The 72,089-nt window shown below is 37.0% G+C and overlaps 3 protein-coding genes across 5 annotated transcripts; 1 reads left to right on the top strand and 2 right to left on the bottom strand.

Moving 5' to 3' along the window:
• Positions 1-29,847: 29,847 nt before the first annotated feature.
• LOC113278981 lies at positions 29,848-34,336 on the top strand. The gene is made up of 4 exons (XM_026527697.1): positions 29,848-29,977; positions 30,536-30,764; positions 30,965-31,509; positions 31,680-34,336. Exons 1-4 carry the CDS (start codon positions 29,848-29,850, stop codon positions 32,312-32,314), a joined length of 1,539 nt encoding a protein of 512 aa, XP_026383482.1. The 3' UTR covers positions 32,315-34,336.
• A 3,669-nt stretch (positions 34,337-38,005) lies between these two features.
• LOC113277384 lies at positions 38,006-39,282 on the bottom strand. The gene is made up of 2 exons (XM_026526499.1): positions 39,110-39,282; positions 38,006-38,679 (listed from the first exon to the last, which is right to left on the bottom strand). Exons 1-2 carry the CDS (start codon positions 39,218-39,220, stop codon positions 38,167-38,169), a joined length of 624 nt encoding a protein of 207 aa, XP_026382284.1. The 5' UTR covers positions 39,221-39,282; the 3' UTR covers positions 38,006-38,166.
• A 278-nt stretch (positions 39,283-39,560) lies between these two features.
• LOC113281456 (calmodulin-binding transcription activator 4-like) lies at positions 39,561-45,192 on the bottom strand. Of its 3 annotated transcripts, none has more exons than XM_026530191.1 (12): positions 44,944-45,192; positions 44,591-44,725; positions 44,359-44,474; positions 44,092-44,180; positions 43,881-43,935; positions 42,771-43,154; positions 42,312-42,510; positions 42,115-42,227; positions 41,252-41,994; positions 40,491-41,064; positions 40,056-40,346; positions 39,561-39,859 (listed from the first exon to the last, which is right to left on the bottom strand). In XM_026530191.1, the coding sequence occupies exons 1-12, from the start codon at positions 44,954-44,956 to the stop codon at positions 39,764-39,766; spliced, it is 2,808 nt and encodes a 935-aa protein (XP_026385976.1). In that variant the 5' UTR covers positions 44,957-45,192; the 3' UTR covers positions 39,561-39,763. The 3 variants fall into 3 exon arrangements, with proteins under 3 accessions (XP_026385976.1, XP_026385977.1, XP_026385975.1); XM_026530192.1 differs by having other exon boundaries at positions 42,417-42,510; XM_026530190.1 differs by having other exon boundaries at positions 42,115-42,510.
• Positions 45,193-72,089: the final 26,897 nt, after the last annotated feature.

The following is a 72,089-nucleotide window of genomic DNA, read 5'->3' as shown; positions in this document are numbered from 1 at the left end:
GTTTCCTGATTTGCAGAACCCATCACTTTTCCTGTTTTGCTACTGAATCCTAAACCATGATAGTTTCAAAGGATCTCTGACCAAACAACATTTCTGAAACTTTGTCAGAGCTTCCAGACAGCCTTTTCAGGTCATCTCTGAGAGAATTAATCTCTTTTTCCTTTAGAGACATGGTTTTGACGAACTTAGTATTAAGATGCTCTATCTCAATATTTTTCGTCTGGAGTGATGATTCAACATAACTCAAGGAGGTTTTGAGACGAAGGTTCTCTTGAAGAATCTCTTTATTCAGGAGATCAATCAACTCAGTGTCAAATTCAAGTTCTGAATCAGAATTTGAAGTTGAAAGAGAATCTGAAGTACGGGCAGTAAACCCATTGCACCAGTTAGTCTCATCTGAGTTATATTGAGAAGTATTGTCTTATGTTGAATAATCTTCAGCAGCCATAGAAGATGGAGAACATGCAAATCTATTCTTCCTTTTTATTAAATTCTTGACCTCATTGACTATTAGTGAATGATCACATTCATCATCCCAGGATAGGTGAGAGGAAGACAACTCAGTTTTGTTCACAGCGTTGAGTGCGAACGTTCTCCCTGACTCTTGATCAAGAATTCTTAACTTTCTAATAAGTGTCGTACTGGAAAGTGTATCAGGGTTATTTCCCTCAACGATGACATGCTTCTTAGACTCGTATCTAGATGGCAGCGATCTGAGAATTTTCATCACAATGTCCTTTTCAGGAATTGTCTTACCCAATGCAAAAGATGCATTAATAATTTCAGACATTTTGTGATTAAATTCATCAATTATATCCTCATCTTCCATACGAAGGTTCTCCCAATCGGATTTAAGGTTTTGAATCCTGGCTTCCCTTTCACTGGAGTTTCCCTCGAATACGGATTCTAAGATATCCCAAGCATCTTTAGACCGAGTGCAATTAAACACATGGTGTTGAAGATTTGGGGTAATGGCATGTATGATAGCATTCAAACCGTTGGAATTTTGCTTTGCAGCATTTATCTCGGCAGAAGTGTATTCACCAAAAGGTTTGGGGACGCTCTCATCTCCAACTGCCACAACGGGAGCATCATAGCCGTTGACAACATATACCCATGATTGAAAATCACGTGCTTGAAGAAAGGCTCGCATAGAAATTTTCCACCACGAGTAATTAGAGCCAACGAAGACTGGTGGTACGTTAATAGAGATAACACCTCTGTCCATAGAGTCAGATTGCTACAAACACAGACTTATAAGGTCTTAAACGTGTTTGCCAGCTCTGATACCAATTGAAAAAGCGGGGGTCTAACAACACCACCCAATATTTCGCTTAGCAATCTGTATGGGCTAACTCCGAAACACTTTCTAGATAATCAACTAGACAGTCAGACTCAATCTAGGTAAAAGTATCTCAAGGAGTTAATATCTCTCTCTTGTTTTGATTTACTCAAGCTAATAGAAATCAGCGAGTCCTAATCAAACACAAGGAATAACTTGGACGGTACCAAAGACCAATGTCCAAGGATCAATCAATGATAATAAACAACCAAAGGTTGGATTAATATAATTGATGATCTAAACGCACAACCTGTATTATTTCAATTAAAAAGATAAACAATATAATGCGGAAACTGACATAACACAGACACCAGAAATTTTGTTAACGAGGAAACCGCAGATGCAGAAAAACCCCAGGACCTAGTCCAGATTGAATACACACTGTATTAAGCCACTACAGACACTAGCCTACTCCAAGCTAACTTCGACTGGACTATAGTTGAATCCCAATCAGTCTCCCACTGATCCAAGGTACAGTTGTACTCCTACGCCTCTGATCCCAACAGGATACTGCGCACTTGAGTCCCTTAGCTGATCTCACCCACAACTAAGAGTTGCTACGACCCAAAATCGCAGGCTTTAACAATAAACAATTCTGTCTCACACAGAAAAGTCTATCAAAGGATCAATCCGTCTCCCACAGAAAAAGCCTAAAGTTTTTGTTCCGTCTTTTGATAATAATCAAGCAGAACATGAACCAATTGATAATCCGGTCTTATATTCTCGAAGAACAGCCTAGATTAATCAATCACCTCACAATAATCTTAATCGTATGGTAGCGAAACAATATGTTGCGGAATCACAAACAATGAGACGAAGGGGTTTGTGATTACTTTTTATATCTTGCCTATCGGAGAAATCAAACAATCTCAAGCCAATCAATATGATTGTACTGTTACGATAGAAGATGCAAGATCAGATCACACAACTACGATAAAAGTAGTATCGGGCTGGCTTCACAATCCCAATGAAGTCTTTAAGTCGTTAACCTGGTTTTAGAAGAAGAAAACAAAATGTTAAAGGAGAATCGACTCTAGCACGCAAACTAGTATCACACGTAAGGTGTGGGGATTAGTTTTGCAGAGTTGCTAGATGTCCCCATATATAGCCTTTCAAATCAGGATTTTGCCTTAGTTACAAAGCAATCAATATCCACCGTTAGATGAAAACCTGATTTAGATTCAAGCTAATATTTCTCAACCGTTAGATCAAAAACTTAGCTTGTTATACACAAATGAACTGCACGCTTCTAGGTTTGTTGACCGTACCCAAACGTGTGCATTCTTGGTTCAACAATAATTTAACTGAAGGGTTAACCATATGAGCATTTCATACCAACCATGTTCTTCTTCACCATAACTAGCTCAAATGACTCAAATGAACTAGCTAAGAGAGTTGTTCAATTGCAAGGAAATCTTATGTAACTACATAAGACACAATTGAAACAAAGATGATTTGATTCACTCGAATCGGTTCATGAACTTTAATAGCCACGGTTTGCAAATGCATTCCTTAGTCTTTTAAGATTAAGTTCAGAAATCATCTTTAGATATATAACCTTCTCAAGTTCGCGGACTAGGTTCGCGGACTTAAGACACCGGATAGAGTTTACAAACTCCAGCAGAAATTCTCGGGATGAGAACTTCGCCGGTTCGCGGACTGGGTTCGCGGACTTAGCTCATGCAAGTAGTTTGTTAACTCCAGCAGAAATTCTTGGGTTTGAGAACTTCGACATTTTGCGGGCTGAGTTCGCGGACTTGGCACTTTCCATCCTTCCGGTTCTCTTGATCAACAAATTTCGAAATCTTCGATTCAAAAAATCCATTGGTTATGTAATCTAAACTCTCATTCCAATCATTGAAACATTCTTAGAGGATGTTATATAGTTGTTACACCATTTCTCGTCAAAGCAATTTTCAAAGTGATTGAAACATATCATGACTTTCGTCACTAGGTAAAGATATACTTGGTCGAAGCGAAAAGCTTACCGTCACATATTTCGAGATATAGATAGGCAAGGTATACTCGGCTCTAAATACCAAATATGTATAATCATAGTCTATATATATAGCATATGACTTTTTTCATAAAGAGTAGGAGATAGAATAGATAGACTTTTGAGTGACAGATAAGTTCAAGTCTCCACATACCTTTTTGTCGAGAAGTTCCACCGGTTCCTTGAGTAGATCTTCGTCTTGTATGATGAATCGCCATGGAGTCCTTGAGCTCAACTACACTTACTATCCTAGTCCGAGACTTAGTTATAGTAGACTAGAAATCAAGACTTATAGTTTTGATCACTAACGTTGACAAACATGCTTGAGATAGCAACGCATGCGAGTTTGACCGAGGAGTGATCTAACAAGAGCATTCTCAGGAATTATGAAAACCGAATATGGAAATTATTATTGAATATATTGAGAATATTTTCGGTTTTGTAAATTCCTTGGTGTCCAAACTTCCTTGTCTATAAATACTTGAAGTTTGCATTTCGGGCAAACTTATCCTTCGTGACAGTAAACTTCCTCTGTTGTACTGTTACTGGTGAAGCCGCCTATTCGGAGAGGAGAGTAACCTAATTAGGCGAAATCTCTTACGACCACTCAATCTAAAGACTTCTTTGGGATTGAGATGCTATACGAATACCACTGGTGGGAAACTAGATAATTGCGGTTTATCTTTTGTTTTCGATTGATTTGATTGACTAACGGTGGTTGAACTTTGATTGCACCTGGATTGTTTACGCTTGAGAATCTTCTCTTCTGATATAAGGTTCACTCAAACTAGTTCGAAGTTTCGACAGGGATCTTTAGACTGCTATTAGTGCTAAATACGATCTTGTGATAATCCATTGTTAACAGACTCCGTTCTGTGTGTGATTAATCATAAGAGATTCAAGTAGTTGTGTGGAGGTTTTTATTGAAGATCTAAGAAAATTTGAAGACAAAGAAGAGATAGAAGATTTCTGACTTGGTTATATAAATCTTTGATGTGCACAATACTTGTTTTGGTAAAAAGAGGATCTCACTATAATCGATTTATCCTTGTGGTAGATTGGATAGAATAGTTGAGTATATCGGCATCAATACGGTTCCTTGGGATTAAAGGTATTGATTGCAAAATCTTATGATTACTTTGGGTAATTGAACATAAGATAGATCTAAGAACCTGAGGAAGGAGTTTATGTTAAGATAAACAGAAGAGCCTTTGTCTAACTCATATCACTTGGTTGAATAGAGTTGATACCAAACATATTTGTTGTTCCTTTACTGTTTGGAATACGAACCAAATGAATTGTTCCAAGTACGTGACTTATTTATAAGTTGGAGGCATGGGAGTACAGACGGAACTAGGTGAACTATAGGTTGAGTTGCTTGGTCTCAACTATACGAAGTTGGTGTAATTTTGTGTAGCGGCTTAATCCTGAGAGTATTCAATTCTGGACAAGGTGCCAGGATTTTTCTACATTTGCGTTTCCTCGTTAACAAAATCTTGTTGTGTCATTTACTTTATTTCCGCATTATAATTGTCTTATTATAATTAAAGTAAATCACACAAACGGTAATTCCTATTTACTTGATAAGCAATCCTATTGTGTTTGGCTAAGTCCGAACCTTTGTATCAAGTAAACATACTTCGTTGTTGTATTGTCTCTATCTCGTATCCATTGACGATCACACGAAGTGTGAACCGATTAGTTGTATTGTCTCGACACAGTCCATAGACAATCACTTTCGGAGAAAGGACTTACAAGTAGGAAACGTTTTAGCTTGAGGTATATTGGGTACCCTCGCCTTTTCACAAAGACTGAATTGTTGGTGGTTAAGATGAATTTGTGAAGATATAATTTCATGTTGATCTATAGATTTTTTTATTTGTTTGGAATTAATTGTGTTAAATTGATCTTTGTTGCTTCAAGTGCATTTTACTCTAGTCTATCACAGTGTGATTAACTAAGAGCTTTAATTAGTCTAGTAGAATTATTTGCTTGGGTTTCACTTTTAGCGCCATAATCTGAAACTATTAAGTACAAACACCGGCGAATGGAGATGTACTACCCGACGAGGCAACAACTACGATTTTGTCTTAGGAAGCAAAATCTCAGGGCCGACCCTGGAAACAGTACATCCCTTTTGTAAACCTAATTCGAATATCAGTTTGAATTAGAAACATGTGATGGTTCCTATTAGATACTGTTGGTATCTGTTGGAGGTATTTATTGAGGATGAAGCGGCATCTTCAATATACACAAATTTTTTACCATAAAAAAGTTTGATTTACAACCAAATCATCAAAAACTCTTTGTTTTGTCTCTTTTCTACAAGCATCTCCAGAATTCTTATTGTGCGTTGTTGTTGAATCGAAGGGTGTAAACCTTGAATTTATTTATATTGGGCTTCATTGTATCTTGAACGTATTATTTCACATACCCATTCAGGAAAGGTTGAAATAATTCTCTAAAAGAATCTTAACTGAGTCTTAATTCAGGAGAACAACATCTGTTAGTGTTTCATCCTCTCTTTAGCCTAAATTTCCAACAGTTTTAGACAATAATTTTTCGACAATGGAGGGTGAAACTTCAAGCATTATTGTGCAATCACTACCAGTTATGAACCAGACTTTGAATCTCTTGGAATATTTTGGTGGTGAAAATTTTACTCGTTGGTGAAAGACAGGAAATTTCTTCCTGATCACTCTAAAATTGGGTCACATTCTTGAAGATCGTTTGTAGGTATTCCTACTTCGAAATCCAATGAACAGTGTAGAATTAAATGTCAAACAAAAGAAGCGTCTAGATGATGACTTCATATGTCGTGGTCATATTTTGAATGCTTTGGAATGCGCTTGATAACAATACAAGATTTCTGAGTCAGGCAACAAGAAACTCTTGATTTACACTTCATGGATTTTAAGATGGTTGATAGTAAGTCAATTGTATCCCAGGTAAATGAAGTTTTACTCATTCCTGATCATCTTTAAAATGCCAGAATTGATCTTGAATCTTCATTAGTTGTTGGGGTCATTACGTCTCGTCTTCCCCGTTATTTGTGTTAGAGCACTGCTCGGTCAAACTCGCATGTGTTTCTATCTCAAGCATGTTTGTCAATGTTAGTGATCAAAACTATAAATCTTGATTTGTAATCTCTTATAGCTAAGTCTCGGACTAGGATAGTAAATGTAGTTGAGCTCAAGGACTTCATGGCGATTCATCATACAAGTAGAAGATCTACTCAAGGAACCGGTGGAACTTCTCGACAAAAAGGTATGTGGAGACTTGAACTTATCTGTCACTCAAAAGTCTATCTATTCTATCTCCTACTCTTTGAGACAAAAGTCGTATGCTATATATATATATAGACTAGATTATACACATTTGGTATTTCGAGCCGAGTATACCTCGTCTATCTATATCTCAAAATATGTGTTGGTAAGCTTTTCGCTTCGACCAAGTTTATCTTTACCTAGTGATGAAAGTCATGAATGTTTCAATCACTTTAGAAATTGATTTGACGATAAATGGTGCAACAACTATATAACGTCCTCTAAGAATGTTTCAATGATTGGAATGAGAGTTTAGATTACATAACCAATGGATTCCTTGAACCGAAGTTCTCGAACTTTGTTGATCAAGAGAACCGGAAGTATGGCAAGTGCCAAGTCCGCGAACTCAGTCCGCGAACTGCCGAAGTTCTCAAACCCGAGAATTTCTGCTGGAGTTGACAAACTACTTGCGTGAGACGAGTCCGCGAACCCAATCCGAGAACCGGCGAAGTTCTCATCCCGAGAATTTCTGCTGGAGTTTGTAAACTCTGTCCGGTGTCTTAAGTCCGCGAACCTAGTCTGTGAACTTGAGAAGGTTATATATCTAAATATGATTTTTGAACTTAATCTTAAAAGACTAAGGAATGCTTTTGCAAATCGTGGCTATTAAAGTTCATGAACCGATTCGAGTGAATCAAATCATCTTTGCTTCAATTGTGTCTTGTGTAGTTACATAAGATTTCCTTGCAATTGAACAACTCTCTTAACTAGTTCATTTGAGTCATTTGAGCTAGTTATGGTGAAGAAGAACATGGTCGGTATGAAATGCTCATATGGTTAACCTTTCGGTTAAACTATTGTTGAACCAAAAATGCACACGTTTGGGTACGGTTAACAAACCTAGAAGCGTGCAGTTCATTTGTGTATAACAAGCTAAGTTTTCGAACTAACGGTTGAGAAATATTAGCTTGAATCTAAATCAGGTTTTCATCTAACGGTGCATATTGATTGCTTTGTAACTAAGGCAAAACCCTGATTTGAAAGGCTATATAAGGGGACATCTAGAAACTCTGCAAAACTAATCCCCACACCTTACGTGTGATACTAGTTTGCGTGCTAGAGTCGCTTCTCCTTTAACCTTTGGTTTTCTTCTTCTAAAACCAAGTTAACGACTTAAAGACTTCATTGGGATTGTGAAGCCAGCCCGATACTAATTTTATCTTAGTTGTGTGATCTGATCTTGCATCTTCTATCGTAATAGTACAATCATATTGATTGGCTTGAGATTGTTTGATTTCTCCGATAGGCAAGATATAAAAAGTAATCACAAACACCTTCGTCTCATTGTCTGTGATTCCGCAACATCTTTTTTCGCTACCATACGATTAAGATTGTTGTGAGATGATTGATTAATCTAGGTTGTTCTTCGAGAATATAAGACCGGATTATCAATTGGTTCATGTTCGCGTTGATTATTATCAAACGACGGAACAAAAACTTTAGGGTTTTATGTGGGAGACAGATTGATCCTTTGATAGACTTGTCTGTGTGAGACAGATTTGTTTATTGTTAAAGGCTGCGATTTTGGGTCGTAGCAACTGTTAGTTGTGGGTGAGATCAGATAAGGGAATCAAGTGCGCAGTATCCTGATGGGATTAGAGACGTAGGAGTACAACTGTACCTTGGATCAGTGAGAGACTGATTGGGGTTCAACTATAGTCCAGGCCGAAGTTAGCTTGGAGTAGGCTAGCTAGTGTCTGTAGCGTCTTAATACAGTGTGTAATCAATATGGACTAGGTCCCGGGGTTTTTCTGCATTTGCGGTTTCCTCGTTAACAAAATTCCTGGTGTCTGCGTTATTTCAGTTTCCGCATTATATTGCTTATCTTTATAATTTAAATAATACATGTTGTGCGTTTAGATCATCAATTATATTAATCCAACCTTTGGTTGTTGATTATCATTGATTGATCCTTGGACATTGTACTTTGGTACCGCCCAAATTATTCCTTGTGTTTGATTAGGACTCGCTGATTTCTATTAGCTTGAGTAAATCAAAACAAGAGAGAGATATTAACTCCTTGAGATACTTTTACCTAGATTGCGTCTGACTGTTTAGTTGATTCTCTAGAAAGTGTTTCGGAGTTAGCCCATACAGATTTCTAAGAGAAATATTGGGTGGTGTTGTTAGACCCCCGCTTTTTCAATTTGAATGATTACAAAAAGAACTTTTAGCACGCTGGAACTAACTATGACTTAGAATGTTTACAAACCCATCTTTCTATTAAAAAAGACTTTCATACACGAGAAATTAAGGTAATCAGAAAACTGGAAATCATTGTAACGTAGATAACGTGGTAGAAAAATTATCTCAATAAGAAAGAAAAGAACAAATGAAATTACTACTTTTGTAGGATACCGACCACTATGCTCATGATTTTCGTCAAAGAAAGAAACAAAATGAAATTGAATTGAATGCGGTCGATGAAAATATCAAACTTTTATGTGTAGTGCAAGTTGTAAATACTTTTGGTGATCATATTACTGGATGGTGGTACGATACTGGTGCAACCATTCATAAATGTAAAGATAAAAATATTTAGAAGACATAAAAACTGGATAATGGAGAAGCGAAGTTATTCCGTTTTACTTCGAGAAAAACTCTTGCTTTTACTAATATTTTGCATGGTCCTGACATTGTGAAAAACCTTGTTTCAGGAACAAGGATGGACTCAAGGTGAGTCATGAGTCTGATAAGTTTGTAATGACCAAAAACGAAATATTTATTGGACAAGGATACTCTTGTAATGGGATGGTTAAGCTTAATTTAATAAATATTGGTTTTGCTTATATTATTGACCTGTTGATATATGGAATGTTAGATTAGGACATGTAAATTATGGTTTCCTTAGAAACATGAAAAAAAAGGGGATTGTTTTCTGATTGCAATTTTGATAATGTTTCTAAATGTGAACTCTGCGTGCAAGCAACAATACATGGAAATTATTTTAAATTTGTAGTGAGAAATTTTGCCTGCTTGAATTAGTACATAATTATGTCGGTAACTTTCAAAGTCTTGGTGAAAACAAATTTTATGTCACTTTCATTGATGGTTGTATTATGTATGCTTACTAGAAATAACCCGTGCCGTAACGACATGACATGAGGTTAACAGAGAGTTTTAATTAATATCTAGAGATAGCTCGTGTCGTAACGGCACTGCTTTTATATGATATCTGATTGGTGTAATTTTTCTTTTTTTTCCAGACTTTTAATCGTGTTCCTTTGCAAGATAGTTTTCTATTTTGTTTTAAGCGAACATAATGTCTATAAACACATTGTGAAATTATTCATACACATTATCCAAAAACAAACACAAAATCATTTAAGTAATATTGTGTATGCATATCTCATTTATGAGTTATGAATAAAAATAAATAAATCTCATTTCCCATTAGGTTCATCATGCCACCACTATATCTAGGTAATGCATATCTGATGTATTATGATTTCATGTAATGTTTATTTGAATATCTTGAGTTAAGAAGTGATGCAATAATCAAAGATTAATCAAAGATTAATAAATTTGGATTCATAATAAGAGGGGTTACAGAAACGACGACCATCGGATGTCTTTTGCTGGGATGGTCGAATGCAACGTCTGTCTCTCAAAATGTTATCTGACCATCCAAGCTCAAAAACCCATTCTATTTTGTATTATAGATGCATACTCGATGAAATCCAACAGGCTTATAGTAGAAAACTTGTGAAGAAAATATAGATTTTGCTTCATTCTCATATATATTGGATATTCCAGAGTAAAAACGCAGGGGATACCAAATACACCCAACTCTTTCTTTCGGTAACCTGTATAGACAAAACTTAATACAATAGCAAGTAAACCAACTGAATGATCCTTAACAACATGTATATATGTTATATAACTCAAACCTCTACTCAATAGGTATGTATATAGACACGGGTCCGTGAACCTGATTTTTAAGCAGAGTACTTCGACGATCTCAAAAATCAATATCCAAGATCAATCTAGTCGTATCCAAAAAATCCAATCGGAATTCTGCCAAGTGATTAAACTTGTTATATATCTTTCAAGATGCGAATTCTACAAGAAACAAGTCTCGTAATCGATTACAATTAAACAGACATATATATTTGCATTGAATATGTACAAACCTGTGCAAATCCAATTATGAAGATAAACAATATAATGCCGGAAAAGGAAAAACACAAGACACCAGAAATTTTTTAACAAGGAAACCCCAATAGCAGAGAACCCCGAGACCTCATCCATATTTGAACATCACACTGTATTAATCCTCTACAGACGCTAGCCTACTATCAGACTTCAGACTGGATTGTAGTTGAGACCGAATATGAAAAAGCGGGGGTCTAACAACACCACCCAATATTTCGCTTAGCAATCTGTATGGACAAACTCCAATATAATTTTTATGAGAATCAACTATACAGTTAGACTCAAACAATAAAAAGATATATCAATGAGTTTATATCTCAATCTCTCGATTTGATCTTTACTCAAGCAAATGGAAATATGCGAGTCTTTATCAAAGAGAGATAAATTGGACGGTACCAAAGACCAATGTCCAAGTTTCAATCAATATCAATCAACAACCAAAGGTTGGATTTCCAGTTGATGATCTTTAACGCACAACCTGTATTATTTCAACTATATAAAAAATATAATTCGGAAAAGAAATAACACAGACACCAGAAGTTTTGTTAACGAGGAAACCGCAAATGCAGATAAACCCCGGGACCTAGTCCAGATTGAATACACATTGTATTAAGCAGCTACAGACACTAGCCTACTACAAGCTAATTTTGGACTGGACTATAGTTGAACCCCAATCAGTCTCCCACTAATTCAAGGTACACTTGTACTCCTACGCCTCTGATCCCAGCAGGATACTGCGCACTTGATTCCCTTAGCTGATCTCACCCACAACCAAGAGTTGCTGCAACCCAAAATCGCAGACTTGATAATAAACAAATCTGTCTCACACAGAAAAGTCTATCAAAGGATAAATATGTCTCCCACGGAAGAACCCTAAGTTTTTTTTCCGTCTTATGATATGAAATCAAGGTGAACATGAACCAATTGATAATCCGGTCTTATATTCCCGAAGAACAGCCTAGATTAATCAATCACCTCAAAACAGTCTTACTTGTATACACAAGAGGACGTCGAGGAATCACAAACAGTGAGACGAAGATGTTTGTGACTTCTTTATCTTTCCTATCGGAGAACTCTCACGATCTCAATCCAATCAATAAGATTGTACTCATACGATAGAAGATGCAAGATCAGATCACACAACTACGATAAAAGTAGTATCGGTCTGGCTTCACAATCTCAATGAAGTCTTTAAGTCGTTAACCTGGTTTTAGAGAAGAAAACCAAAGGTTAGAGGAAAATAGAATCTAGCGAGCGCACTAGTATCACATAGACGTGTGGGGATTAGTTTTGCCCAATGCTAGATGTTCCTTTATATAGTCTTCAAATCAGGGTTTTGCCTTAGATACAAAGCAATCAATATTCATCGTTAGATGAAAACTTGATTTAGATTCAAGCTAATATTTCTCAACCGTTAGATCGAAAACTTAGCTTGTCACACACACTTGAGATATACGTTTACTGGGTTTGTGAAAACAGTGCCCAAACGTGTACGTGTATGTTGGTTCAACATAGTAACCCAAAAGGTTAACCATATGAGCATTTCATATTAACCTTGTTCTTCTTCACCATAAGTAATTCAATTGATTCAAATGAACTAGTTAGAGAGTTTTTCAATTGTTATGAGATCTTATGTAACTACACAAGACACAATTGAACAAAGATGATTCGATTCGATTTGAATCGGCTCATGAACTTTATAGCCACGGTTTGTATACTGCATTGCTTAGTAATTTAAGTTTCATGTTCAGAGCACATCTTTAGATCATAACCCACTCAAGTGCGCAAACAAGTTCGCGGACTTAAGACAACCGGCAGAGTTTTCCAAACTCAGCATAAAATCTCGGCAAGGAGACTTCCGCCAGTTTGCGGACTATACACGCAAACGAGTTTTTGGAAAATCCCAGCAGAAATTCTCGGTAAGAGAACTTCCGTCAGTTCGCGGACTGAGTTCGCGGACTTGGAAAAGCCAATTCCTCCGGTTTCTCTCAATCAACAAAGTTCACAAACTTCGGATTAAGGAATATGACTTATGCACATATGTGTTACCACACAATGCTTATATCCATCATTGGTTATATTAACCTAAACTCTCATTCCAACCATTGAAACATTCTTAGAGGACGTTATATAGTTGTTACACTATTTCTCGTCAAAGGGATTTTCAAAGTAATTGAAACATCATGACTTTCGTCATTAGGTGAAGATAAACCCGATCAAAGAGACACGTTTTACCAACACATGATTTCGAGATATAGATAGGCGAGATATACTCGGATCGAAATATCAAATGTGTATGACCCAATCTATATAGCATACGACAATTGTCTCATAAGAAGTAGGAGATAGAAGAGATCGACTTTTGAGTGATAGATAAGTTCAAGTATCCACATACCTTTTTTTTGATGAAGTTCCACGGTTCTTTGAGTAGATCTTCGTCGTTGTATGATGAATCGCCATGAAGTCCTTGAGCTCAACTACACTTTTCTATCCTAGTCCGAGACTTAGCTATGTAGACTAGAAATCAAGACTTATAGTTTTGATCACTAACATTGACAAACATGCTTGATATAGCAACGCATGCGAGGTCGACCGAGCTTTGCTCTAAAAATCTCCCCCTTTGTCAATTTTAGTGACAAAACTATTAATACATATGGAATACAAAAAAGATAAACTTTAGTGGCTCCTATGCCATAGTCTAATCTTCAACGTTCCCTGAAATCTTCGTCCTTACAAGTACTCCAATGATCCCAAAGGTTGTAAGTTTAGCATCACCGTTGTTGAAGATCCGTAGCTATAACAATGAGAGAAATCGAGATTCTCGATTATCATTATACAGTGACATAGTATTATTATGTAACATCAAAGTCCAATTGCATCACGACTTTAACAATAATACTACGGTGATATGTATCACTCTCCCTTAGTCAATACTCCGTCTCATATGGAAACCACTCCCCCTTACACAATGATCCGAAAACCATATGTATATGTAGTAGAACTACACATTAATTCTCCCCTTTTTTGTCAATAAAATTGGCAAAGGTACAAGAACGGTATCCTAATGAAATTTCCGAGAAGAGACGTTTCATAAACTAAAAGAAAAAATACATATCAACTTAATTTAGATGGAATCATAAAGCCCTAAATGCATTCATCAATGAGTTTTAAGATACAAGATAACCCCTATAAAATTCCACAGCCGCACACCCCGCAAGATATTACCATTAAGCACAAGTTCAAAAGAAATCTCCCCCATTTGATGTCATTCCCGAAAGAACAACAAGAGCGACCTTATTTCGAAAGAAAAGAAGGATTTTTAATTGGACAACAAAAACCATAGGAATGATTTTATATATCCAAAACTCAATCAAATTAATCACAAGAAAACCCATGATTAATTTAATTTGAATACGCAACTAAATCAAAACCACAAAAGTGATCAATTTAATTGATTGTGCTCAACATAAGTAAACTTATGGAGCTACGACTAAGGTAATCATATGGAGATGACTAACTTAATCGTTCACATACTCAACATAAGGAAAAACTTACGGAATATCCGACTACATCAACCAATAGACCATGATTAGTATAGCCATTCATATACTCAACACAAGGACTTGTGTAATATATGAATACTGAACTAGACTAATTACAAGAGAACCTATAATTAATCTAATTGGAAACACACAACCAAACTAATCACAGAAGTAATCAATTTGATTGTCAATTATTTTGCTCGACAAAAGAAGACTTTCAGAGCAAATAACTAAATAACCAACCAAGATGATTAATTTAGTTCAAAGATGCTCGACATAAAGTACCTTACGGAACAACGAACAAAGTTAATCACAAAATAATCAACTTAGTTGTATCGTGCTCGACATAAGACACATTATGGAGCCTCACGGTAATACAAAAAGAATGGATCAATGAAGATCAATACCGCGGAATACATACAAGGATCTATTCTATCTTTCCATCACTATATGCATAATGACATAATAGACTTTATCCTTGTCACACAAAAGATTTTACCCTATTTTCCATCAAATACATGACTGCATAGGCATAACTTTTGTAATTATCAAAAGTCCATTCGTCCTTTCATCAATATGAATACCAATTTATGAACGACTTTACTTTTGACAACATATGGGACCTTCAAGTTCACGGACGCAAACAATACATATCCCATAAAAATATTGCAATACTTCAAAATCAAACAGATTAATACTGCAATAACAACATCCTCCAAATATTTTTAGAATTTAAAACCAATAAACCTAAAAAATAACACAAGAAGATGAAAAAAAAATAGCTATGTGTAGTCACAATCTCCCTATTAAAATCACTAGTTATTCTTCCAACTAAACCTCTTAAAAATATTTTCACTTACCTTGAATATTCTTCTCGTATTCCTTATATTCTTCAAGCTCATCTTCTATTAGGTCAATCCTTGATTCAAGACTATCCATTTTCTCCTCAAGTCTTTTGGAAGAAACTTCAAGTTCATTTTTCAGAGCACGAACTTGTTCCAAGACGAGATTCATGGTTAAAGAGAGCTTATCAAACTGAGAGACAATAAGGTTCTCATCAGAAGAAGAGACATGTTTGTCATAGCACATCTCATTATCAGAAGAATCGAAACGAATCTTCTTCGAAGGAAATAGAACCGTCCATACATCACTTTCTTTACTCGAAAGACTAAAGGAGGACATGATAGAGAAGACGAAATGAGAGTGCTGAAGAGGTAGAGCTTTAAAAAGGAATACAGGTGTAGAAATCCTAGAAGCACCCTTTTTACCAAACCCTAACAGAAGTTGGTTATCCACAAGGTTGAAGCCATTCACGAACAAGACCTGGTAAGAGCACAAACAGAAAATAACAAGATTATATCACAGTCCTCTTGTGTATCATGATTCTTGTATAAGAGGAAGAGAACACAAGAATCATTTTTCAACAAGATTACTGAGCATAGAGCCTCCAATCCAAGGTTGGACTGAAATAATCTTTGCAAAGAAAGAAACCACTCATTCCACTAGGTTTCTGCTTATCCATTTGAAGCAGAGATTTATGAAGAACTTTCCTATCCAATGTAGTAACAGTTTTAAAAAACTTGACTGCAGATCTTTGCAAATCGTGCACCGTTTTTGAAAACACCTTTTGATGAATGGTAGACTTTCTTTTCTTTTTCAGCATAAAACGGTTAGCTAGGCAGGACTGTTTTTGATTTATCGTGCTAATATGATCCTAAGATGAACTCAAATGAACAGAGTGATTTGGTAGAGCCTTTTTCGAAAAACTCCTGGAGTTCAACACAAAATCAGGAGAGGTTTGCTGACCTAACTCATGAGACACAGAAGGACATGTCATGAAGGAATCATGAGAATTATTTTCAACAAAAAGACTGTGAGAGCAATCATAGATATCCTCAGGACAATAATTAAGAGTATTCATCCATGCTTTAGTTATCTCTATTACCTCCGTTTATGGATCTTTCGAAGTGACCTGAACACTTTTATAGCACGTAAGACCAGTATCATTAGTATGGATTTTCTGGATATTTTTATCCTTTACATTGACTAACGGAGTTTTTTTTTTGAGACTTTCTTTTGCTACATCTGAGTATTTTCTTAAGTTTCTGTATAATCAGTGACAACGTAGAAATAAAGTAATTCTCACTTTTCTCGTTCGTCACTTTAGGATGACAGGTCTTACAATCAGAAGAAGCAACATGATTGCTAGACAATTGATGGTCATATCTTGACATGTATTCGCGATTGAAAATTCTAAGTTTTCCGACAAGTGTGTTTCGCCATAGAGTATTAAAGTTATTTCCCTCAACGATGGCGTGTCTTTTGGATTCGTATCTGGATGGCAGCGATCGGAGGATTTTCATCACAATTTCCTTTCCAGGAATGGTCTTACCCAATGCACATGATGCATTAACAATTTCAGACAATTTGTGATAAAAATTGTCAAACGATTCTTCTTCTGCCATATAAAGGTCTTCCCATTCGGAATTAAGGTTTTGAAGCCTAGCTTCCTTTTCATTGGGGTTACCTTCAAATATGCTTTCCAAAGTATCCCAAGCTTCTTTAGATGTGGTGCACGAGACCACATGATGTCGAAGATTTGGGGTAATAGCATGCAAGATGGCGTTCAGCCCGTCGGAGTTTTGCCTTGCAGCAATTAACTCGGCAGCATCATACATAAAAAGTTCTTTAGGTACAAATTCACCTATTTCCATAACAGCGGGAGTTTCATAGCCATTCACAACATAGATCCATGATTGGAAGTCACACGACTGAAGAAATGTGCGGATAGTAACTTTCCACCATAGGTAGTTTGAGCCATCGAAGACTGGTGGTACGTTTACAGAGATAGCACTTCCGTCCATAGAGTCAGATCGCTACAAACACAGACTGATGAGGTCTTAGTGGGTTTTCCTGCTCTGATACCAATTGAAAAAGCGAGGGTCTAACAACATCACCCAATATTTCACTTAGCAATCTGTATGGACAAACTCCAATATACTTTTTATGAGAATCAACTACACAGTTAGACTCAATCAATAAAAAGATATATCAAAGAGTTTATATCTCAATCTCTCGATTTGATCTTTACTCAAGCAAATGGAAATCTGCGAGTCTTTATCAAAGAGAGATAACTTGGACGGTACCAAAGACCAATGTCCAAGGATCAATCAATATCAATCAACAACCAAAGGTTCGATTTCCAGTTAATGATCTTTAACGCACAACCTGTATTATTTCAATTATATAAAAAATATAATACGGAAAATAAATAACACAGACACGAGAAGTTTTGTTAACGAGGAAACCGCAAATGCAGAAAAACCCCGGGACCTAGTCCAGATTGAATACACAATGTATTAAGCCGCTACAAACACTAGCCTGCTCCAAGCTAACTTCGGACTGTACTATAGTTGAACCCCAATCAATCTACCACTAATTCAAGGTACAGTTGTACTCCTACGTCTCTGATCCCAGCAGAATACTACGCACTTGATTCCCTTAGCTGATCTCACCCACAAAGTTCGCAAACTTTGGATTAAGGAATAGGAGTTATGCACATATGTGTTATCACACAATGCTTATATCCATCATTGGTTATATTGACCTAAACTCTCATTCCAACCATTGAAACATTCTTAGAGGACGTTATATAGTTGTTACACTATTTCTCGTCAAAACGATTTTCAAAGTGATTGAAACATCATGACTTTCGTCATTAGGTGAAGATAAACCCGATCAAAGCGAAACGCTTTACCAACACATGATTTCGAGATATAGATAGTTGAGATATACTCGGCTCCAAATATCAAATGTGTATGATCCAGCCTACATAGCATACGACTTTTGTCTCATAAGAAGTAGGAGATAGAAGAGATAGACTTTTGAGTGATAGATAAGTTCAACTCTCCACATACCTTTTTGTTGATGAAGTTCCACGATTCCTTGAGTAGATCTTCGTCGTTGTATGATGAATCGCCATGAAGTCCTTGAGCTCAACTACACTTTTCTATCCTAGTCCGAGACTTAGCTATGTAGACTAGAAATCAAGACTCATAGTTTTGATCACTAACATTGACAAACACGCTTGATATAGCAACGCATGCGAGGTTGACCGAGCTATGCTCTAACAGAATCCACCCTCCAGGCGATTTAGCTACAGTCACGCTCTTTACATCTCTTTAACCTTGATTCCCTTAGCTGACGTCCTTTACAGCCTAAGAGTCGCTTTAGCCGAAGTGAAGACTTTTGATACCAATCTTCCTCTAATAGATAAGCCTATTTGATTTTCATTTAGATCAAAGATCAAGGCGTGGAAATATGTTTGCATAGATAAAGATAACAAACCTCACAAATCTGGAACTTACGACTCCCGAAAAGTAGCCTAGATTCTTAACCACCTCTGTAATACCTGGTCTAAATTTGAAGGGTTTTTTTTTTTGTCTTTTAACATAGGGGTACTTTTGTAATTTCAATAAAATGGTAATCCGGTAATTTTACTTCATTTTGGTAACCTAGATAAATGAGAATTGTTTCACTCTCTCCGTTGGATTAGTTACATTAAGATTTAAGAAAATAAAATAATAATTCCATTAGTTTTCATAAATTGACACTTGTCGCTTTAGTATTGGTTATTAAGTTTATAGTGTTTTTAAATTAACAAACTTCTTATTTAGATGGAATGTAAATTCTTACCGTTAACTCACATGATTAGTGGAAAGAATAAACGAAATTTGAATTCATGTTTAGTACTTGCCACGTGTCATCAATTGATAGGGGTGCATAGAATCTTTGGTGTAAATCTTGTTTGCATTTCGTGTAAACTGTGGCTTGGTTGACTAAGGAAACTTCGACCAATTTATTCGCCTCTAGTGCCAAGTGTCAAGGCATTATTAGCTGATAGTTATTTAGGGTTTTAATCAATTTTAATATAAATATCAAAGTTGCATTAATCGGTCAAGGAAGGGATAATTTCTTCGGTTTGGTGTTTAGGTTCCTGTAAAAGAGAAAAAAAAATACAGTAGGTTTTAAGATTTCTTTTGGCATAAATCTTTTAAAATAGTTAAGGGATTCTTTATCACTGGTTGGATTGGAGATTTCGTATTCTTATCGCTAGCGTTTGAGGTAGGCGCAACATAATCAAATTTTTTTTTCTATTTAAGTTTATTTTAATTAAATTTATGTTTGCAATTTTTCATTAATAATATGGATGATAATCGATGTTGTGAGCATGATTATGAATTTTGGGTTGCGGTCCATGGACAGTAATCCCTAAAGGTTTCTTTGATGGGATACGAGATATCAACGGATTGATTGAATTTAATGTTGTTTATGGATGAGGTGTTTCCATGTATTTATGATGTTGCTAATTATGCCAGTGGTTGTTTTTAAAAGGAATTGAAAAATATTGCATAAAATGTTTTGTTACTTCTTTGCCTACTGAGTGTCACAACTCACGTCGTATTATGACAAAAAAATTCCAGGTTTGATGCTTGAAAAGGAGTTGATCAACGTGGAACCTAGAGAATAATTTAAGTCCTTAAGATTGTTGTTTATGCGTAAAATTCTAGTTGAATGATGTAATTAATCTTAGATTTAAATCTGTAAAATATTATATGATGTTGAGTTGACTAATTTTCATTTTAAATTTGTAATAGAGTTTGGTATGATTCTTTTTGTAATACATTTAAAACATATTAAGGGACGTTATATAAAAATTGTAGAATTTTCTTAGTTGTATAAGTATTTTTAAAATAATTCTTTGTACTGGTGTTGGATCCAGAAAATATCTGACTGTTTTAAATATCTCATAAATATCCTATTTTAGAACTACGATACATTGGTTTTTAGATCTTCGTGTCTTCTGTAAAAATCTGTATTTATCTTTTATATTTCTAAAATGACAAGCCTCATCTAATTTTGAGTTATATGTGTGATTTTATATAATTTTTATAAAACAGAATGGTACAGTTTTGATTTTCTGCAGTGCTAGTCAACTTCGTGTTTGACGGTGGTCATAGGTTATTAAGCTTCATTTAAAAATTCTAGAAACTTTGTAACCAACAGTATTTACAGTTTGGATTAATACATATAAATATCATGAATTTTGGAACTCGTATGAAGCCTATAAAACTCTAGGAATCTACCTTGGTCCGTTTTCTGTTTTACAATTTGGTATTTGAAATCTTTATTATTAATTAAGTTCTAAATTTTGAACGGTTTTAATATTTTTATTTGAGTACAAAAATGTGTTTTTCTTCCAATGGCTTTAAAATTAGGTTAAATCAACGGTTAGATCTTCCTAAATGAATTTCTGAGTATTCCGCTGCGATAAAATTCTTAAAACGAACATGAATTAATTAAGCCCAAATGAATTACTTAATGAGCTTGGGCTTAGTAGCCGGGCTTCGGATATAGTATCGAAGTAGCACTTCGGGTTTTCGGGCAATGGATTCGGGCAGGATCCGGGCCCAAAAATCGGGGTGTTACAACCTCTCAAGAACAATCTTCAAAAGATCAACTAAGATCAGTTTTCAGATTTCTATCTTGAGGAACCACAAAGTCTGAGACGAAGATAACTTTGCCATTTTCATCTATCTTGCCTGAAAGTGATTACGAAAACCTCGATAACTGAAAAGCAAGTTCAGGATACACGAACTATCAAGGAAAAGGTAGTTGAACCTTGCTTCACGAATCCCCAAAATAAAGTCTTTTAGTCGTAGATTTAATTATGTTTCTCAGAGGAAACCTAGGTCAATAGAGGATGACTCTAGAATCAACTAGGACACAAAGTGTCGGGATTAATTTCCCACGTGAAAGAGTATCTTTATTTATAGGTTTTCCAAGACCAGGGGTTGCTTAGAATTCAACCTAAGATACCTTGAGAATCAAGCAAACACTATTCTTGAAAAATATAACAGAAGAATATACACTTAGGTACGGTTACTGAACCTTGTATAATGACCGGTTTGGCAAGTTAGACAAAAAACTAAAAGAAACTTCATGTTCATTCAAACACTTAAGAGTTTAATCATGATGCGCACACATAAGTGTTTAAGTGATCAATGAAGTCTTAGAAGTGTTTAAGAGAGTTTTAGTGAAAAAGCATGGGTCTAACAACCGCACCCAATATTTCGTTAGGCAATCTGTATGGACTAACTCCAATATAATTCCATAAAAATCAAGACAGTCAGACTCAAACAAGGAAATATACCCAAGAGTTATATCTATGTTTCTCAATGTAATCAACAAATCAAACAGATAGAATCCATGAGCCTGATTATTATGAGAAATAACTTAAACAGTACCAAAGACCAATGTTTAAGTGTCAATCAATTTCAATCAACAACCAAAGTTTGGATTTACCAATTGATTGAACTACGCACAACCTGTGACATTTCAATTATATAAACATATATAATGCGGAAAAGAAATAATACAGAAACCAGAAGTTTTGTTAACGAGGAAACCGCGAATGCAGAAAAACCCCGGGACCTAGTCCAGATTTGAACACCACACTGTATTAAGCCGCTACAAACTCTAGCCTACTACAAGTTAACTTCGGACTGGAATGTAGTTGATCCCTAATCAATCTCACACTGATTAAGGTACAGTCGCGTTCCTTACGCCTCTGAATCCCAGCAAGACTCTACGCACTTGGTTCCCTTAGCTGATATCACACACAACTAAGAGTTTCTATGACCTAAAGTCGAAGACTTGATAAAAAAGTCTGTCTCCCACAGAAAAGTCTATTTTGTAGATAAATTTGTCTCCCACAAAAATACCCACGAAGTTTTTGTTCCATCTTTTGATAAATCAAGGTGAACATGAACCAATTGATAATACGGTCTTATATTCCCAAAGAACAGCCTAGAAATATCAAGCACCTCACAATAACTTAACTATATGGTAGTAGAACAAGTTATTCTGGAATCACAAAGAATGAGACGAAGAGCTTTGTGATTACTTTTTATATCTTACCTATCGGAGATACATCTCGAGAGAAGATAGTACTCAATACGATTGAAAAAGTAAGATCAGAAAACGCAACTACAGAGAAAATAGTTGGGTCTGGCTTCAGAATCCCAATGAAGTCTTCAAGTCGTTAACCTATAATGGTTTTAGGAAAAACCTAGATTAAAGGAGAATCGACTCTAGTCGCGACTAGTATCACACAGGAGGTGTGGGGATTAGGTTTCCCAGTTTCTATAGTTCTCCCTTATATAGTCTTCAAATCAGGGTTTGATAACTTTGGAACAAAGCAATCAATATTCACCGTTGGATGAAACATGATTTAAGATTCAAGATAATATCTGTCCACCGTTAGATGGTCTTATCTTGTTACACACAAATGAAATATACCTTCATTTAAATATGGTTAACCGTACCTAAACGTGTATATTGAGTTGGCTCAATAACAGTTAACCGAAGTTAGCCATATGAACACTTTTGACTTAAGAATGTTCATCTTAACACTTCCAGATAAAACGATAATCAAATGAATCTAATTGTGTTACTCATAGAGTTGTTCAATTGTTTATATTCTCATAGAAGTATACAAGACACAATTGAAGCAAAATCGAATTGATTCAAAAGAATCATATCATGAACATTTTAGCGACGGTTTGCAAAGATTGCATTCCTTAGTAGATAAATGTATTTTTTTCATGAATATCAAATCATACTTAACCGATTTTAGAACTTAACCACATAAGTTTGCATACGGGTACGCAAACTTAAGCTCCGAACTTTGATCTTTTCCGACAGTTCGCAAACGGGTACGCATACTGTCGTTCCAGACCGAATTCAGGTGAAACAGTTTGCAAATGGGTACGCAAACTTAGCTCCCGGACTTTGACAGTTAAAAACGTTCGCCTACGGGTATGCAAACTTGGTTCCCGGGCCTGAATTATTCTTACAACAGTTTTCATATGGGTATGCATGATGTGCTATATCCATACAATGATTAATTGTTCTAAAATCCCATTTCAATCATTGAAACATCCTCAGAAGACGACAATAACTGTCTCACACAAACTATTAGCTTATAAACAATTTTCAAGTGATCAAATGATCAATACGAAATATTCCGAGTCTACATCAAATGACTGTCTCACACAAATCATGATGAACGTAGTTAAAACAAAAGACTTTCCAACACATATTTCGAGAAATATTTAAACGAGTTAAACTCAACTCGAAATATGAAATGTGTATAATGTAAAGTCTATATAGCTATACGACTTTGTCTCAATAGGAGATAAAATATAATAGACTTCTGAGTGATAGATGAGTTCAAGTCTCCACATACCTTTTGTTGATGAAGTTCCTCTAAGTTCTCCTCAGTAGATATTCGTCTTCAATCGATGGACGCGGTGAAGTCTAAAGCTCAACTACACATTATATCCTAATCCGAGACATGGCTATAAGTAAACTGGAAATCAAGACTTATAATTTTTACAACTAAACTTGACAAACAAGCTTGAGATAGAAACACTTGCGAGTTCGACCGAGCAGTTCTCTAACAATCTCCCTCTTTGTCAATTTTAGTGACAAAACTATCAATACATATGGATTACAAAATAAATAAACTTTGTAGTTTCTCATCCAAATGTTTGATTTCCTTGGTTCTTCAACATTCCTTGAATTCTTCGTCACTCCAAGTACTCCAGTGATTCTGAACGTGTTCAACTCAGCATCATAGTTTTTGAAGATCCGTAACCATAATAATAAGAAAACAGATGCTCTTAATTATTGTTATACAGTGTCATAGTATTATTACACAACATCAAAGTTCAATTGTATCACAACTTTGACAATAATATTACGGCGATATGTATCACTCCCCCTTAGTCAATACTTCATCCCACAATGAAAACCACTCCCCCTTACATAATGATCCATAAACCATATGTATGTAGTGTGAACTACAAAATAATTCTCCCCCTTTTTGTCAATATAAATTGGCAAAGGTACGAAAATTAATGGGATCAATAATGAAATTCTCAAAGAGATACTTCATGACTAAAAGAGAACATATCAACTTTGTTTCGATGATTTCACATAGTCGAAACTTAGTGTATTCATAAAGGAGTTTATAAAGATATAAGATAACTCCTGCAAATATTCCACAACCGCACTCCCACAAAGATTTGAAAATAAAGCACAAGTTCAGTTAAGAACTCCCCCCATAAAATGTCATTCCCGAAAGAACAACAAGAGCGACCTTACTTTTACAAGAAAAGAAGGATTTCTTCGGACATTGACAAATCACATGAAACATGAATTTGTAGCCAGTAAACTCAATTAAATAACCACAAAGGAACCTTAATGATTAATTTAATCGGAAATGCTCAACATAAGAAAAATTACGGAGTCATACATTACTTTCACATAGAAGTGGATTAGGGAAATATCAATACTACGGAATACTCAAAAGTTAATTCTGTATTTTATCAATATTTGCATACTGGCATAATAGACTTGACTTTTGACATATATGGGACAACCATAGTTCATAGACGTAAACACACATATCCATAACATTTTTTGCAATATATAAAACCAATAAAGTTTAGTACTGCAAAATCATTTTCCAAATAACTTAGAATTTAAATAAATAAATCTAAAAACACTGCAAGATGAAAATCGTTGGCAATAGCTATGTGTTATCACAATATTTGCTATTCCAGACCCTAGTTATCCTTCTAAAATACAAGAATAAATTCTCATAAGAAGTTTTCTAGACATTATTTAAGCAAGAAACGAAAATCATTTCACTTACTTTGAAGACTCTTCTCATATTCCCTATAATCATCAAGCTCATCTTCGATTAGATCAATCCTGGATTCGAGATTATCCATCTTGTCCTCAAGTCTTTTGATTGAAGATTCGAGTTCACTCTTCAAAGCACGTACTTGTTCCAAGACAAGATTCATAGTTAATGAGAGTTTTTCAAAATGAGAAACAGTAGGATTCATATCGGACGAGGAATCACGTTTGTCTTGACACATATTATTATCGGAGGAACCAAAACGAACTTTCTTAAAGGGAAAGAGAACAGTCTAGACATCATTTTCTTTACTGGAAAGACTTGATGAGGACATGATAAATATTGTAAATGAAATGCTTGCTTAGAGGAATGAAATCTTCCAACTTAAAAGGAAGAAGATATGGAATAAATTCCTAAAAGAACCTTTGACCAAAACCCTAACATAATTTTGGATATCCTAAAAAAAACTTTATTAGGAAAACCGTTTAAGCAACATAAACTTCCATTCACTCTTTCCTTTAAAAGGTAGTTTAATGTGATTATGAGACCATATGTCCTTCTTACATATGAATGACTACTTCCATACTCATATATTTCTCCACTCTTTCATGACCACCCATCACCTCTAGTTGATATCATGAAAAGTAGTGCTTGACTTACCACTCATGACCCACTTGTAGCCTAGTTTGCGCGTGATTGATCGAAATGTTTATTTAACGTTGGTCTTACATACACGACCAACAACACATGTTTAGTTGCTGAGATGACTACATGTTCTCTCCTCCGCTCCTCATGACCACTTTTTCACATGTCATGGTGTTGTACTTACTCAGCAACTACCACGTTCCACATCATTGGTTCATGTTGTTAGTCTCTATGTTGGTTTAGCAATAAAACATGATTTGCATTCCTTAAAATGGATTAGTACTAATCCTAATCAGTGAGGTTAAGTTTGTTTATGTTAATTATGTATGTTTAAGGGTACATAAGGATAAGTATCTCTTAGACTATTTAGAATGGCATACTAGTTATAATAATGCTATGTGAGGTTTTTTTCCAACTCTTGATGGAAGGTTGAATGGCACATGTCTTTCCTAGAATGAGGTGGACTCCATTCTAGCTTTTTTTTTTAAAAGAAATTTTCCATCATTAAAGAATAAGGGATGATGGAATTGGAAGTGTCTTCCTACAAGTTTCATTCTACTGTTTTTGCTAAATCTAAGGTATGTACTTATACTTCCTATCTACCTCATGTTAGGTGTTTTCAGCTGTAGAATATGTGATCCTAGAGCATGCATATAACCATATATCAGGATAAATTATTAAGAATGTTCACATACAACTTTATTACAGCTAATAAGGAACTGTAAAGCATGATTAATATGATGATATTCTAAAATTGGTATCAGAGTCTTAGGTATAATATATTCTACAGAACTTGATTCACAAATTATGGTGACTGTTATGAAATTTCAGCAATTCACATGCTAGTTTAGATATGAACTCCTTAGATTCAAATCATGTAAGATATGTGTTTTGTTTTCATCATGTTACAAGGCATATCTAAAGAATTATTTTAAGCCTTGTAGTAGTCTTGATGTAACTTTGATCGTTTCTATGTGTCGCCAAAGTGATACTTTGGGAACAGATAAAAGCTGCATATTTTTGTTACGAAAGGACTATGTAAAATTAGTTTCAAATGTTGTTCGTATGACGATACCCAAAGGTTATCATACTTGTCACATATGTAATGGAGTAAGGTAGTCTACTTATACATAGTAAATGATAGGTCTTTAAAAGATCCGTAGAATACTATGTATAAGATGATTAGTCTTGTTTTTTGTTTAGACTTGGTATATCACAAGTTTACCCAAAGGTGAAGTTGTGGTTGTATCGAGTCTGAAATCAGCATGTTGTTATCATGATGTTCAAAAATATTTTATGTTTCAATACATACATATCACTCATACGGAATACATGCATATTTCAGCTACAATGAATCCTATACTAGTTCAAGGTTATTTGGATGGTATTGAGCCTCTTGATGGCACAAATTACTTCAAATGGAAGTCGCATCTTGATATAGCCCTTGGATACTTGGAATATAACATAGCACTAAGAGAACCTAAACAATAAATGCTTGTCGATACTTCTACTATAAATGAATAACTATATTTCCATAAATAGGAAAAGGCAAACATAAATGATCATTCTAGGTGCAATTCCTGATGCCATTCGAGGTGGAATTCCAATAAAAGATACTGCTAAAGAGCTGATGGAAGTTATTCAGTCACAATTTATGAGTTGAGCGAAGTCTATGATTGGTACTCATATGGGTCAGCTGACTTCAATGCGGTACAACGGTGGTAGTATTCGAGATCACATTCTTCAAATGACATATCTGGTATGCAAATGACGGGGTTTGGATATGAATCTAAATGATGATTTTCTAGTACGACTTGCAATTAATTCACTCCCCAAGCAGTTCGAGACTTTCAAGGTTAACTATAATACTTGTGACAGAAAATGGGATGTAAATGAATTAATTGCTCATTGTATGCAAGAAGAGGAAAGGCAAAGATGTGAACCTAAAGAGTATGCACATTTTACTACGGTTGGTCCTAGCAAGAAAAAATTTCAAGAAATCATGAAAGAACAAGAAACCGCGAGAACAGAAAAAGTAAACACCAAACAATGAGTTAGAAGTTAATAAGGATGGTAAAAAAGTTTACATTTAAGTGTCATTTCTGTAAGAAGCCAGGCTATATGAAGAAGGACTGTTTTAAGTATAAGAATTGGCTAAAAAAGAAACAACAAGGCACTGATTTTCATATGATGTGCTTTGAAATTAATCTTGTTAGTACTCCTTTGAATACTTGGTGGTAAGACACCGCAGCAACCATTCGTGTTGCTAATTCCTTGCAGGAGTTCACAAGCCAGAGGAATCTAAGTAAGGAGGAGCGGTGTCTATACATGCCAAATGCTCAAGGAGTAGAAGTTAAAGATATTGGAAATGTGCATCTACCTCTGGATTCCGAGAATTTTTTGGATCTTTTTAAGTTTTTTATGTATCTACTGTAAGAAGATCTTTGATATCAGTTGGTAGACTCGACTTCAAAGGCTTTACTTTTTCTATCAGTGGTGGTTGTTTTTGTATGTTTCGTAACTCTAAACTGGTTGGTTTTGGATCGAATAAAGATAATCTATACAAGATGAATGTTGATATTTAATATGTGAATTCAACGTCTTGTATGAATGTTGATACTTCTAAGGGGGTTAAAAGAAGCTTAAACTCAGAAAATTCTTCTATGTTGTGGCATCAGTGTTTAGGGAACATATCTAAAGATTGAATGAAAAGGCTTATAAAGGAAAAGATGCTACCGCAACTAGATTTTTCAGATTTCAGTATATGTGTAGCTTGTATTAAAGGGAAGTTTGTTAAATCAAGAAACAAAACAGCTATTATAAGTCAAGACTTACTTCAGATTGTACACACAGATATTTTTGGTCCTTTTACGATTGCTTCTAGATGTGGACAGAGATACTTCATCACATTTATAGATGATTATTCTCGTTATGGGTATGATTATCTCATTCGTGAGAGATCAGATGTTTCAGAAGTCTTCCAAACCTACAAGGTAGAAGTTGAAAACCAACTTGAGAAGAAAATTAAAGTATTGAGATTGGATAGGGGAGAACAGTATTATGGAAAAACTGATTTCTGTGGAAAATCTCATGGAAATCTACTTGAATTTCTGCGAGAACATGGCATTGTACCTCAGTTTACTACTCCCGGATCACCGAAACAAAATGGGGTTGCTGAAAGACGTAATAGAACTTATAAATATATGATTCGCACTATGTTAAGTAACTCTACATTGCATGAATCCTTTTCGGGAGAAGCTTTAAGGACAGCGGTATACATTCTGAATAGTGTACCCATTAAACTAATTTCTAAGACTTCTTATGAACTTTGGACAAGTATAAAACCTAGTCTAAATCATATTCATGTTTGGGGTTGTGTAGCGAAAGCTAGACTATTCAATCCTTCTGAAAAGTCACTTGATTTGTACACCATAAGTTGTTTTTTTGTTGGATACCCAAACAGATCAAAGGGTTATAGATTTTATTGTCCTTCTAGGCCTTTCGAAATTGCTGAAACTAATAATGCTAAGTTTCTGGAGAATGATCAAATTAGTGGAAGTGAGTCTCGACAAACTGTATTCGAAGAAGAGAATCCTACAGATCTGGTTACAACTGAAGTTCGAAAAGAATCAACATCGGACATTCCAGAATCATCTAGAGCTGCTGAAAAGGAAGAAATGGTTCTCCGTGGATCTGCTACACCAAGAAGAACTGTCGTCAAACCGGGTATTAGTACCTTCATGGTAGAATCATATGTGAACGCTGATGATTTAGAAAAACTATTGACATATTCACAGGAAGTGAATGGAAAGAAATATCGTTTTTGGATTCCTTCCACAAATGAAGAACTACAATCAATGGAAAATAATGGCGTATGGGATACGGTAGATCTTCCTGAAGGTGCAACAACAGTTGGTTGTAAATGAATTTTCAAAATCAAACGGAATGCTGATGGTAGTATCGAAAGGTATAAGGATAAGCTTGTATCCAAGAGATGTACTCAAGAAGAAGGTGTTGATTATGAAGAAACTTTCTCTCTAGTTTCTAACAAAGATTCCTTTAGAGTTATCATGGCAATGGTGGCTCATTTTGACCTTGAATTGTATCAAATGAATGTGAAAACGTCTTTTTTTAATGGTGATCTTGATAAAAACATATATATGGAACAACCGAAAGGTTTTGCATCTACAGGTCAAGAAGGTAAGGTTTGTTGCTTAAAGAAGTCTATATATGGATTAAAACAAGCATCTCGTCAGTGGTATCTGAAATTCGATCAAGTAGTGTCATCTTATGGTTTTGTTGAGAATGAAGTTGATAGATCTTATATCTGAAATCTAGTGGGAGAAAATTTATCATTATAATTCTGTATATTGATGATATTTTGCTCGCTAGCAACAATATTCATATGTTGCATGATACTAAACACTTTCTTGCAACCAATTTTGAAATGAAAGACTTGGGAAAAGCTTCTTATGTTCTTGGTATTCGAACATCGGGACAGAAATAAGGTCTATTAGGTTTGTCTCAAGAAGATACTCAAGAGGTTTGAAATGCAGAACTGTGCACTGGGTGAAGCACCTATTGTGAAGGGTGGCATTATTAATCGATTGCAATGTCCTAAATCAGATCCCGAAAGGAGTCGAGTAGACTATAAGAAGTATGCATAAGCTATTAGCAATTTGATGTATGCCATAATTTGCACTCGTCCAAACATTTCTTTCGTTGTTGGTGTGTTGGGACGTTACCAACACAATCCAGGTGAATTAGATTGGAAAGCAGTGAAGAAAGTGCTTAGATATTTGCGGAGAACTAAGCATTTTCAGCTTGTGTACAATAAATCAAATGAATTGGAAGCTGAATGCTTTTCAGATTCCGATTTCATGGGCTCAGTTAAGCTAAAATCCACATATGGTTATGTGTTTATGATCGCTAAAGGTGTTATTTTTCATGTCCCTATTATGGGTTGTCCACTAGTTAAGGGCAGACCGTATGCTATTTAGTAAAAGTAGTATTTTAGCGAGTGTGTGAACGACATGTGTCAGTGTGAGTCTTATAAGTTATTGACCTCTGTAATTGAAGAATAATCGAATAGAAACTGTTGATGTGTTTTTCTTTCTCTTTTGGGGTTTTACCCTTCAATCTCACAGTGTAGATCCTGTAGATTGAGCCTGATTATTCATTCTGTAGTGTAGATCACTACAAGTGGTATCAAAGACGGTATTTCCTTGGAATGATCATGGATGATTTTAGTGCTTTAATGAGTGCAAATTGTGAACTAATTAATCTTCGATTGGATTACTGGATTGAATTTGGAAATAATTCGCCAAATCAGAACCAGAATCTCCTAAATTTGTTGGACCTCATCAATCATGCAGAGAGGAAGATAGAGATTCACACAAGAAAATTTAACCAGGTACCAACATCGGAGGAAACTTCAATCGAAGTTGCTGAGGCTGCAGAAATAATGAAGATGCAGGATGTAATTGGCAACGAAGAATTTGTTGAAGACTCAATTCACGCAGAGTTGGTCACCGATTTTAGCCTAGATTCGTCAACCCCATCGGAAGAAGAAGATGATGATTCTCTTGAGTTGGAGTTGATTCCTCCATATTTCCTTGTTGAATCTGAAGATGTTGATTCACTTACTGGTAGGAGTTTACCATTTGAAGAAGTTGAAACACCAGAGAGAATTGATTTCTCCAAGGATTTCATTACTCACCTCGATCTGAATGGTAAGAATTGTCTTTCTCTCCACCTTGATTTGACTCGTTCCATATTTGATCGTGGAAGGTTTGTTGATGGGCCAGTTTTCATTGATGAATACCATGGGACAATTGTTATGAGTTGGTTTTCAAACATGGGTGTAGATTTAATTTGATGTTTAAGAATTCAATTGTAACAGTTTTGGTTGAGGAAGGTTATACTGGTGATGGCCATAAGGAGAATTTGATGTTTCTGCATTACCAAGAAGGTAAACCCTTCAATCCTGGAGCTAATTTTGTGGTGGATTTTCAAAATAGAAGCGCTGCAAATCTTGAGGTAAATAATTTGAATTCATTTCATATGAACTTTAAGGATGAACATCAGCAGTTTGAAGATTTGAAGTTGATTATGAATAATAAAGTAAATCAAATATTATCCCACTTCATTTGTTTTAAGGGGTTGTATTTCTTAGCAAACGTAACTCAGGTTACTTCTGTTGGTGATGTTTCAACTAGTGTTAATGATAGTCGAATGATTTTTGATAGAGGAAGGTTGTTGGAATTCAATAAGAGGTACTACTACTACAAAAACAGTTTTGAATTCAGTTTTGGTGTAATTATTTCTTGTGGTTTTGAATTGTTCTTTGCGAAGTCGTATATGTTTCTGTTTGTTAAAATGGGTGAGAATGATGTTGGTAGCAAGCTGTTTGTTCTAATATCTCAGAGAAATGGACCAGTGATACTTCTACCAACATGGGTGGTTGGAATTAGTATGTCACATCAAGTGTTTGACAAATTTTTGTTTTGGAAGAAGTTCCCTAGACTAATCTCATGACTCACCTTGCGAAGTTATTACATAAATATATTATCTCCCATCATGGTGGTAATTGTACGTTGTGTGATCGAGGTAAAAGATGCATAATTGGAGTATAATTATATTGTTACTTAATAAGTTTTGCTGCCACTGGTGTAATTTTGTTGCGGAACGGTAAGAAAGTAACCACCCACGAGTGGATTTGTAAACAGGGATATCATTCAGATTTTTTGTCTCAGGACTTAATTGGTATTATCTTAGCCAATAAAGATGATAAGATTTCACAGATGGGACATGGTTTACTCAATACGTCGGATTATGTAATGAGACTTATGGGTAGTGAAGAATGTTTATATTATTGTGGCATGTATTGTGCTGGAAGGGTATTTGATCGGGAAAGGATGTTTAGTATTCATTCTGGGTTGGTCCATATGGTTGCAATTAGTGGTGCAGTTGGAACAGCTAGAGCAGTTGCGAAAATACCTCAAAAGGGAAATGAGTATTGTAACATACTCATTACTGGAATGGCTGAACTGTCTATCAGCAAGAAGGCACTTGAACTTTTGGATCAAATGCATAATAATACCAGCTGGGGTTTTCATGGTGATAATTCTCTAGTCTTACAACTGAAGTGCGGGTTTCTTTTCTAATTGGAAATTTTACAGAGGGAATCATTGAGGATCTGTGTTGAATCAAACAAACCAAATGATCTGTCACTAGTTCTTTCGAAGAGAAGTGAACGTGTAATCTGGTTTCTTTTATTTACTATATTGTCCAACTATATTCAAGACACTTTCTTACATTTATTCCTGAATTATCAAGGCCTGGATTATGGATATAGGGTGTTTGACCGTGGCAAGGAGTTTCACTTTAGGAGATACTCTTGCTTTACTATGGTATTTTTTTATCAAGATACAATGGGTTATGTGTTTGCTAAAGAGATGCAGGAAGTGATTCTAACAAGCTGTTTGTTGAATTTTTGTGGAAAAGTGATATATTCAGGTGTAGCCGGTTTTTTTTTGATAGAGGAAAAGTGAAGCTCATTGAGGAGTCACCTGTTCTGTTTGTTAACCTGCATATTGTGCTTACAAAGGACTATTACTGGACAAAATTTCTGGTGGTGAAAATCAAAGTGATGCTTGTTCCGGTTAATGGCGGTGTATGCTCTTATGGATACCTGAGGTGGAAATTCAGATTGGTTCCACCTGGGTTTTGGAGTATGCGAAGTGTTACAGTGAAGGTTCACTTCTCAGTTTTCAATTTTTACAAAAAATGGACTTCTCATTCTAAGAGCCTTTGGGTTGTTCCGGTTTACATAGAAGTTGGGTGGAACAGGGGTGATGATAATACTCGAGCACATGGTTTCCCTAATGCCTATGTAGAATGGTTGAATGAGGGTACAGGTGCACATGTAAGTGAGAATTTTTCCAGAATAGGGTTGTTGTCTTTGTGTTATGCTCGCTTTGTATCCTGGTGCTGCTATCGACTTTTGTCGCGAGTATATCCACCACCAAGGGGTTGTATCCAGTTGGAGTTTTTACGAGGGTTGAGGAGCATTCAGTGGTGAAAATCTGCGCATCTCATATTTCCACCGTATGAGCAGAGATGTAATATATATATTTGTATGTTGTTTGATCGAGGTAAGAGGTATGTACCTAGATTATTAGCAAGCTACTTGGTAAGTTCTGGGGCAACTAGTTCAACAGTGTTACCAAATGCTAAGAATATTTTGAGATCAACACAACTCCTTTGCAGGGATGAAGTGTATTCAGTCCATGCTCCGGTGCTTCGTGTTTCAAAACTGTGGATGATTGTAGCATTTTTGTGGTGGAAAATTGAATTGTTTTCTACAGGTACACTGAGTGCAGGACATCTTAGTGGGATTCACATGGGATTTTTATCAGTTGGATGGTTTGACGTGTACTGGTGTTATAGAACCCATCTGTTTTCCTTGGAGCGTTAAGCACAATAGACTTACATTTTTGAAGGTGGATCTTCGATTAAATTTGAAGGAGGGCTTCAATCAAGCTTGAAGACTACAGATCAGACGACAATTGTGCTCTTCATGGGTCTAGCTCAGTTCATATTCTTGAGGACAAGGATAATTTGAAGGGGTGGGAATTTGTCATGTACCGGTTATGGGCTGTCCACTAGTTAAGGGCAGACCGTATGCTATTTAGTAAAAGTAGTATTTTAGCGAGTGTGTGAACGTCATGTGCCAGTGTGAGTCTTATAAGTCATTGACCTCTATAATTGAAGAATAATCAAATAGAAATTGTGTTGATGTGTTTTTCTTTCTCTTTTGGGGTTTTACCCTTCAATCTCACAGTGTAGATCCTGTAGATTGAGCCTGATCATCCGTTCTGTAGTGTAGATCACTACATTATTCCGTGGAGAAGTGTCAAGCAATCCATTGAAGATCAGTCTACAATGGAGGCAGAATATATTGCTTGCTACGAGGCAACAACTCAAGTTGCTTGTTTAAGAAATTTCATGAAAGGTCTTTTAGCTATAGATTCGATATCTAGACCTATGAAATTTTATTGTGACAATCAATCTACAATTAGTTTTGCAAAAGATAGTTAAGGAACAAGCAGAGCGAAACATATATATGTTAACTTTTTCTTAGTAAAGCGTAAAATCAAGAATCGAGAAATTGATATTTCTTATGTTCCGACTGAACATATGCTAGCAGATCCTATGACTAAAGGTTTGAGTCCTAAGGTGTTTAAAGAGCATGTAACTTTTATGGGTGTTGTTGATATGTCTAAGTTGTACGACTGAAACTTGTATGTTTTGCTTGGGTATAATCGAATACGTACCTTTGCATTTCAACATGTCTTGTTTTAACTGCTTATATATGGTTGGTATTTATTGAGAACATGAGAAAGAATGTTGTAGTCTTTCTAAAAGACATTGGCAGATCTCTACTGAGATCAGAAGAATGTTGTAGTCTCTTGAAAGACATTGGGAGATCTCTTTTGAGATCAAAATTATGTTATAGTCTCTAGAATGAGACATTGGGAGACCTCTTTTGAAAAGAGATATCTGTTGGGGTTATAAAGGCTAATGTCCTTTACAAAATGTATGTCAATAAAGATTAACTCAAGAATGATTGTCTGTCTAGATTTCTGATTATGGAAATGGCATGTGCGTCTTTTAAATGTTGTTTGGGTCTTCATAGTCGAGTTATAGCGTATTGTAAGTTGTACATGAATGCTTGCTCATTTATAAGGATTATTTTTCCCAAAAGGGTTGACCACCTATAGATTTTTATTCTTACTAGTCCAAGTGTGTTTTACAAAGTTTTCTAAAACCTAAAAGTTTTGTTGCTGCCCAAAGTGGGAGATGTTAGTCTCTATGTTGGTTTAGCAAGAAAACATGAATTGCATTCATTAAGATGGATTAGTACTACTTCTAATCAGTGAGGTTAAATTTGTTTATGTTAATTATGTATGTTTATGGGTACATAAGAATAAGTATCTCTTAAACTATTTAGAATGACATACTAGTTATAATAATGTTATGTGAGGTTGTCTTGATGGAAGGTTGAATGACACATGTCTTTCCTAACATGAGGTGCACTCTATTCTAGCTCTTGTTTAAAAATAAATTTTTTATCATTAAAGAATAAGAGATGATAGAATTGGAAGTGTCTGCCTACAAGTTTCATTCCATTGTTTTTGCTAAATCTAAGGCATGTACTTGTACTTTCTATCTACCTCATGTTAAGTATTTTCAGTTATAGAATATGTGATCCTAGAGCATGCATAGAAGTATATATCAGCGTAAAGTATTAAGCATGTTCACATGCAACTTGATTACCGCTAATAAGGAATCATAAAGCATGATCAATAGGCTGATATTCCAACACATGCAAGTTGTGACACGACGAACTCTCACAACCCGTCAACTTCAATAGTCAAGTGAGAGGAAGTCATGCAGGTAAGCCTTGATCATGCAAGTTAACCTAATCATGCAAGTCACATTTACAACTAAGTAGTATTTTCTACCAAGACACTCAAGACATTAACAATGTCATAAATGGGGATGTTCATCGGGTAATTGATCTGGCAGTCGACGACAATGCAGTATGCAATGCAACCGTTATGAGAAAGTGTCAGGAAATGCGGACAATTAACAAGTGAAGGTGCAGCGTCCAGTCTTCCCTCTTTCACACTTTCTCCACCTTCTCACTCCTCCTCAACTTTCACTTCTTATGAGATCAGGATGTACATGCATGATTACACATAAATAGATTTTCTGATCTTTTCTGAACAAGCAATCATAACCATTAACGCAAGTATCCAGAAAACACTGCTTACAACCTTCAAGCAAGTTCCATCTTCTGATACACGTTTATACACCTTCACCTCTCACAGAGTCTGCCATCTGATCTCAACACTTCCTCTACTTCCCCCCCTGAGACCATCCATTTCTTCTTCCTTTGTGAACGAATTAGCAAGATTGGGACGTCAATTTCTTGATTTAGGCCAAAAATGTACAGATTGATCTCTCGAATCTAGAATACTCATGTGCGGTACATTTATTTAGCGCTTAAAATCGTTTCTCATCAACCTACCCATTTTTCTATTTTCAGCAAAATCAGTTTTTACACCTAGCTAAAAAGATCCAAAATTTTCAGAAGATTTCTACACTCTTTTTTTTCCAGCTTTAATGAAAATGAGGCAATCATCTGTGAAGAGAAGATGGGTGACAGATGAGCAACCTTTGCCAAACTTTACACCATTGATCATCTCGTTTTCCTCCGCATCTCTTAGGACTTTAGAAAGGCCCTCGATGCACATAATGAATAAGTACGACGACAAAAGATCACCCTATCTAAGGTCTCTACTTGGTTTGAAGAAACTAAAAGGCGAACCATTAACAAGTACAACACCAAATGGATTACTGATGCAGTAAAGGATTAGATCGATCTATGGTTTGCCGAAGCCTAATTTTTCCATTATCTTCACTAGAAAAGGCCACTCAATTTTATCAAAGGTTTCAGACATATCTATTTTTAAGCCCATGTAACCTCTCTTTTTTTCTCCTCTCTTGTATAGACGGCATGGTATGGGTCATTTCCTGAACAATAACAATATTATCCGTACTTTGCTTGCCAGGGATAAAAGCCCGACAAGGATAAATGATTTTTCAAGAGAGAGCTTTAATCTGTTTGCGAAAAGCCGACCGAAAAGGATAAATGATTTTTCAAGAGAGAGCTTTAATCTGTTTGCGAGCAGTTTTGAGATAATATTATAAATGATACTCACATAAAAGAGATGGGCCTAAAGTGAACGGGAGATTCTTTAGCGATAAAAGTTGAGTTTATTTTCTAACAAAAATGTTTAGACTAGAAAAAGCCTCTTATCATTTTTGTTAAATCGTCCTCAACTAGGAACCAATTTTTTTGATAGAAGTCCGGGGGAAACCATCTTGTCCTACAGGCTACAGGATTGTTTGGACCCATACCAAAGAGAATGAGCTTTATCTCCAATTCATAAGGTGGCCTAAGCAACTTTACATTATCCAACTCTGTAATGCTACAGGGAATGAGATTTAGAATCTGGTCAGAGATTTAGGGGAAGAGTAGTAGCCATAGAAGCAAAGTGGTTGTATAAACAGTCCAAAACGGCTGTGAGCTGCCATTTGTTGAGTACAGTGATGACTGTCTCTGCTGTGCTAAAATTCAAACATACATTATTCTGATTTGCCACTACTGACACCATTTTATGTTGTTTCAATCAAAAGCAACAGCTGACAATTCCAAACAGGGCTGAAATAGGATTACAAACACATACCAGATTACAGATGAAAAGGTTTTTAATTTAATTACTCAATCCTATGAATGACAGCAAAAATAACATCCATCATTCAACCTCATTGCCACCATTTGATCCTAAGCCAGGAAAGTCCATATTCACAAGATCTGGAATCCTTAGCTCGGGAAGAGGAGGTGGTTCAATCTGCGAACAAAAATCTGAAACTATTGATTTAGAATCATTTTCGCGGCTACTTTTCCCTTCAACAATTCTTTCCCTAACACCCCCAATACCACCACCAGCGATAGCCCCTTTAATCAAATTCCCAACTGACTTAAAAGGGTTTGTAAACTTATTCTTCACCGTTAATATGAGTGAAACCTCGGATAATTGCCACGCTACGGTAAGCAATATCATAACAGAAAGTAGACAATGAGTTATTGAATTTTGTTTCTGGACTTTCTTAAGTTCTTTAACTATCTCTTCCATTCCTTTCTCATTTTTCTCCTCTACTTCAACATTGCCTAACGTAGAACACACAGTCTCTTTCGAATCAACAACTGGTTGTTCTGCTGGAAACTTATTAGTAGAAGACACTTTATCTTCATTTAACAACTCCATCTGTGTATCAACATATAAAATTACAAGCTTAGGCAAATGCTCTAGTTGTTTCTTTCTTTTTTTTCTTTTTTTTTTAAATAGCTACTCCAAAATAATTCTACGAGAAAACGTTATGCAGCGAAATCAAGTCTCTCGCAAAGCAAGAAATCACACTTGACAGTTAACACTCTATTACACTATGAAGAACATCCGTGCCGAGTGAAACAACCTTTCGGAGAGGCACGGAAACAAATCTCATGTGCCATGGAGTTATCATCAAACATATTAAGTTAAGTAACTAACTAGTAATTACTCATCTACACAGCAGGGGATTTGAACATACTAACATATTAGTCCTAACAATCAGTAATAAAGCAATAATAGATAAGAATTCATCGATTAACCAATAGAAAAACTGAAAAAGAATCCAGATTTTGGATTTGTTTCATACCTGAGGAAGCTCATCATCGCCCCCAGATATAACTACTGTTTTACTACTACCACTTCCATCATCATCGCTGATTTTCTTAACCTCAATGAGAATTTTATTATCATCAGTCATGGCTGCTTCTATTTTCGTGTTACCAAACAGAGGAATCAAGATAAAGCATTTTTCATCTTCCAACGAAGCAAGTGGAACGTGGGGTAGTGACACGTGTTGGATATATACTGTCGAGCAGTCGAGGTGTCATCACGTGTTTATTATTTCCACCATGTTACGTATCTTACACTCTAAATACACCTGTTGCGGGAATGTCGTGAGGGAGGTCGAGGAGATTGTAGAGGTGGTCGATCTGGTCAGATTGTATTATAGTGCTGCTTCTTATGCATCTTTTCAGTGCTTCCTCAGCACTTTGGGACGGATCTAATCTTTGATTCAAGAAAAGAAAAAGAAAAAAAGATACTGTATATCATACTGATAAGATAAATATAATATTACTCACTTGATTTGGGTACGACAGTGGATTAGTTTTTCTGGTCGGTATGGAAGTCGAGTGTTACTTAATACCAATACATATCAGGCTCATTGTAATGTGTATGTACAGAATTTGAAACGTTTGGTTTGTGCAAATCAGAGATCATATAAGGTGTGATTACAGATTTGTTATAATGGGAACCGAAAGAAATCATCATTGTTGTTGGTCTCCATGGAGTCAGAATCGTCTCGAGAAGCTGATGATGTTTCTGTACATGATTCCACCTGCGCATTAAATTTCAGCAAATTCATCAGTGGAGCTGCAATTCTGATTAAATGCGAGCTTATAGAAAGGGGAAGGAAAAAAACCCGCAAATTCGGAAGCTTAAGAGAGAAATGCAAAACAAATGAAATATGGTTATTATCCTACTGTCTGTTCAAGTTGGTTCAATTCAGCTTACGAAATCTGTCAGATCCCTACCTTAACTTGTTGCCGGTAGCTTTCAAGGAGGCGGCAGTACTGTCCGCGTGCACCGCGAGAATGGGCCATAGATACCACCCATGAAACAGCTCTTTCAACTGTGACATCAACTTTCTTTTTTCGGAACACCTTGAGGATGTCTTCATCGTCACTTGCATCAGCCGACTCTGTTTCTTGTCGCAATCCACGTAGCCCAACTCTTTTACGGCGCCACCGCAACAAAACCTTTTCAAGAATTCCAACGGCCCATCTGAACAACTTCCTCCTGACCTGGTGACCTCGCACGTGAGCCTGCCAAAACATATGCATGGATCTTTAACAAAAGAGTCGTACAATTATAGGTTAAGTTAAGATCCCAGAGGCACTTCTCCACACAAAACCTTGAAGGATTTATGCTTCTAATAATCAAACATTTCCATTAGAGGTAAAGCGTACCTGTATAAGAATTATTTTCCGCTTCAACTCTAAAAATGTTCTCTGTCCGCTCCAACCACGGTATTTCTTTTGAATAACTACAGCTGCATTTTGTAAAACCCGATCACGTAGCTTTGGGAAGCCCATCTTTGATGTGGCTGAAAGTGCAGGGATGTCCGCTGCAGTGATGCCGAATTCATCACAAACAGAAACAAGATCCTCTTTTTGCTTCCTTTTACGAAAAGAATGTGCACGAAAAGCATTTTGTATACGTGCAGCAGCCAGAGCTGCATTCCGGACTGCAGTCAAAGACTGCCTTAGTGAGTGGTGATCGTCGGTGCAATCAATTGAGAGGCTTTCGACTTCAATCTCTGCCTCTACATCACTGCGTCCTTTAGTAAGATCATTTTCTTCCAGGGTAAGGGATCGAAGATGGCTAGTTAGGGCCAACTCTGAGAGATAACCTGCTACTCCCTTATGTCCTCTTGAAATGGCAATTGAGCCAGGGGTTTTTCCAACTGGATCTTCTGGCGTAGGATCCGTCACTGCACCAGCAGATGCACCAGCAACTATCAGCGCAACGACCATTTCCTCCCTATGACAAGAGGGCAATAGTTTTAAATTCAAATCTGTTTGTTATATGACAACCAAAATCCAAATAATCAATATTCTCTACTTAAGGTTTTGCTCCAATAATAGAGAGTACAAATAGAGATCAGAAGGAACTAATCATGATTTGTATAGAAGAGAATACAGATATGAAACTTTCCATATACACTTACCTTCCAAAATTGGCAGCATGGTGAAGGGCGGTCCACCCTTTGGTGTCACGGAAGTTAATACCAATCCCCGAACTTAAAATCAGATTTAATGCCCACTCAAAACCCAATCCAGCAACTAGATGTATTATCTCTTGTTCTTTCTTCAAACTAGTAGAACCTGGAGATTCTCCTTCCTTAAATCTGGAGTGAAGCCACTGCGGCAGCTTCTCTTTTAAAAGTTCTTGCAAAAGTGAATCCATGATTCTGGATTCACTCTCACTGCCAACGAGAACCGCGTGCTTCAAATTTTCCCATAAATATTCATCTGCAATTAATTTTTCCAGTGCATTTGTTCCTGATGTAATACCATCTTTTTTTTTAGTTGATGAGTCACAAAGAAGCATCTGAACAAATCTGATAAGCAACTGCAGTTCTTCTGCACTCTTCATGCCATCTGTTTTGGGTAGGTTATTATTCCGAATCGAGGCCGTTGGAGTTGTGCAATATTCGAACTCTCTTATTTGACTGCAAGCTTCTCGATTACCCGTTGTGATACACAGAGTGACCTTTCCAGGAGATTTTGGAGGAGTATAGCAACGGAGAACACCTTCTTGAATGAATGTGACCTGCCCAGGAGATTGTGGAGGAGTTTGGCGACGGAAAACACCTTCTTGAACAATTTCTACAGGAACTTCAACATCACCAAACATACACTTCCATGAATGCGCTGATGAATTACAATGAAATAATCCAGTAATAATGACCTGCATTGAGTAGTTGGATTGTTTTACTTTCAGGCATTCAATGAAAATAACAGTTACTTGAAAGAAAATATATTCGATGCACTGGAGTTTATACAAATGACTCAAACAGAAACTGCATACCTTAGAGCACTCAGAGGCATAACCCCATTCTGGGGATATTTCTTGAATGCTGAACTTTTGACACTGTGCAACAGTTAATCTTGATATTACTTCAACAGGAGCAAGCTGAGTCTCTGCGTCAAACAATGTGGTGTAGCAGTTGGGATCGGCCTCATGTGTTCTTAATCCATAAGAGTAAGAAAATTTTGTAGAATTACCAACTGCATAAAGCAAGGAACTTTCTTGGGTAGAAGCGATAGGATGGAAATTTGAAGTATCTCCAAATATGGGGATATCAATGTTCCTATTTTGTGTGTTATTACCACTAGGATCTTGCCACTGGTATGAATATTCTTCATTATGCTTGTGGGGATCTGTAGAATATTTGTCCCGTTCCAAAGAAGATTGTGGCTTCTCCTGCAAATTATAAATTCAACTTTAGTTAAAAATGGCAATATATTTATATTAGTCAATAACAATAATTGTAGGACAAGAAAAATGATGCCTGTAAGCAGATAAGAACTCTAAGAAATAGGATGGTTAACAAACCACACGGAGAAGATGCCATTTAGTAATGCTAGATTCTAACATGTCCTTACAAGGCATTGCAAAGTTCAACTTGGAATCTGTATCAGTTCTCATAATGCAAATTCTTTGCTTTCTGTGCATTCACTTACAATTTCACATGAATGACCAACGTTTTCCCTGTACTCCGCTGCAGGTTGTACTGCTAGAAGTTCATCCTGGTCAAAAAGTAAAATATCTGTATCTGTTGATTTCCCATTCAAATCGTCCAGCATTCTTTGTTCTGCTCGAATACTTTCAGCATCCATCAAACTGCAAATGTCTTCTGGAGAATCCCATACACCAAAGAGGTTATTATCGTCAATTAAATCAGGAATGACATCCATGGACCCCGAACCAAACGGACTTGGATTTTGATACGTTCCATATGACTCACTAACTGCAGAAGCAGCAGCCTGGATTGATGCTGTTTGGAACCCGGGATTTGATGTAGAGGTCAAGTTCAGTGTTGAGCTTGCTTCAGTATTGCGTCTTCCCTGAAACATATGAAATGTGAGCACTGAATAGCTTTAACTCCATCATGTGAGACAACTACAGTAGAAGGTTAAGCGTAACAGTGGCATAAGAAATAAACAATATTCTCAAGCAAGGTCTGCAGAAGTTTCAATGTGCAAATTTTGGAATCCAATTCCTTGGTTACAATATCCTTTAATGCTTCCCATCAATTAGAAGGAAAGGTTTCAACGAGTATAAAGTACAAAACCAAGCTTGCATTCTATGCAGAGAACCATGAGTGAATCATGAAAACAATAATGTATGTTGTGTACATGAAGAAAGTATTCCTTGTACACAATAGATTATCAGCTTGTGCTGCACTAAATGACGGTAGAATCCAGATATTAATCGTAAAAGCAGGTTCTCCGATACCGTTAAATAAAGTAGCCTTTTTTTCCTGCTTATATAGGGTTGTCTTATTTGATTTCTATGAAAAATCTTATGAAGATATAGGGTTGTCTTATTTGATTTCTATGAAAAATCTTATGAAGTACTGCATTATTCTGGAAGTAACATACTGGCATAACACAAACACACACACACACACACACACAAAAGTAAAAAGAATACATCTTAACAAATACTTGATCAGGCAAAAAAAAATGTGAAATCATCGTATCATGCTTTAAGCTGAAAACATGACCAAAAGAAAATCCAGATGGTTTTTTCAAGAGCTCTCTTTGATATAATTAGGATATAACACAAACCTCGTTGATATCTGTATAGACTCTGTGGTGAACAAGAACAATGTGATCGTATGCCCTGCATAAAAAGCAAACAGATATAATCAAATGACTACTAAAATAGTAAACGGAAGGGAAAGCTGGCTGACAGTTTGACAAAAATTGCATCTTAAAGGTATAGGTCTAATCTAAGAATAAACAATTACAGAACTACCAACAATATATCTTTACTTACGCATCCAGCATCCAATATATTCGCCTACGAAGATTAGGATTCTCTGCTCCTTGTGCATAATAACAACTCAGAACTTCAACTCCTCCTACCTAACATCACCACAAACACACCGGAACAACGTCACTAAGAATTGTGTGATCTAAACTAGAAAAATACGCCCTCCATTTCAAAAAGATAGGCTTGGTTCATGTATATATCACGCACGAAACAAGCCTATCTTTTTGAAATGGAGGTAGTAGTCTTCTTACAAAAGATAAACAAACAAACCTTGAGTCTTTCATGACCTTCAGCAACAGTTCTACCGGACCTCTTCTTTTTCCAATTATGACCATCTTTACGAAAAGACTTGGTCACATTCTTATTGATAAGGAATAATGAACCACCTAATGAGAAAAAAATCTTGCCATTTCAAGTCTCAACAATACACTCATACGAAGTGGCAAGTTACACTATTAAAAGATCACGTACAAAAATGATAAACAAGATATATGAAGCTTACTCTGTGGGTTTTGAGGGACAACTTCAGTAAAGGGGTAAATCCCATCATGATTCAGTAATATAAATTGGATCTCAACCGGCTTTAGCCAACGAACTCGAGCTTCTTGGATCAGTGTATCAATATCATATTCTCTATCTAGGGAAGAAAATGAAAAAATCTCGGTTAAATTTTACAATTTGACTAGAAACCCTTTGTTAAAAATACAATCTTATCCCATATAAAACATGTTTTGCTTCAAAGTTGGTATGAAATCAAGCAATTCAAGTAAGAAATTGTAGTGAAAACAGTGAAATAAGCAACAACCCATTTCTTGTAAAGCTAAATACATAACCTAATTGGAGAAAAAAATATACCTGGATCATTCATTGTATTCGTGAGCCACACAAAATATTTACAGAAAGAAAGTTCTTTTGTTAAATGTCTCTCATTTCAGAATGAAATTTAATCAAAATTAGTAGCTCCATCACTGAAAATTGAATATACATGGTGAGGAAACCGACAGATAAAAAAGAGAGACTTAATTATAGTTAGTCTTAAGAAAGAATTAGAAAGGAAATGACTTGAATCCATCAAACTTCCAAGTCGATTCAAGTTGAGGTCTTCGTCTTGGTACGTGGTAATTATGAAGATTCGCAGAACCATAGTCCACTAAGATGTTTCCAAGTAGAGCTGGCAAACGGGCGGGCCGGAGTTGGCTTGTTACGGGTTACGCGGATACGGATTAACACGGGCCAAAGCTTGCGGGTTGATTTTCTTAACGAGTCGTCATTTCTTCAACCCGCACCCGTAGCGGGTAAAGCTTGCGGGCTTACGGGTTACCCGACTTGTTTAATTAAAAATTAATTTACTTAATTTATGAAAAATTTACAAGGACTCCTGTTTAAGCTTTAACCAACAACTACAACCCATGATAATCACCTGCAACACCACCATTTTCCCATCTCGGCTTCTCATATTCACGTCACCATAACCCCTTGGTAATCTTGGCTACACACCACCCGAATACATAGCCACCTCCACCTCCACCAATCATCCAAATCTCGACAATATCTTTCATTTTAAACCCTTATAAGAACTACAATACACTCTGTTGCCAAATCCCAATCCAGCACAAACCCAATCTTAACCTTCATTTTCTCCTCCATTTCAGGCTGGTAACACCGACATAAACCCATTCAAATCAAACCGTCATCTCTTCGTATATGAACAACTCATCTATTTCTCTCCTATCTTCTTCAACATCAACCATCAAATCCTGATTTCAAACACCAACAACTCAAGTACACAAACATCACTGCAAACCACCGCCACCAACACCTGAGTTCATATAGAGGCATCAATTTTCGTTCATTCATGATGTAATTATAATTCATATCATGTTTATCTCATTCAATTTCACTCAATCAGAAAGAAATACCCAATCTCGGTATACCCTAATTGAACCATTGTCACATCAAATTAATCATTCAAAATCTTCAATTTGGATTATAAACCCTAATTAATATACAAAACAGAAAAACCCCTATATCTTATGAACCCTAAAAATAAAATTGCATTTCGATATCAAAATTAACACAATTAAACATGTAATTTTGGCAAAAACAAGGTGGGTTCGATTTTACTTGCTTGTTTTGAGTAGCATCAGATGAAATCAATTCCCTGTAACTTTTTTTGAGTATATACAGCTCTCTCCTCTTATTCCTTGTAACCCTTCTCTAAGATCAACAATTGCATCAGGTGAAAATCAATTCAAACAGACCCATTGCTTTCGCCGATATTGAGACTTGGCTCACATAGAGAATACATGAACTTCTGAGAAATAAATTACACAGTTGCACCTTCTTTTTTTTTTAAATCTCTGAACAAACTCGTCTCGTTCTCCTTTCTTATTTCATTAAATATTTGACTGGTACTGTAATGAAACAAAATAATAGACGAAGAGACAAGTGGGGGTATTTGGACTTTGGAGGGACACGTGTGGGGGGGTTAACGGGTTCACGGGTTATACCCGCGGTTTTACGGGCCGGGACGGGTTAACCCGTTTACTCACAAGCCGACATTTCTCCAACCCTAAACCGGCTTGTTTAGACACCAGCCGAGCCGGTGCGGGTTTTTTACGGGCCGGGCCGGGCAAACCCGCGGGTTTTGGCTGGTTTGCCAGCTCTATTTCCAAGTGACTAATTATTTGAGATCCAACGGTTAAGATGTTTGGGAAGACGAAGGCTGGCGCCGTCTTCCCTTTTCTCGTGGTAATTGTTTCTTTTTTTAGTTGACGAATGAATATTTGTCCCATTGTTACACATCACAAAGTTGGATCCATTCCACCATGTGTGTGTCACAGCTTACATGCCTTCCACCTGAACGAGTGTATTTTGTAATATAGGGTTTAGTTTTGGTACACAAGATAAGACATTCAAGTTGGATTGTTGAGATGCTTGAAATTGTGGAATAAGCAGATGCTCGATCAAGCAATTCGTTTAGAAATGGTCGTTCAATCTGTAAGATCATGGGAGTGGTTTGAGTTCGAGAGATCAATACGTAAGATTATGGCCTAAACCGAGAAATGATCGTTCCAGAGTCAATTCGGTCACAAAGCAAGGAGAAGGGTCGATATGTACCTCGTGGGAACCTTTCTTTCCTCATGAACACCATAACCATATCTCTGGTGGGCCCGGGAAAGCGTATAAAATTGAAGCGTAATGAAACGCGGGCCTACAGTAATACCGCAAGTGCACGGTCGTCAGTTGTAGCTCGTGCAAGTACGGGTCGATCCACAGAGACTGGGAGTGTTTGGAGTTTCTAGCTATTTGGGCTCTAAATTGCTATTGGGCTTCTAATTGTGCTTTGGGATTAGTGGGTTTGTTTGTAACTATGAAATGGTTTTGGGCTCAGTGGGCTTTTGGATTGACTGTGAACTTATGGGCTTTTGGTCTTTAGAGTTGCACTGGGCTTTGGGCTAACAGTGAACTGAACTTGGGCTCAACAGTTCAACTGTGAATTGGGCTCAATGTCTTTTGATGTGAACTGGGCTTTGGTTTCAGTCAAGGATCTGGGCCTTTGGAAATGTAATGAATTTGGGTTCAAGTGAACTGAACTGAGCCTTATTGAACTGGGTTTAGAGCAGTAGCAGCAGTAGAAAGAGGAGGGAAAGCAGCAGCAGCAGCAGTACTGCACAGCAGGGGAAAGAAAGCAGTGCACTGCAGCAAGGAAAAGGCAGCAAGCCAAGGGGAAGAAAACAAGGCAGTAGCAAGTAGTAAAAGCAGTGAAACAAAGGTAAATGTGACAGTACAATGAAACTACAAGCAGAGAACAAGATAATGAGTAACAAAACAGTGAACAAAAACAAAACAAAATGGAACAAAGTGAAAGTGACACAAAGGCAATTAGCCTAAGGCAAAGAGTGAAGAAAGAACAGGGCACAAAAATGACATGGCAAGATCCTAGGCATACAATTAGAGTGGGAAGAGAACCAGTTTGCTCACAGTCACTAGTGAGCACTAGTTTCTCCCCACTGCTCAATCAATCCAATGCTTCACAGGCTTTAGCCTAACATTCACACAAAACAGTAAACAACAATCAGTGAAGCAAAGACAATAAAATGACAATGTAATAAACCAAGGCCTAAGCCAAGGGCAATGGCAGTGAGCAAATAAGAATAACAGAACAGAGAAACAACACAACTGGGTTATGAATCCACCCTGTGACCTAGCCAGATAGTATAGTTCTAGGTTGAATCCTTAATGGAACTAAGTGACAGTTAAGGCCAACTTAAGATCCTAAGCATACAAAAAGGGAATAGCAAGATAAACAGCTTGCTCAACTGATGTGCTCCTAGTATTGACTGTCTTTTGACAGTATAATCAATCACAAGCACTAGTGAGCACTGAATTCTCCCATTGCTCAATCAAATCAGTGCACTAAGGCTTCTAACCTAACATTCCACTACCTAACAGTCCACTAAAGCTTCATCTGAGCCTCAGCTAATGAGAACATGAGAGAACAGATGGAACAACACATGATTAACAGGAACAACACAAAAACATCACATTAACAACAACAACAACAGGATATTAAAACAGGGAACATTACACAAAAACAGGGAACATCACATTAACAACAGGGAACATTACACAAAACAGAACATGAATTTATGCAGAACATCAAAGTTCTGGACACTGGCTATTCCAGCATAAAGTTTTACAACAACACCCACAAGGCTATTTATACCCACAGACACAATTAGGGTTCTACAAAAAAAATTCCCAAATTAACAGTAGACTAGGGTTTGATTTTTTTACCTAATTTGATGTAGCAACATCAAATTAAACTCGACCCATTCTTCCTCTGACTCTCCTGGTGCCTTTCCCATACCTTGATTTCTTTTCTAGCTTCACCTAATTCTCTACCATGTCTATCAATGCTTTTTCTCTATTTTCAAAACCCTAGACTAGGGGAAAACAGTGAAAAGAAGTGAGAGGCATGTTAGAGTGATAGGGGTTTCGGTGGTTGAGCAGGTGGGGAGTTGGTGGTAGCGGACATGGAGGTACGGCGGTGGTGGCAGTGGAGTTGGTTCTGCAAACAGGGTATGGTGGTGAAGGAGAGCTCGACTGTTTTGGGAAGAAGGGGGGTGTTTGGTTAGGTCATAGGGTTCGGGTGCTCGGGTGTTGGGCGGTTGTAGAAAATTGGATGAACAGCGAGGATGAGCCGTGGGATGTGGAGCTGGTAGGTAGATCGGACGGTGATGCGGAGGCAAGCGAGGAGCGACCGTCGGATGAAGGGATAAAACGAAACAAACGGTGCTAGATTAGGTTAGGTGCTGTAGTGTAAGGCGGAGATATCAAACTTTGATGAACAACAAGGGAGCAGCCGTTGGATTCAACTACCATCTAATCTGAAGGCTTGGAATTTCAGCGCTGTGGTGCTTGGCAGAGACTTCAGATTTTGATGCTCTATGAAGGAGCGACCATCGGATGCTTCTGAGAACTGATCTGATGGCTGAGAACGGAGGCGTTTTTGTGTGTAGAAAATGAGGTTGTGCGCACCATTCTTCGCGGCTTCCTTGCGTGATTTCTCCCGGCTTTTCACTACTTTTCTGCTCTTTTTGCTCCGCAAGTCATCCAGACTTTATTTATTACCTAAAAATGCAAAATTAAGTAAGAAAAATATTTATTCTTGAAAACAATGAAAATACAGAATATGGGATAAAATGTAGAATTAATGCACAAGAGATGAGTTAAATGCCAACAAAAAGGGATAGATATATACAATATTTGGCACTCATCAAATACCCCCAAACCTGAATTTTACTTGTCCTCAAGTAAAACAAAACTAAGGAAATCCTAACTATACCACTGTCGCTGGTCTCTCGAATGCATTTAGCGTATGCACTAAGCCTTTTAAACCACTAAGTGTCCCTAGTGGACGAGTTGAAGTCTCGTGAAGGTTTGCTTAGAACGTACCTACAAAGTTCTATGTCAAAATATAAGCTCAGATTCCATCAAATGTGACATGTGCAAGTCAGTTTAGCTCACAGCAAAATGGAGATGTCAATCTAGCTATCGAAGGCACAATCCTAGCACTGATAACAAAAAAAGACATGTGATAAGAGTGTAAAGTGTATCTACACATGTGTAAAGAAAGATCTGAAGTTATGACTACTAATCACCAAGAGATAGTTTCTCAGGCTAAGAACCAAGGTCGAAATCTAGCTAGCTGTCCGGACTTTACGAGAATTGTGAATGAGTTGGAGGTATTTCACAATTACTCGCGTTGTACATCAATGGCATACACCCTCCTTGCTTATTACAATGAAACAACAAAATGACTCTTTACATGACTCTTATTTACATTGACTACTCTCTTTTTATTTTTGGAACAAGAGATGATGGAATTGATAAATACTTGAATTTTTTTTATTTTTTTTTTCTGATATATTTTTTTCTCTTTTTTTTTTTTTTTTTTTTTTAATAAGGAGACACTTTTGATACAAATACAAAAGGAAACAAAAATTACATGACACTTTGCAAGAGGTAGCCCTTTTTGATGCACCCAGTTAAATTCGATGGTTGTCTTTCTTAATGTAACCTCCACCTTCTATCCCAACCAACCAAAGAACAAGCTAGTCAAGTTTCGTTCAGTATTCTAAAGTGATTGGAAATCGTAACTTCCTATCAAACACCTTGAAGATCGAGGCCATACATGTATTGGTAGATTGTGCGCGTGCAAATTTCTTATCACTATGTGAATTGTGCTAGAATCAGGGTGCCTAAATATCTAGACTAAGACTCCTAATAATTACATATTTGCACAAGAGTCAACATTTCAAGGTAAATGAGCTCCATTTTTTATGTTTTTTTCATTTTTTAATTTTTTTGAATTTTGATTTTTTAATTTTTTTGGAATTTTTCAATTTTTTTCAAAAAGAAGAAGGAGTTCGTTTTCAATTATAGCATATTATCGTGGCATCTACTCCATACCCCCAAACCTAAACTAAACATTGTCCTCAATGTTTCAAAATATGGAAAGAATTAAAATGCAACATATGGAAAGGGACATGCTGAGTAGAGTAAAAGGAGAGAGAATACCCGATTGTACGGCGAAAGCTCGATTAAAACTCCGTTATTCAAGGAAAAAAAATCCAACATATTTCAGCCGAGATCATATTGGATTAGCAAAATATATACAAAAGGAATTTTAACTAACACATTATCTACAAGAAAATTTGGTTTTTTTTTTTTTAATGGGATTGGACTTTTTGGGAAAAATTTGGTTTTGTCGGGAGACATTTGGAAAACTTTGGTTTTTATGGGAGAAATTTTTGGTTTTTGAAATTGGGAGCAAAAGAAAATTTTGGTTTTTTTTTTTAACAAAGAAAATAAAATTTGGTTTTTGAATGGGAGCAAAAGAAAATTTTGGTTTTTTTTTTTTTTTTTTTTTTTTTTTTTTTTTTTTTTTAGAAAAAGAAAATAAAATTTGGTTTTTGAATGGGAGCAAGCCCACTGTTTGTTCTGTATTTGCTTTGGCTCCGCTTGGTTGAAAACTTTTGGTGGAACTGAGTCCAAAATCTCGGCCTAGAATTTGGGTACTCGGCCCACTAACGAGTTCAACTAGCGTGATCGGTTACAAGCTCAGCTGGGTTTAAAAACCCAGAATACAAAATACAAGTCCAAATTAAACAAGCTCACAAAAATTAATTACAAACCCACAAATTAAACAAACAAGCCCACAAATAAATTATTACAAACCCAACAGAAAATAAGAGAAGCCCAAAAATTGGCTTTAATATTACATGCCCACAATTAAAAATTGGAAGCCCACAATTCGGGTTCTCTTAAATGGGTTACCTTTTAAGCACAGCCCAGCTGCTCTGATATTGTTGCAAAAACCCAGTTGGGCTTTGGTTCTTTTCCTTGGTGGCGTCCCAGCAGAGGAAAAACAGGTTCAGAACAGCAGGTCCAACAGCAAATGAAGTGAAGCAGATGCAGATGCAAATGCTATGCAGTGAAATGCAAAAATATCTAATAAAACTACTAGAAAAACACAGCACCAATCCCCGGCAGCGGCGCCAAAAACTTGGTGGGCCTCAAAGATATTATATTTAAATGCAAAATGGTCCCCGGCAGCGGCGCCAAAAACTTGGTAGGCCCGGGGAAGCGTGAAAATTAAGCGTAATAAAAACGCGGGCCTACAGTAATACCGCAAGTGCACGGTCGTCAGTTGTAGCTCGTGCAAGTACGGGTCGATCCACAGAGACTGGGAGTGTTTGGAGTTTCTAGCTATTTGGGCTCTAAATTGCTATTGGGCTTCTAATTGTGCTTTGGGCTTAGTGGGTTTGTTTGTAACTATGAAATGGTTTTGGGCTCAGTGGGCTTTTGGATTGACTGTGAACTTATGGGCTTTTGGTCTTTAGAGTTGCACTGGGCTTTGGGCTAACAGTGAACTGAACTTGGGCTCAACAGTTCAACTGTGAATTGGGCTCAGTGTCTTTTGATGTGAACTGGGCTTTGGTTTCAGTCAAGGATCTGGGCCTTTGGAAATGTAATGAATTTGGGTTCAAGTGAACTGAACTGAGCCTTATTGAACTGGGTTTAGAGCAGTAGCAGCAGTAGCAAGAGGAGGGAAAGCAGCAGCAGCAGCAGTACTGCACAGCAGGGGAAAGAAAGCAGTGCACTGCAGCAAGGAAAAGGCAGCAAGCCAAGGGGAAGAAAACAAGGCAGTAGCAAGTAGTAAAAGCAGTGAAACAAAGGTAAATATGACAGTACAATGAAACTACAAGCAGAAAACAAGATAATGAGTAACAAAACAGTGAACAAAAACAAAACAAAATGGAACAAAGTGAAAGTGACACAAAGGCAATTAGCCTAAGGCAAAGAGTGAAGAAAGAACAGGGCACAAAAATGACATGGCAAGATCCTAGGCATACAATTAGAGTGGGAAGAGAACCAGTTTGCTCACAGTCACTAGTGAGCACTAGTTTCTCCCCACTGCTCAATCAATCCAATGCTTCACAGGCTTTAGCCTAACATTCACACAAAACAGTAAACAACAATCAGTGAAGCAAAGACAATAAAATGACAATGTAATAAACCAAGGCCTAAGCCAAGGGCAATGGCAGTGAGCAAATAAGAATAACAGAACAGAGAAACAACACAACTGGGTTATGAATCCACCCTGTGACCTAGCCAGATAGTATAGTTCTAGGTTGAATCCTTAATGGAACTAAGTGACAGTTAAGGCCAACTTAAGATCCTAAGCATACAAAAAGGGAATAGCAAGATAAACAGCTTGCTCAACTGATGTGCTCCTAGTATTGACTGTCTTTTGACAGTACAATCAATCACAAGCACTAGTGAGCACTGAATTCTCCCATTGCTCAATCAAATCAGTGCACTAAGGCTTCTAACCTAACATTCCACTACCTAACAGTCCACTAAAGCTTCATCTGAGCCTCAGCTAATGAGAACATGAGAGAACAGATGGAACAACACATGATTAACAGGAACAACACAAAAACATCACATTAACAACAACAACAACAGGATATTAAAACAGGGAACATTACACAAAAACAGGGAACATCACATTAACAACAGGGAACATTACACAAAACAGAACATGAATTTATGCAGAACATCAAAGTTCTGGACACTGGCTATTCCAGCATAAAGTTTTACAACAACACCCACAAGGCTATTTATACCCACAGACACAATTAGGGTTCTACAAAAAAAATTCCCAAATTAACAGTAGACTAGGATTTGATTTTTTTACCTAATTTGATGTAGCAACATCAAATTAAACTCGACCCATTCTTCCTCTGACTCTCCTGGTGCCTTTCCCATACCTTGATTTCTTTTCTAGCTTCACCTAATTCTCTACCATGTCTATCAATGCTTTTTCTCTATTTTCAAAACCCTAGACTAGGGGAAAACAGTGAAAAGAAGTGAGAGGCATGTTAGAGTGATAGGGGTTTCGGTGGTTGAGCAGGTGGGGAGTTGGTGGTAGCGGACATGGAGGTACGGCGGTGGTGGCAGTGGAGTTGGTTCTGCAAACAGGGTATGGTGGTGAAGGAGAGCTCGACTGTTTTGGGAAGAAGGGGGGTGTTTGGTTAGGTCATAGGGTTCGGGTGCTCGGGTGTTGGGCGGTTGTAGCAAATTGGATGAACAGCGAGGATGAGCCGTGGGATGTGGAGCTGGTAGGTAGATCGGACGGTGATGCGGAGGCAAGCGAGGAGCGACCGTCGGATGAAGGGATACAACGAAACGAACGGTGCTAGATTAGGTTAGGTGCTGTAGTGTAAGGCGGAGATATCAAACTTTGATGAACAGCAAGGGAGCAGCCGTTGGATTCAACTACCATCTAATCTGAAGGCTTGGAATTTCAGCGCTGTGGTGCTTGGCAGAGACTTCAGATTTTGATGCTCTATGAAGGAGCGACCATCGGATGCTTCTGAGAACTGATCTGATGGCTGAGAACGGAGGCGTTTTTGTGTGTAGAAAATGAGGTTGTGCGCACCATTCTTCGCGGCTTCCTTGCGTGATTTCTCCCGGCTTTTCACTACTTTTCTGCTCTTTTTGCTCCGCAAGTCATCCAGACTTTATTTATTACCTAAAAATGCAAAATTAAGTAAGAAAAATATTTATTCTTGAAAACAATGAAAATACAGAATATGGGATAAAATGTAGAATTAATGCACAAGAGATGAGTTAAATGCCAACAAAAAGGGATAGATATATACAATATTTGGCACTCATCAATCTCCCTCCTGAAATTATTTAGACTTGCGACTAGCATTGGCGGCATTCATATATCTTTCATTATTCTTGGTAATGGTCGCTCTTACTTGTTGATGTATACTCTTAATGTGATTAGCTAAAGCCTCACCTTGATGGATAACATGTGTACCCAATGGGAGCGGTACAAGGTCAACAACATGATGTGGATGGTAGCCATATGCAGCCTCAAACGGTGTTCGTTTAGTCGTACGACTAACTGAATTGGTGTAGGCGAACTCGGCTTGAGATAAAATCTGATCCCAGTTCCTGATATGATCTCCTACTAAACTTCTTAGTAAATTTCCCAAACTCCGGTTTACTACTTCTGTCTGGCCATCAGTTTGTGGATGGGCAGTAGTTGAATAACGTAAGTCAGTTCCAAATTTCTTTCGTAAAGTCTTCCAAAAGTGTCCTAAAAACTTGACATCTCGATCATACACAATAGAAGATGGAACCCCATGTAGACGCACCACTTCGTTAAAAAAGAGGGAAGCAATATTAGAAGCGTCAGCAGTTTTAGAGCAGGAAATAAAATGAGCCATCTTAGAGAATCTATCCACCACAACGAAGATAAAATCATATTGTATGGATGTTTTTGGTAATCCTAGTACGAAATCCATACTGAGGTGTACCCAAGGAGAGTGTGGAACCGGCAATGGAGTGTACAATCCAGTATTTTGGGACTGTTCCTTTGCGAATTGACATATCCGACACCTCTTAACCAATCTGTCAACATCCTTATCCATAGAAGGCCAATAATAACGACTCTTTACAGCATCTAGAGTCTTATCCCGTCCCCAGTGACCTTCTAATCCTCCACCGTGAAGCTCTCTAATGATTTTCTCTCTTAAAGAGCCAGTAGGAATACACAATTGGTTGCCTCGAAAGAGATAACCATATTGGATAACAAATGGTATACCTGGAGTTATTGAAGAAGTATTCAACCTCTGCAACATTGAACTGAAGTTTGGGTCAGTTGCATACTGACCTTTAATCTCTTCAAAACCGACTACTTGAGCTTGCATCAATGTCACAAGCACGTGTCGACAACTAAAAGCATAAGCCACCTTGTTTGTTACACCAGATTTATGTTTCAAGGAAAAGGTAAACTCTTGAAGATAGTCAGTCCATTTTGCATGTTGAGGCTTCAATTTCTTTTGGGTCTGCAAATAACGCAATGCTTCGTGATACGAGTAAACGACAAAGTCTTTATGGACAAGATAGTGTCTCCAATGTTGTAAAGCACGAACTAGGGCATAGAACTCCAGATCATAGGTTGAGTATTTCTTTTTGGCTTCTATCAGTTTCTCACTGAAGTACGCCACATGCCTGTTTTCTTGGCTCAAAACAGCACCAATTCCAATATTAGAAACATCACACTCCACCAAAAAAAGCTTCTCAAAGTCGGGCAGAACTAACAATGGAGCTTCAGTCATCAACTTCTTAATCTTCTCAAATGCGAGCGATGCATCCTTCGTCCACCGGAAAGTCGTTCTTTTAAGACATTCAGTTATGGGGCTCATAATAGCACTAAACCCTCTTATAAACCTCCGATAAAATGTAGCCAATCCATGGAAACTACGTATGTCAGTGATGGATTGTGGAACATGCCAATCCACAATCACTTTCACCTTTACAGGCTCAGCCTTTAAACCGCTAGCTGATACAATGTATCCCAGAAATTCCACTTCTTCGCACAAAAATGAACATTTCTTAAGATTCAGATATAATGTTTCTTTCAAGAGCACCTCCATCAGTTGTCTAAGATGGACCAAGAGTTCTTCCTTTGTACGACTATACACCAAAATATCGTCAAAATATACTACTATAAACGAACCAATGAAAGGACGTAATACCTCTGTCATCATGCGCATGAACGTACTTGGAGCATTTGAAAGGCCAAAAGCATGAAAAGTCATTCATAAAGTCCATCAGGTGTTTTAAATGTTGTTTTCCATTCGTCTCCAGCACGTATACGTATTTGATGATACCCGCTTCGTAAATCCAACTTCGAAAACACTTTAGCACCAGCTAACATGTCTAACATATCCTCTAATCTAGGTATCGGGATGCTGTATTTGATGGTAATATTGTTGATTGCTCTGCTATCGATACCCATTCTCCAAGAACCGTCTTTCTTGGGCGTCAATAAGGATGGTACAGCACACGGGCTCTTTCTCTCAGTGATTAAACCCTTTTGTAACAACTCCTCTACCTGTCTTCGCGTCTCTATTCGGTGTGCAGGAGGCATTCTATATGCTGCCAAGTTAGGTAGTGTAGATCCTGGCACCAAGTCAATGGCGTGTTGTATGTCCCTCAAAGGTGGCAACACATTAGGTAGCTCTGTAGGCGCAAGTTCTTCGAAATGTTTCAACAATTCAGCAACTTTCGAAGGTTGTTCCTTGCTGTCCAGGGCATCATTGGATGTGGGTTTACACATCAATGCATAAATAATGCCAGATGCTTTGCACTCACGCTGAAACTGCTTACGAGTTAATAGGATTACTAACTGTTCCTTATCTTTTTTTTTCTCCTTGTATCTCTTCTTCTTTCAAAGGATGTAGTGTCATCTTCTTTCCGTTACACGAAAAAGAGTAGGTATTAGCTTCAGTCAAATGAGTCATCTTCTTGTCATATAACCAAGGTCTACCCAACAATATATGACAAGCATCCATAGGTGTGACGTCACACCACACTTCATCTTCAAAATTACCGATAGAAAACTTTACTAAGCACCTTTTCGTAATTGGTACCATGTTTCCCTTCTTAAACCAAGCAATCTTATACGGGTGATGGTGTTTCTTGGTTGACAAACTTAACTTATCTACAGATTCTTGAGATACTATGTTCTCACAACTACCATCATCTAAAATCAGTTTGCACACCTTACCTCCACAGAAAACTTGTGTGCGAAAGATACTCTTCCGACGCCAATCTTCCTCCTCGTCTTCAACTCCAGGGCATGTAAGAATTTTGCGGACCGCCAGAGTCTCTCCTCTTACGGGCATCAAGTCTTCTTCTTCGCCCTCTGATTCATCATATTTCGGCCCAAAATTTTCTTCCTCACTACCATCTTCAATGAAGTTAACTCGCTTTTGTGGACAAGTGTATGTCAGGTGATCATCTCCTCCACATGTATAACACTTGGCCGTCAAACGAGTACTGGGCTTGTGCACTCCACTTGCAGTTGTAGTTGTTGCTGAGGTGTTGGCCCCTTCTTTGTTCTTGTTACTCCAAGATGATGTCTTCGGTGCAGTTATACCCCAGTTGGATGTGGCTTTCATTCATCTCGCAGAGTTCCGGTTCTTCGAACGGTGATTCAACCTCTCCTCCGCCTTTAAAGCGCATTGATAAGCATCTTCCAGGTTGGTAACCCTTAGGAGACCAAACTCTTCTCGAATGCCTATGTTTAAACCCATAATATATCTTGCTGCAAGTTGTTCAGGTGTTTCATTCAGGCCAACTCTTAAAGAAAGATTATGAAATTCTGTGGTATACTCCTCAACACTAAGATAGCGTTGACGAAAGTTATGAAACTTTTCATACAACGTCACCAAATAATCAGGTGGCAGAACTTGCTTCCGCAACTTCTGTTTCATGTGATCCCATGTCCTGATTTTCTCCTTGCTTTGCCTTGTGCGCTGTTCTTCTAGTTTTTTCCACCATTGCAAAGCCATTCCCTTCAATTTCAACTTCACAAACAATACCTTACGAACTTCATCCATAGGCTTCCATTCGAAATAGTTCTCTATGCTAGTCTCCCAATCTAGGAAATCATTTGCATGCATCCTACCAGTCATATCGCTCACCTCGACTCTCACTCCTCCGGTGTTTAAATCAAGGGATTTAACCAATCTGTCTTCTAACCTGTCTTGATGTAGTCCATGAACAACACGGTTATGAAAAGGGTTTTCAAAAAATGTATGTTCATCATCCTCTGATCCTCCTTCCGGTGAATACAAAGGGTTGCGTCGTCCTTCCGGTATCTCCATTCGGGCTCCCGCGCGTCCTTGATGCAGACACTGCTGCACCATGTTCTCAATCATGGTTCATAACTCATTAAGATCGATGTTTCCATTACCTCTACCACCACCTATTCCTAAGGCTCTACCCTCCATTGTAGCTAGCTAGGGTTTGCTGGTGTGTTTTGTTCTAGCGCCAATTGATGCACTACTAGAAACTAAAACAGAAAACTTGAGTAGTAAAACAAAGATAATTGAATCGAAACAGAACTGATAACAACGGAACGCGGATAAAAGGAGTTTTAGGTTAAACGTAACTCTCTGATATAATCAATAGATTATAAAACGTAGGAAAATTATAATAAAAGTATTTCTACTTTAGGCGACCAAATAACCTACTTATACTAGAACAAGAAATGTAAGTAAGGAAACCCTATTCTAAAGACAGAAACTAACAAAAATATCCATAACTTGCAGGACATTCCTAACTAAAAAACGCTCTCGAAAATAGCTTATTATGCTCCTGCATCAAGTTACCATGCTCTTGTTATGATTTTCTTTTATATGTACTATCCTCTGCAAGGTCATTGATGATGTCAGGCTGTGTATGGCTTCTTGCAAGGCATCAATGCCTGACTGTAATTGACGGGGTTTGGCTAGCAACACACAGGTATAAACTAATAATAGACAAAAAGTTGAAGAATATAACAATAAGGGGTAGAAGTCAAATTACTCATTGATAACTAATGATTACTTTCTCAAAAATCAACAATAAAGGCTGCCTTTTAAAGAAGACCTAATAGCATATTTATATTAGAAAGATAAACCCTATGAAAAGAAGCCTAAGGTTAAGGACATAAACGTTTTGCTATAGAAAGAAACAGTGTCAATGGATGAATATCAGTCGGATATGTAGAAATATGTATCTGATAGGTTAAGCGCTATCGGATATTTGATATCCGATAATATCCTATAGGATATCAAAAATTAAATATCGATTCTGATAGGTTAAGATATCGGATATTTATCCGATAATATTTGGTTCTGGAAAAAAAATGTTAAAAACCCTTTAAAACCTGCTCTTTGAGCCAGAAAATTCTTAATAATAAATTTCTCAGTTATCCCAAAAAAATAAATAAATTGAAATTTAAGTTCAATTTCTCAAACATTTCATATTGGATATCGGATATTAGGGTAAATCAAAAATATGGTTAGGGTAAATCACAAATAAATCCATGTTCTATCAGATATCGGATATTAACAATTCAGATGGAGCCTAATCCGATTCCGATATATTAAGGAAGAAATCCAACATAATATCCTATGCGATATCCGATAAAACGGATAAAATCCTATAGGATCTAAAATACTCGGAAACAGATTCCGGATATCGCACATATATTGTCAGGCCTAATTAAAACGTCCTAAATAGAAAACCTTCCTAACTATCCATTCCATCAACCACCCCAAGTTCAAAGAAATCTCAACTCTAATGAGATGCTTATAAATTCTGCATAAATCTGTAATGTCTCTTCTGCCTTTTCACAATCGAAAACAAAACCAGTTACATCCTTAAAGAACACCACAGCTTATTCTCCTTGAGGTTTCTTATGCCTCAGATGACCAGTAGCAGTATCTGTATGCTGCACATTACTATGTTTTATAGATATGTACAATGCACCATAAGATATCCTCGTTGCTTTCCCGTGATCAAACACGAAACCTAAATCTTCATTTCCTGATTCCTGATTTAGGTATGCCAATAATGAGTACTGTTTCCATCACCTCATTTCGATAGTTAACACATGCCAATCTCAGGTCTGAGCTAGTCGCCGAACCAAGGTAAGTAAGTAACAAATTTCTACTTGAGTTTCCTTGTAATCCCTTATATTGTAGATTAGAATTTGTCACCCTTGTGTAATTGCACTACTGGTTACATCCACAAAAGGGTTCAGGGTTAGCTTACCAAGCTTGAGAGTTCCGCTGATCACTAATCGTTCCTTTCCATCTAGTACCTTTAGATCATCAACAGGTGATGAGTTTCTTAGGACTGCAACCAGATGTTCTAGCCAAAAGGTGACCAAACTCTCTAAGAGAATATTCACTAATTTTAATCTTTGTTGTAGAAGAAAACTGTAGCTCTTCTTTGCTGGTAACCGAAAACATGGACTGGAATCATGCTTTCTTGTTTCTGCCCCATTGAGATACTCCTTAATGTTGGTTCGGTTCACCCTTGCTAATGTGAGATATGTCAATTCCATATTTTTTTTTGACCTTCCTCGATCAAAATAAAGTCCCCGTCATTAGTGGTGGTAACAGTGTCAATCATATCAGTTGCAATCATTATCTTCCTTACTCTACCTCCTGCTTTGATAAAAAATATGACCACAATACCAATAAACACTTGCAATATAACCAAACCAAAACCAATGGTATGTAGACTTCTTTGAATGTCATAATGTGATGCCTCCACAATGGTGGTCACAACTTTAGGAAAACAAAAATTAGCATTCTGGACTTGGTGCGTCTTGATCGGGTCTGGATTGTTTATCACCAACCTAGCATCATTCTCCAAATCCAAATTCTGAATGTTGGATTCACACACTTCGAAGAGATCAGCTTGCACTTTGACAGTATGGGTGCGACTTGTTGTTCCTTCAATCTCTCTTGAGCAGCGCATGTTCATTCCAAGGTTTTCAGATAGATATAACTGTATTCCTCCCGATCTTGGAAAGAATTCGACCTCGAATTCGACTTATATAATTTACTCCAAGTATTTCCTTGCGAAAATGGAAATTCTTTTTACGCATGTCACATCTAATACTAATACTTTCTGCCATATAAGAAACTTAAGTTTCATGAACACGACCTTCATAATATAGTGATGGAATACTTACATAGTTTGATAAATCCTCCATCATAGTATTCCTCCGGGTGTTGTAGATAATTCTCCCACGAATTTCTCTTATCTAATTTTTCGGGTTTAAACTTTTGCTATTGACACGCATTAGTTAAAACTGATTCAACCTTTCTCTGGTGAAGGTTGCTCTTGTTGTTGTTCTTTTGGTCTTGTGAGAGGATGACAACAAATTGGGGGAGAGTTCTTATTTGAACTTGCGCTTAAACGATATCTTTCTGGGGAGAAATGGTTGAGGAATTTGAGGTAACGATTTTTACTGTTAGTTAATCGTTTTTCCTGTTTAAGAAAAGCTTGATTTTATTGCATATATCTTGATTTTGCATTCCATTATGATGTATGGATTGATTATTGTGATTCAATTGTTTCCGGTTAAGAAGAACTGTGTCAATTGATTGACTTATGATTTGGTATCTTTTTTATTGTTTGGTATCAAGTGTTTTTGGCTTAATGAAATTCGGTGCAATTGCGGTGCTTACATTGGTTATATTTGAAAAAGCGGGGGTTTAACAACACCACCCAATATTTCGCTTAGCAATCTGTATAGACTAACTCTGAAATACTTTGCTAGAGAATCAACTAGACGGTCAGACTCAATCTAGATAAGAAGTATCTCAAAGAGTTATTATCTCAATCTCTCGATTTGATTTTTACTCAAGATAAAATCAATAGCGAGTCTTTATCAAAGAGAGATAACTTGGACGGTACCAAAGACCAATGTCCAAGGATCAATCAACTACAATCAACAACCAAAAGTTGGATTAGAGAAGTTGATGATCACGAACGCACAACCTGTATTATTTATATTATATAAAATATAATGCGTAAAAGAAATAACACAGACACCAGAAGTTTTGTTAACGAGGAAACCGCAAATGCAGAAAAACCCCGGGACCTAGTCCAGGTTGAATACACACACTGTATTAAGACACTACAGACACTAGCCTACTCCAAGCTAACTTCAGACTGGTCTATAGTTGAACCCCTACCAATCTCCCACTGATACAAGGTACAGTTGTACTCCTACGCCTCTGATCCCAGCAGGACACTGCGTACTTGATTCTCTTTGCTAATCTCACCCACAACAAAGAGTTGCTGCAACCCAAAATCACAGACTTGATAATAAACGAATCTGTCTTACACAGAAAAGTCTATCAAAAGGATAAATCTGTCTCCCACAGATAAACCCTAGGTTTTGTTCCGTCTTTAGATATAAAATCAAGGTAACAGGAACCAATTGATAATCCGGACTTATATTCCTGAAGAACAGCCTAGATTAATCAATCACCTCTCTACAATCCTTCCGGACTACACAAGCGGATTGTCGAGGAATCACAAACAGTGAGACGAAGATATTTGTGACTTCTTTATCTTGCCTCAGAGAACTCTCATGATCTCAAACCAATCAATCGATTGTACTCGTATGATAGAGGATGCAAGATCAGATCACACAACTACGATAAAGTAGTATCGGTTTTGCTTCACAGTCCCAATGAAGTCTTTAAGTCGTTAACTCGAGTTTAGAGAAGAAACTCAAGAGTTAATGGAGATCGACTCTAGCGAGAGCACTAGTAGCACACAGACGTGTGGGGATTGGGTTTTCTCAACGATATATGTCTCATTTATATAGCCTTCAAATCAGGGTTTTGCCTTAGGTACAAAGCAAACTCTATTCACCGTTAGATGAAAACCTGATTTTGATTCAAGCCAATATCTCTCAACCGTTAGATCTAAAGACATAGCTTGTCACACACACTTGGGTACATGTTTACTGGGTTTGAGAAAAACCATGCCCAAACGAGTACACTATGTTGGTTCAACATGATAACCCAAAAGGTCAACCATATGAGCATCTCATATTAATCATGTTCTTCTTCACCATAACTAGTTCAATTGACGCAAATGAACTAGTTAAGAGTTGTTCAATTGCTATGAGATCTTATGTAACTACGCAAGACACAATTGAAACAAAGATGATTCGATTCGATTAGAATCGGCTCATGAACATTATAGCCACGGTTTGCATAAAGCATTCCTTAATAATTAACGTTTCATGTTCATAGCACATCTTTAGATCATAACCTCTTAAGATCACAAACAAGTTCGCGGACTTAAGTTAATCGGTTGAATTTTCCAAACTCAGCAGAAATTCTCGGGTCGAGAACTTCCGCCAGTTCGCGGACTTAGCACACAAACCAGTTTTGGAAATCCCAGCAGAAATTCTCGGTTGAGAACTTCCGTCAGTTCGCGGACTTGGCAAGCCAATTCCACAATCTTACCGATTTCTCTTGATCAACAAAGTTCGAAAACTTCGGTTTAAGGAATACATGGTTATATAATCTAAACTCTCATTTCAATTATTGAAACATTCTCAGGGGGTGATATTCAGTCGTGAAGAACAACAGACCTTTCTCGTCAGAGAAATTTCCGAAGTGATTGGAACTTTCATGACTTTTGTCGCTAGGTGAAGATAAACCTGATCAAAGCGAAACAGTTTACCAACACATGATTTTGAGTAAAAGATAAGCAATGAATACTCATCTCGAAATATCAAGTGTATATGATCTAGTCTATATAGCATACGGATTTTTTCTCATAAGAAGTAGGAGAAGAATAGATAGACTTTCGAGTGATAGATAAGTTCAAGTCTTCACATACCTTTTTGTTGATGAAGTTCCACGGTTCCTTGGTGTAGATCTTCGTCGTTGTCGTTGAATCACCATGAAGTCCTTGAGCTCAACTACACTTTTCCTATCCTAGTCCGAGACTTAGCTAATAGGCTAGAAATCAAGACTTTATAGTTTTGATCACTAACATTGGCAAACATGCTTGATATAGCAACGCATGCGAGGTTGACCGAGCTATGCTCTAACAATCTCCCCTTTGTCAATTTTAGTGACAAACTATTAATACATATGGAATACAAAAAAGATAAACTTTAGTGGCTCCTATTCCATAGTCCAATCTTAAACGTTCCTTGAAATCTTCGTCCTTCCAAGTACTCCAATGATCCCAAAGGTTGTAAGTTTAGTATCACCGTTGTTGAAGATCCATAGCTATAACAATGAGAGAAATCGAGATTCTCGATCATTATTATACAGTGTCATCGTATTATTATGAACATAAAAGTCAATTGCATCACGACTTTAACAATAATACTATGGTGATATGTATCACTCCCCCTTAGTCAATACTCCATCTCGATCATGGAAACCACTCCCCTTATACAATGATCCGAAACCATATGTATTTGTAGTGTGACCTACAATATTTCTCCCCTTTTTTTCAATAAAATTGGCAAAGGTACAAGAACGGGTTCATAATGAAATTTCCACAAGAGACATTTCATGACCAAAAGAAAGACAACATATCATCTTAATTTAGATGCAATCTTATAGCCGAAGCTAACAACATTCATCAAGGAGTTTTAAGACGCAAGATAACCCCTATAAAATTCCACAGCCGCACTCCCCGCAAGATATTACCATTAAGCACAAGTTCAAAAGAACTCTCCCCCATTTGATGTCATTCCCAAAGGAACAACAAGAGCGACCTTAATTTCGAAAGAAAAGAAGGATTTTTATTTGGAAACCAAAAACCATGTGAATGATTTTTTATATCCAAAACTCAACCAAAATACTCACAAGTAAACCCATGAATATTCTAATTGGAATACGCAATTAAATCAAAATCACAAAAGTGATCAATTTAATTGAAAGTGCTCAACATAAGTAAACTCACGGAGCAACAGGCTACGACTAAGTTAATCATATGGAGGTGACTAACTTAACCGTTCAAGTACTCAACATAAAGAAAACTTTACGAAATACGTGACTACATTAACCAATAAAACATGATAGTGTAGCCGTTCATATACTCAACACAATAACTTGTGGAATATATGAAAACTCAATTAGATTAATTACAAGAGAACCTATAATTAATTTAATCGAAATACAAACAAATAACCAAACTAATCACCGAGGTAATCAATTTAATTATTTTGGGCTCAACATAAGAGATTATGGAACCCCGGCTAAGATTATCATGGAACATGACCATCTTAACCGCACATGTACTCAACATAAGAAGGAAAACTTATGGAGTACAAAACAAAATAACCAAGGATGATTAATTTAGTTCATAACGCTCAACATATAGCATCTTACGGAACAACCAATAAAGCCAAGGTTAATCGACTTAGTTGTAAGGTGCTCAACATAAGACACACAATAGAGCCTTCACGGTAAAACATAACAAGATGGATCAATGAAGATCAATACCGTGGATAACATACAAGGATCTATTCTATCTTTGCATCATTATATGCATAACAACATAATAGACTTTATCCTTGTCATACAAAAGATTCAATCCTATTTTCTATCAAATACATGATTGCATAGGCATAACTTTTGTATATGTCAAAAGTCCATTCGTCCTTTCATCAATACTAATACCAATTCATGAACGACTTTACTTTTGACCGCAATATGGGACCTTCAAGTTCACAGACGCAAACAATACATATCCCATAAAAATATTGCAATACAAACCAAGAAAATACTGCAATAATCATCATCCTCCAAATATTTTTAGAATTTAAAGTAATAAATCTAAAAAATAACATAAGAGAATGAAACAAAAATAGCTATGTGTAGTCACAATCATCGCTATTCAAAGCACTAGTTATTCTTCCAACTAATCCAAGAAGAAGACATCCTAGGCATCTAAACTTAGTTTTCCTTGATGATTTCATACCTCTGAAATGGTCCATCAAAGTAGGAGTCACTGATATCCTTGACTCTTTTGACCGTAGAGACACCATGTTCAAAGGTTAGAACGTTGACTTTTCGATCAATAGTGCGAGTATAATGACGAGCCTTTGCACAATCAAGGATAACTTTCTTTTGATTTCTGATCAAGATATTCTGAGTACCAAGGGTTTTCGCCTGTCCATCAATAAGCTGTTTTATCTGCAATTGAAGGTTAGCCAGTTCGTTCTTAACTTCATTCTGAACACGAATCAGATCCTTGACAGATTCACCAATCCAAGTATTATACTCTTTTCTTTCAAACATTTTCTTCCGTATAAACTCTTGACCAGCATCACATCCTTTGAGATCATCCTCAACCATAGGGTTAACTTCTTCTTTGGGAACAGTTTGCATAGAGCTTCTTTTGTAAGAAAAATGAACCACGTATAAGATAAGATTTATATATGTTCGTGAATACCCTGGCTAGAAACCCTAAATTTCCTTGAGGATACGGGAATTCGTGGGCTGACAAAAAAAAATGGCCCTAAAGAGGTATATTGTTCAGCTTCCAAAACTTCCACCATCAAAAGATCAAAGTGACAATGAGAAGATCATTACAACAAGAGAAATACAAACTAGAGATAATATAGTACAAAACTTGAGCATCTCTCAAATTCTCATCCTCGTATCTCTCAAGTTAGACACAAGGATAGACCATTCTGCTGTTAGGTAGCAGAGGGAGACATAGTCTCACCATTGGTTTTGAGAGAGTAGCTGTAATTTCCTCTAGGATATCTTTTCTCAGTACTTCTTGTCCTCTCACCACAGTTTCCAGGAAAGAGGGTGTGACTAGCAGTCCTTCTGGGAATCACAGGAGAGAAACCTTTCTGATAATAAAATCTAGGACCTCTAGAGATAGGTTCTAGGGGATTTTCCGAAATTTGTCTCCACACACTAGACTTAGGTTTATCAGATTCAATCTTATAAGCACAAGAATTTACAATTGTCCTGTGTTGATTTCTAGGAGAGAGATCTTTATAAGATGCCTGGTTTCCTGTGAAAGGGACCTTCACTGTAATAGTCGTCTGACTATTTACTCCATTGACAGTAGAAAGAAGCAACTTGTGAAGTTTAGAAACACGTTTCTTTCTATCAAAACAATGGATAGCATAGTGATTTCCTTTTCCACAGAAGGTACATATGCATGGAGGAGAAGTAACAACAGGTACTTGTTTAAACTTCATAGCCACCGGAGAAGATTGTAAGTTATGAAAACTTTTCTTGACACAATCTTCATCTAGAGAAAATTTCAGATGCACAGTAACTCATGAGAATTTGTTTGTACGGAAGAATTTTTCATTAAGACAGAGTTTTCCTTTTCCAAGGATTTTCACTGTCTATGGGCTAGAACAAGTGAGACTTCAAGTTTCTCTTTCTCAACACGAAGTCTATCTAGATCAGAAGAATGCGTCTTGATCAAACAATTTTCTCTAATTGAGCCTTCTTTGACCAGCTTTTCAAGAACACAAATCTTTTCACGCTATATATTTTTTTCTTGAAGAAGTTTCTTAATTTCCTTAGAGAATGACCCTATAATGTTGTAGAGTACTTGTTCACGATCAATAGACTTTTAAAATTCATCAATGAGTTTACCATGATCCTGTAGATCAATACACTCAGTAGAATTTCTTGAAATTCTGGTGAGCTCCATTTCAGCTTTAACCATTATATCCAATGTCTCATTGGAGGAAGAATAATTCACGCAAGATGAGACATTCTTCTTACCTCGGGATTCGGAATAATCATCTAAGGAGTAACCCTTTGAGGTATTTCCGAGACACTTGACAAAGTTGACATCTTTAGGAGACATTTTGGTATGCGTATGAGATTTTGTCCACAGATTCAGATCGCTACAAACACAGACTGATGAGGTCTTAGTGTGTTTGCCTACTCTGATACCAATTGAAAAAACGGGGGTCTAACAGCACCACCCAATATTTCGCTTAGCAATCTGTATGGACTAACTCTGAAATACTTTGCTAGAGAATCAACTAGACAGTCAGACTGAATCTAGATAAAAAAGTATCTCAAAGAGTTATTATCTCAATCTCTCGATTTGATTTTTACTCAAGCTAAAATCAATAGGGAGTCTTTATCAAAGAGAGATAACTTGGACGGTACCAAAGACCAATGTCCAAGGATCAATCAACTACAATCAACAACCAAAAGTTGGATTAGAGAAGTTGATGATCACGAACGCACAACATGTATTATTTCTATTATATAAAATATAATGCGGAAAATAAATAACAAAGACACCAGAAGTTTTGTTAACGAGGGAACCGCAAATGCAGAAAACCCCCGGGACGTAGTCCAGATTGAATACACACTATATTAAGCTGCTACAGACACTAGCCTACTCCAAGCTAACTTCGGACTGATCTATAGTTGAACCCCTACCAATATCCCACGGATACAAGGTACAGTTGTACTCCTACGCCTCTGATCCTAACAGGACACTGCGTACTTGATTCCCTTTGCTGATCTCACCCACAACAAAGAGTTGCTGCAACCCAAAATCACAGACTTGATAATAAACGAATCTGTCTCACACAGAAAAGTCTATCAAAAGGATAAATCTGTCTCCCACAGATAAACCCTAGGTTTTGTTCCGTCTTTAGATAAAAAATCAAGGTACCAGAAACCAATTGATAATCCGGACTTATATTCCCGAAGAACAACCTAGATTAATCAATCACCTCTCTACAATCCTTCCTGACTACACAAGCGGATTGTCGAGGAATCACAAACAGTGAGACGAAGATGTTTGTGACTTCTTTATCTTGTCTATCGGAGAACTCTCACGATATCAAGCCAATCAATCAATTGTACTCGTACGATAGAAGATGCAAGATCAGATCACACAACTACGATAAAAGTAGTAGCGGTCTGGCTTCACAATCCCAATGAAGTCTTTAAGTCGTTAACTCGAGTTTAGAGAAGAAACTCAAGAGTTAATGCAGATCGACTCTAGCGAGAGCACTAGTAGGACATAGATGTGCGGGGATTGGGTTTGCTCAATGCTAGATGTCTCCTTTATATAGCCTTCAAATCAGGGTTTTTCCTCAGGTACAAAGCAAACTCTATTCACCGTTAGATGAAAACCTGATTTTGATTCAATCCAATATCTCTCAACCGTTAGATCGAAAGACATAGCTTGTCACACACACCTGGGTACACGTTTACTGGGTTCGAGAAAATCCATGCCCAAACGAGTACACAGATGTTGGTTCAACATGATAACCCAAAAGGTCAACCATATGAGCATCTCATATTAATCAAGTTCTTCTTCACCATAACTAGTTCAATTGAATCAAATGAACTAGTTAAGAATTGTTCAATTGCTATGAGATCTTATGTAACTACATAAGACACAATTGAAACAAAGATGATTCGATTCGATTAGAATCAGCTCATGAACATTATAGCCACGGTTTGCATAAAGCATTCCTTAATAATTAATGTTTCATGTTCAGAGCGCATCTTTAGATCATAACCTCTTAAGCTCACAAACAAGTTCGCGGACTTAAGTTAATCGGTTGAGTTTTCCAAACTCAGCAGAAATTCTCGGGTCGAGAACTTCCGCCAGTTCGCGGAATGAGTTCGCGGACTTAGCACACAAACGAGTTTTGGAAAGCCTAGCATAAATTCTCGGTCGAGAACTTCCGTCAGTTCGCGGACTTGGAAATCCAATTCCACAATCCTATCGATTTCTCTTGATCAACAAAGTTCGAAAACTTCGGTTCAAGGAATACATGGTTATATAATCTAAACACTCATTTCAATCATTGAAACATGCTTAGAGGGCGATATTCAGTCGTGAAGAATAACATATCTTTCTCGTCAGAGCAATTTCCAAAGTGATTGAAACTTTAATGACTTTCGTCACTAGGTGAAGATAAACCTAATCAAAGCGAAATGCTTTACCAACATATGATTTCGAGTAAAAGATAAGCAATGAATACTCAGCTCGAAATATCAAGTGTATATGACCTAGTCTATATAGCATACGACTTTTGTCTCATAAGAAGTAGGAGAAGAATAAATAGACTTTCGAGTGATAGATAAGTTCAAGTCTTCACATACCTTTTTGTTGATGAAGTTCCACGGTTCCTTGGTGTAGATCTTCGTCGTTGTCGTTGAATTACCATGAAGTCCTTAAGCTCAACTACACTTTTCCTATCCTAGTCTGAGACTTAGCTAATAGGATAGAAATCAAGACTTTATAGTTTTGATCACTAACATTGACAAACATGCTTGATATAGCAACGCATGCGAGGTTGACCGAGCTATGCTCTAACAATATTTATTTCAATTATTTCCGGTTAAGAAAAACTATAACAAGTCAATTTATTTTATTTGTTTTGTTTTTGGCTTAACGAAATTACTGGGTCATTTTTTAGTCCATTTGATTCGGGATAAGAGAAACTAAGTTAATTCTTATCTTAGTTAAACTTATCAAATGGAGGCTTCAATTATTAAAGTCTAATCAAATTCCTTGACAATAAAAACTAGTTAACTAACCTAGTGTTTGTCTTGTCTAAAGGGAAAGGTCTAAGTTATTTTATGGAATAATTAGAGCCCATAAGAAAAATAGAGTTAATATTGATCTCTAGTTGTGTCTGTTTGTGGGTGAAAACTGTTTCTACTGGTTTTAGTAATTTTGTGTGTGTGGATGAGAAACGAGTCTAAACCCTAAACAATGCACTACACGGGAGTACTTTTGATTCGAGAGATCAATCTGTACAGTCTTGGCCTAAACCAAGAAATGGTCATTCCATGCTTGCTTCGGTCACAAAGTGAAGGAGAAGGGTTGGTCTTAGGGAGGGAAGCGAAAAAAGTGTTGAGACCAGAATCGTTGATTCTGAAGGTGTGGTTGTTTACGACTTGTATCAGAAAGTGAACTAGCTAGCAGAATGGAAAGCTATCAGGTGATTTCTGGATACTGTGTTGTTCTCTGACCAAAACTTGTTGTCTGGTGGAAATAGGTGAAACCTATTTATACAAGTCGTAATAAAACGTACCCTGGTCTCGTAGGAAGTGGAAACAATTGAGTGGTGGAAGAGTAACGTGTAACCTCAGGAATTATGCTTCCATAATGAAGGAGGTGGATCCGTTTACACCATTATTTCTTGCCATTACTAACCACCCCGCTTTATGACACTTTCTTGTAACGGTCGTATTGCACACCGCACGTTGTAAACCGCCAGACCAATACCCTGATGAGCATCCCCCAGTTTGTGATATATTTGATGGCGCCTTTAGCGCATGCCAGTGGCATTGCGGCATGGCTGGCATAGTTCGTGCATGACAGTGGCATGGTGGAGTGGTTGGCATAGTTCGTGCATGTCAGCGGCACGATGGTGTAAGTGGCGCCTGGTGTAGCCATGTCCACTGAAATTTTGGCATATTGGTGTTCGACTCAAACGTGGTGTGGCAACATCAGTTTTAATGGCCACATTGATCCCCATGTTCTGTGGAACATTGTTTGGCTCGGTTGGCGCGACAACTTTGCCTAAATTAGGGTTT

The sequence above is a fragment of the Papaver somniferum genome, chromosome 5, assembly GCF_003573695.1.
Source record: "Papaver somniferum cultivar HN1 chromosome 5, ASM357369v1, whole genome shotgun sequence".
In the NCBI taxonomy this organism is placed as follows: domain Eukaryota; kingdom Viridiplantae; phylum Streptophyta; class Magnoliopsida; order Ranunculales; family Papaveraceae; genus Papaver; species Papaver somniferum.
Note: the sequence above shows the minus strand (reverse complement) of the source record. Positions and strands in the feature narration are given on the sequence as shown.

Bases quoted from the DNA above. Each gene is read 5' to 3' on its own strand.
- LOC113278981 (XM_026527697.1), top strand. From the start codon at position 29,848: ATGGCAATGGTGGCTCATTTTGACCTTGAATTGTATCAAATGAATGTG. The intron at 29,978-30,535 runs GTAAGGTTTGTT...AACACAATCCAG, and splicing joins TGCATCTACAGGTCAAGAAG to GTGAATTAGATTGGAAAGCA. The intron at 30,765-30,964 runs GTATGCTATTTA...TTCATTCTGTAG, and splicing joins CCACTAGTTAAGGGCAGACC to TGTAGATCACTACAAGTGGT.
- LOC113281456 (XM_026530190.1), bottom strand. The intron at 43,936-44,091 runs GTAAGTAAAGAT...CTTTTTATGCAG, and splicing joins ATATATTGGATGCTGGATGC to GGCATACGATCACATTGTTC. The intron at 41,065-41,251 runs GTAAGTGTATAT...CTCTTGTCATAG, and splicing joins CATGCTGCCAATTTTGGAAG to GGAGGAAATGGTCGTTGCGC.
- LOC113277384 (XM_026526499.1), bottom strand. From the start codon at position 39,220: ATGACTGATGATAATAAAATTCTCATTGAGGTTAAGAAAATCAGCGAT. The intron at 38,680-39,109 runs GTATGAAACAAA...GTTGATACACAG, and splicing joins GCGATGATGAGCTTCCTCAG to ATGGAGTTGTTAAATGAAGA.